At 38.7% G+C, this 72,089-nt stretch overlaps 2 protein-coding genes across 2 annotated transcripts; both read left to right on the top strand.

Moving 5' to 3' along the window:
- Positions 1-14,916: 14,916 nt before the first annotated feature.
- Positions 14,917-37,395, top strand: RIMOC1 (RAB7A interacting MON1-CCZ1 complex subunit 1). Its single transcript, XM_053591585.1, has 6 exons — positions 14,917-15,131; positions 19,023-19,129; positions 21,561-21,707; positions 23,900-24,031; positions 24,894-25,008; positions 32,206-37,395. Exons 1-6 carry the CDS (start codon positions 15,032-15,034, stop codon positions 32,487-32,489), a joined length of 885 nt encoding a protein of 294 aa, XP_053447560.1. The 5' UTR covers positions 14,917-15,031; the 3' UTR covers positions 32,490-37,395.
- A 6,891-nt stretch (positions 37,396-44,286) lies between these two features.
- Positions 44,287-70,370, top strand: FBXO4 (F-box protein 4). The gene is made up of 7 exons (XM_053591575.1): positions 44,287-44,582; positions 49,114-49,349; positions 52,066-52,286; positions 56,357-56,432; positions 56,540-56,715; positions 66,195-66,370; positions 67,578-70,370. The coding sequence occupies exons 1-7, from the start codon at positions 44,394-44,396 to the stop codon at positions 67,665-67,667; spliced, it is 1,164 nt and encodes a 387-aa protein (XP_053447550.1). The 5' UTR covers positions 44,287-44,393; the 3' UTR covers positions 67,668-70,370.
- The last annotated feature ends 1,719 nt before the right edge of the window (positions 70,371-72,089 follow it).

Here is a 72,089-nt window from a genome sequence, read left to right as displayed (position 1 = left end):
TACTCCAGGGAGAAATCTGATTTAAAACATAGAAAAGAGTTGTTTTCCAAAGTGCCAACTTTATTTGCAACAAAGTATGGAGATAATCAAGGTTAAAAGTTCTCTAGAAAAGAGTAAAGATTATGGCAAAGGGCAATTGGGAGAGCACTGCTAAACTCATTGGTAATAAGAGCTAATGGCAACTGGGAGGTGATTGGTAGGTTCATGGGAGATATACGCTAAACTGTAGGTTTGCTAGTTTGCTGGGGAGAAATAGGGAAAGAGGCAGCTGGGAGGAGTCAGAATAAATCTCAATAGTCAGAATAAATCTCAAACACAGGATGCCATCTTTACTACAGGAACTATCTTTTCAATGGAGTTCCAATTTGGAAAAGAGATTCTCAGAGAGAGCCCTGACCATAACCACTGTAATCTAAGAGTGACTACACAGCCAAGGCTAAGCCCCTGAGGAGCAGCAACATCAGAGGTTTAACACTGGGTAAAGGTGGGATGGGGAGATTGCTTATAAACTCTATTAAAGTAATGCTTCTAGTAACTAAGTAAATAAGAATTATAAGTATGGGCATGGAGTGGGAACAGTACTCAGAGTTGCTACAGTTTATTATCTAAAAGTTTTATGGGACAAAAAATTATGGAACATGCAAAGACACAGAAAAGTATGACCCTTATAGTGGGGAGGAAGTGGGGTGGGGGAGAAAAACAGGCAATAGAATCTTCCCATGAAAGCCACCAACTATTAGGTTTGGAAAACAGTCCACCATTTTTTTTTTTTGAGACAGAGACTCACTCTATTGCCCCAGGCTAGAATGCCATGGCATAAGCCTAGGTTACAACAACCTGAAATTCCAAGGCTCAAACAATTCTCTTGCCTTAGCTTCCTGAGAACTAAAGGAGCCTTCCACAATGCCCAACTAATTTTTCTATTTTCAGCAGCAGTGGGATCTTACTCTTGCTTGGGCTAGTCATGAACTCAAGTGACCCTCCCACCTCAGCCTCCGATAATCTTAGTATCACAGGTGTGAGACACCATGCCTGGCCCAGTCCACAAATATTATAATTAAACATAGAGTTGCCATATGGCACAGCAATCCAACTCATAGGTAAACACCCAAGAAAAGTGAAAAAAATATGTTTATTCAAAAACTTGTACAGAAATGTTTATAGTAACACTACTCATAATAAAATCAAAAGTGAAACAACCCAAATGCCCGTCAACTAATGAACAGGTAAACATAATATGGTTTAGACAAGTAATGGAATCTTATCAAGCCATAAAAATAAATGTTGTATTGATACATGCTACAAAACAGGTGAACATTGAAAGTGCAGTGAGAAAAGCCAGCCACAAATGACCATATATTATATGATTTCATTTATATGAAATGCAGCACAAATACAGACCATTTCTATTATTTCAGAAGGTTGTATATAGTAACAGAAAGACTGGTTATCTTGTAAGCATTCGTGGTTTCCAATATTAAATCTTTTTTTTTTTTTTTTTTTTTTTTTTGTAGAGACAGAGTCTCACTGTACCGCCCTCTGGTAGAGTGCCGTGGCGTCACACGGCTCACAGCAACCTCTAACTCTTGGGCTTACGCGATTCTCTTGCCTCAGCCTCCCGAGCAGCTGGGACTACAGGCGCCCGCCACAACGCCCGGCTATTTTTTTGTTGCAGTTTGGCCGGGGCTGGGTTTGAACCCGCCATCCTCGGCATATGGGGCCGGCGCCCTACTCACTGAGCCACAGGCGCCGCCCCTCCAATATTAAATCTTATAAGAGTGGCAGCAAGCCGTTAGAATTTAGAATCTTAGGCAATGATCTAGGATGTAGGTCTCTCCATACTGATCAGAGAGAAGATCTGTATAGTTCAAAAGTCAACTGAGGACATGAGTGTATTACTTTTCTATTGTTGCAATGACAAATTACCATATCTTTAATCACTTAAAATACAAATTGACATTTTATGGCTCTGTTGGTTATGAGCTCAGCATAGGGGTCACTGGGCTAAAATTAAAATATTGGGCTGCTTCTCTGAGAAAACACCAAAGGACAGATGTGGCCCATACTGCAAGAAGGCCCCCAGACCCCCAGGTGGCCTGAAATAGGAGGCCTCGTCTTCCAGGGAGGCATCTGCAGCAGTGGTCAGGCCAGGCCTAAGAGCTTGCACAAGAGTCAAAGATAAGGAGTGGCTTCTCATCACCAACCTGTGCTGCCTCATCAAAGATGTGAAGATCACGTCTCCAGAGGAGAACTCTCTCTACTCCCCCAACTATCAAACAGTCTGAGATCATCAACTTTTTCCTGCAGATTATTTCTTAAGGACAAGATGTTGAAGATTAAGCCCATGCAAAATCAGACCCATCCTGGCCTGCAGACCAGGACCAAGGCATTTGTCACCATCTAGGACTCTAAAGACATGACTGGGTGTTAAGCCCTCCAGGGAATTAGCCATTGCCACGAGTGAGGCCATCACCCTGGTCAAGCTCTGTATAGTCCCCAAGCAGCAAGGCTACTGGGGAACAAGACTGGCAAGCCCCACACAGCCCTCACAAGGCAGCAGACAGCTGCAGCTCTGTGCTGGTTCTCCTCATTCCATCTTCCCAAGAAGCTGCAGATAATAGCTGGTATCATCCACTGCTACACTTTAGACAGGGACTGCACTGCCACCCTGGGAAACTTCACCAAGGCTACCTTTGATGTCATCTGAAAGACCTACAGCTATCTCAACCTGACCTTGGGAAACAGACTGAATCTCCCTATCAAGGGATAGGCCACTTCACGAAGACCTATACCTAGAGCATTCATACAGAGGACCCCTCTAGCTGTGGCCACCACAATAATGCTTTTACACAAGAAAAATAAAGAGACTTAAGCCTTTTTTAAAAAATGCTGGTGCTTCCACATTCCTTCTGGAGTAAAGTAGGCTAGGTAATGGTCTCCAAGATATCCAGGTCTTAATGGATGAATGTTACTTTAAATGGCAGAAGTGAGTTTGCAGGTATTATTGAGGATCTTAAAATGGGGACATTCTTCAGAATAATCAGTAACAAGAGGCAGTCAGTATAGACTATATTTCTGCAAAGTTTAGATGTCAGCATTTACACACCGAATGGGATTTACAAACAAGGGATGGGAGAGATTTGAAAACATTTTTTTTTTTTTTTTTTAATTTGGCCAGGGCTGGGTTTGAACCCGCCACCTCCGGCATATGGGACCGGCGCCCTACCCGCTGAGCCACAGGCGCCGCCCGAGATTTGAAAATTTTTAAGGTGCAGTCACTTATTTAATATAAATAATAATAAATAAAATAATCAGTAATTTACAAATGTGTCTACTATGTGGCAATGACTTGGATGTCCAATGAATGCAGCCATCCACCAAGTGTTTACCCTGCCCTGAAGCACCTTATTGTCTGAGAAGACGCCAGAGAAAGCTTACTAAGGTCTGTACAGCAGCACGAAGGATCCGGCTCAGGCTATCACAGCACCAGGCTGCTTGGTAGTGAGATAGTTGTGCTCCACGCTTACCACCCGAATGGCAGGGCAGAGTAACACTGATTAAAAATTAGTTGGGTTTTATAGGTTGAGAGGACAGGGAGCTGAGAGCAATGGTTTACAAAGTCAGTTATGTCATCTAAGCTACAAAAAGAGGGGAAAGAGGCCAAATGGAAGCTAAAAAGGTTGGGAGAAAATGTTGATAGTGGGTTTTCTAGGTCAAAGTTCTCTTAGAGAATGAGATTTTTTTTTTTTTTTTGTAGAGACAGAGTCTCACTGTACCGCCCGAGGGTAGAGTGCTGTGGCGTCACACGGCTCACAGCAACCTCTAACTCTTGGGCTTACGCGATTCTCTTGCCTCAGCCTCCCAAGCAGCTGAGACTACAGGCGCCCGCCACAACGCCCGGCTATTTTTTTGTTGCAGTTTGGCCAAGGGCTGGGCTTGAACCCATCACCCTCGGTATATGGGGCCGGCACCCTACTCACTGAGCCACAGGCGCCACCCTAGAGAATGAGATTTTGAGAGACCGGTAAAGGATTGTGCATATATGTGATGCAGTCAGAGATTAGATTTTGAAGTTTAAGATTTCTGAGGTCCACAGTATGATTTGCTGGTCCACCAGGATGTTAGACTATCCTAGGATTATAGCAGAATTGAGGGTGGAGATAAATGATGTAAAGCAAGATTCAATACTTTTACTGAATTTTAGAGAGGGATGGGAAGTTAGTAGAGTTGAAGAGAGATAGGATCAGGGAGCTTGACTTCAGAGCGTATGAACTACAGATTAGTAGTCAGGTGTTCACTGGCAAAAATAGGGAAAATTTTTGAGAAAATGGAGGTATCAATTAACATTGGAGCATCAGTTCCAGTCAATACAGCAAAAAAATTGATAGAAAGACTCTCAGAGAGCAAGTTCAGGATTGTAAGGAGTTGAGGGCATGAAAGAAGATTAGAGATTGTATAGCTTTTCTTCACTGAGGAACACAGAGCCAAGAAATATGGCCAGAGGTGAAAGATCTCAAAGAACTTAACTTGGGCATAAATTGTTATATCTGTGTCTTCTCTTTGGTCTCATTTGGATTTATGACCCACCTGGATAATCCAGGATGATGAGCTTATCTCAAGATAATTAAATTAATTACATCTGCAAAAACTCTTTGCCACAAGTTCTGGGGTTTAGGACATGGACATTTTTTTTTGGAGAACACTGTTCAACCACTGTAATCAGTCTTATGGTGGTCTCTCCACATGGACATGATAGACAGAGGGAGAAAGGTTCTACTTTCACTTAACCGCAAAATGTAGAAAACATAAGGAAAACCTAATAATTAAAGTAATCCACAAATTCATCAAGAAATCAAGTTTACTATTGATAATTTATATCCTTTAAAAATTTGAATACATAAATCCATGTGAAAGCTAAAGAACTACTCTACATACTACTATAATTGTCTTATATGTAACAATAAATTATGACTACCTCAATCTATCAAAAAATATGGAAAAAATTATTCTTTATTTGTAGAGACAAATTATTTTTTATTTGTAAAAAATGCCCAGCCAAGACACAATTTGCAAATGCGTATATTATGTTCTGTTGCATGAATTACTAAAACTTATTAGACCAATCTCCTATGATATTATTTTTGTTATACCTAAGTGTTCACAATTATTTTAATTTTTTTTTTTTGAGACAGAGTCTCATTTTGTCACCCTCAGTAGAGTGCCGGGGCAACCTCAAACTCTTGCGCTCAAGTGATCCTCTTGCCTCAGTCTCCCAAGTAGCTGGGAATATAGGTACCTGCAATGATGCCCAGCTAATTTTTCTATTTTTAGTAGAGTTAAGGTCACATTTTTGCTCAGGCTGATCTCAAACTTCTGAGCTCTAGCAATCCACCTGCCTTAGCCTCCCTGATTGCTAGGCTTACAGGTGTGAGCCACTATGCCTGGCAATAATTTCTTCTTCTTCTTCTTCTTATTATTATTTATTTTTTTTTTTTGTAGAGACAGAGTCTCACTTTATGGCCCTCGGTAGAGTGCCGTGGCCTCACACAGCTCACAGCAACCTCCAACTCCTGGGCTTAAGCGATTCTCTTGCCTCAGCCTCCCGAGTAGCTGGGACTATAGGTGCCCGCCACAATGCCCGGCTATTTTTTTTGGTTTTGCAGTTTGGCCGGGGCCGGGTTTGAACCCGCCACCCTCGGTATATGGGGCCGGCGCCCTACTGACTGAGCCACAGGCGCCGCCCCTTATTATTATTTTTTAGTTTGAGCCATTTTGGTTCTAACATCCTGTCAGTTGTAACAAAAGAGCCCCAGTAAATTATGGCAGAGATAGCTAATATCCATTCTCCTTTTCTTCCAGAGGAATTGAAGTATAGTTATTGACTGTTTAGCATTGGAAGTCTCATGTCTCATGAAAGCCTTTAGTCCCAAGCAAACCAGGATAATTGGTCACTCTAGAAAGGCACACTGGACAGTTGAAATAAAGCCTACATTTTCCAGTCTCCCTGCAACTTGTTACAGTCATGTAATTAAGTTCTGGCTAGTGAGATGTAAATGAAAATTATCAGCACAGTTTCAATGAATGACCTTAAAACAAGGTCACATTATCTACTTTTATTACTTTCTTTTGGCCAGAATAAGAATGTAATGACTGGGGCGGTGCCTGTGGCTCAAGGGGTAGGGCGCCGGTCCCATATGCCGGAGGTGGTGGGTTCAAACCCAGCCCTGGCCAAAAACCAAAAAAAAAAAAAAAAAAAAATGTAATGACTGGGGCGGCGCCTGTGGCTCAGTCGGTAGGGCGCCGGCCCCATATACCGAGGGTGGCGGGTTCAAACCCAGCCCCGGCTGAACTGCAACCAAAAAAAATAGCCGGGCGTTGTGGCGGGCGCCTGTAGTCCCAGCTACTCGGGAGACTGAGGCAAGAGAATCACTTAAGCCCAGGAGTTGGAGGTTGCTGTGAGCTGTGTGACGCCACGGCACTCTACCCAGGGCCATAAAGTGAGACTCTGTCTCTACAAAAAAAAAAAAAAAAGATAAGAATGTAATGACTGGACTTCTACCAGCATCTCAGGTGAAGAGTGGGAATGGAAGAAACCACTTGTAGTGGAATAATACGTGGGTGTCTGACACCTTGACACCACAGAGTGCTGGTCAACCCCAAACTGACAACAGCTGCATTTCTTGAATCTGAAATAGAAATGGTTATCTTGGTTAAGTCTCTGTGTATGTTTTCCCTAAACTCATAGCTAAATTAATTCTAAATCACTGACACAATTCCTAATGGAAAGAAGTCCTTTAAAGTGTTTGCCTCTCCAATATTGCATCTGTTATAAATTCATTTACTCCACCCACCCCTATGATATGGTCACAATTACAGCATGAGAAAATACTCATTATTACAAATATGCCTCAACTTAGGTATTTCCAGTGGGAGAATAGAAGTAGTAGAACTTATTTATTATCCACATTAGTAGTGGACATTTCTGCTTGTCCACTTGCTATCTGCTTCCCCTTCTCTTAATGGACCCAGCTTTGTACAGGTTTCCATTTCCATCCTTTTTCTTTTTTTTTTTTTTTTTTTGTAGAGACAGAGTCTCACTTTATGGCCCTCGGTAGAGTGCCATGGCCTCACACAGCTCACAGCAACCTCCAGCTCCTGGGCTTAAGCAATTCTCTTGTCTCAGCCTCCCGAGTAGCTGGGACTACAGGTGCCCGCCACAACGCCCAGCTATTTTTTGGTTGCAGTTCAGCCGGGGCCGAGTTTGAACCCGCTGCCCTCGGTATGTGGGGCCGGCGCCTTACCGACTAAGCCACAGGCGCCGCCCCTCCATCCTTTTTCAACACTTTACAGATAAACAAATAAAACTTGTGATAGTTCTATGCATCAACTTTAGTAGGCTGTTGTATTTAGTTATCTAATCAAATATTAATCTAAGTGTTGCTGTAAATTATTTTGTGGACATGGTTAATAATAATAATCAGTTGACTTTGAGTAGGTCGCCCCCCCATATTATATATATTTTGTTACATATCATATGTATAAGTGTGTGTGTGTGTGTGCATGCGTGCACACACAGGTCTTGTGTTGGTTCTGTTTCTCTGGAAAACCTTGATGGATACAGACCTGATCGGTATAACAGAAATTTTAACCCTATGTTAGTGGTTCTAAACCAGGCTTGTGACTCTTGTTGAACCAGTGAAATGTGAGGAAATTTTTATCTGAAATTCTGGAGTTCTTCCTTATAATTCTGTAAGAGCTTCTAGTAGTGATTACCTCTGTCTTCCTCTAACAGTAGTTTCCTTACATGAGGCTTGAAATGGCTGCAGCCCTTTTGCTGGGGATTAAGCCAACACACAAAGACCAAAGAGCCAGGGAACTTGCAGAAAACTGGACGACTGAAGCCAGTCCTACCTCTGGGATTTGTTTTCCAAACCACATATTTCCTCATTGTTTAAGTTGTAGTTAGATTTTTTGAGACCTGCAGCCAAAATTATTCCATGTTAACGTGATACTTTCTCTTGTTTGTTTTGTTGTTGTTGTTTTGTTTTTTATCTTTTGAGACAGAGTCTGACCCTGGTCACCCTGGGTCGAGTGCCATGGCATCACAGCTCACTTGGGCTCAAGCAATCCTCTTACCTCAGCCTTCCAAGTAGCTGGGACTATAGGCCCCTACCATAACGCCCATCTAGTTTTTCTATTTTTAGTACAGATGCTGTCTCGCTTTTGCGTTGGCTGGTCTCAAGCTCCTGAGCTCAGGCAATCCACCCGCATCTGCCTCCCAGAGTGCTAGGATTACAGGCATGAGCCAATGTGCCCGGCCATGATGCTTTCTCTTAACATAAGTTCTTTAGGACATTAAGAAGCCAGTATAGGCTCAGCGCCTGTGGCTCAAGCAGCTAAGGCGTCAGCCACATAAACCTGAGCAGGTGGGTTCGAATCCAGCCCGGGCCCGCCAAACAACAACGATGGTTGCAACCAAAAAAATAGCCAGGCATTGTGGCGGACGCCTGTAGTCCCAGCTACTTGGGAGGCAGAGGCAGGAGAATCGCTTGAGCCCAGGAGGTGGAGGTTGCTGTGAGCTGTGATGATGCTACGGCATCATACCCAGGGCAACAGCCTGAGGCTCTGTCTCAAAAAAAAAAAAAAAAAAAAAAAGAAGCCAGTGTAGCTGATCTTCCAGTTGAAATTCATGTTTTGTGTAGGCATGGTTTAAATATTTTTATTAGTAACTATAATCCTTAATAAAACCTTCACTGGAAATTAAACAATCGTAATAAAATTCAAGTGTAGCTTTAAATATTAATAGAATCTTTTGTAAGTTAAATAGCAATTACTTGTAATGTTTTCAATGTGTCCTATTAATTTGATTAGAATAATTAATTAGTGAATTTCTAGTGAAGAATTCTATCTTTAAATGTCACGTTCCCGCCAGAACACACAACTTGGAAATTACCTTATATTGCAGCAATAATGCAATACTGTTAGAATTAATTTATTTGGCAGTTATGTTTTGCAGGTAATATAGATATCACTAAAAATGCTACAGAAAATAATAAAATAAGGCTTCCCATAGAATCCAGAAGAGAATTAATTTTCTGGAGGGTGGGAAGGAAATAGTTTCTTGGAAGAGAAAATAAGACCTTGGAAACCGAAATGCCACAGGCATATTTCTGTTTTTTTTACATAATGAATTTACTTTAGAGCTTAAATTTTATAGTTTTTATTATCCCTGTAATTATCATATCTTTAATTTTTCTAGTCCTTTCACTCATAGCAGCTCTTAACTACTATTTTATACTCTTTCTCACTCCTTCTGTAAATACAAAATTAAAAAATGAATTGCCATCAATGTGACTTGGTTTCTTGTACCCTCAATGAATCCCCAACAATAAATTAAAAAAAAAAAAAAATGAATTGCCAATTGCTTTTCTAGATGAATGTAGAAAGTTAAAGTTTTATTGAGCTTGGATTTACATAAAGATCTTTGGAAATAAGTAAGATTGAATTCTTGTTCTCCCCCCCACCGCACTCTGCTCCAGATGTATCTAAGACAGTGTCACTATTATCAACCAAGTCTCTCTAGTCAGAAGTCATCCCTTTTCTCCTTCACCTCTTACTTGCAATTCTGTCACCAGTGCTATTGCTTCTACCTCTGTAGTGCATCAAAATTATCTACTTCTCTTCATTTCCACTGTCTCCACTCTAGTATAACTATTTATTTCTCAACCAGAAAAATAGTCCCCCAGCTGACCTGCTCACTTCTCTTTCACCCTCCTGCCATTCCATTCTTCTCAAAGCAGCCTGATAAAATTATTAAAATACCATCTGATTGTGTCACTTTCTTGCTTAAAATATCACTTATGTAAAATATTTGAGCCCCGAAGTGTTTCAGAGTTCAGACTTCCTTAGATTTTGGAATATTTGCATGTGCATTTGGGTTATCTTGGAGATAGGACACAAGTCTAAATGCAAAACACATTTATGTTTCATATACACCTTATACACATAGCTTGAAGATAATTTTACATAATGTTTTTAATAATTTTTCTCATAAAACAAAGTTTTGACTGCATTTTGACTGTGATGTATCACATAAAGACAGGTGTGGAATTTTCTACTTGTGGCACCTTGCTGATGCTCAAAAAGTTTTGGATTTTGGACATGTTGGTTTCATATTTTCAAGTTAGATGCTATGTACTTCAATGGCTTCCTATTTCACTTAAAGTCCACAATCTTTACGTTGGCATCAGAGGCTTTGCTTGATTTTCCCCAAATAAAATATACCCTGTTGTGTTGTGTTCTTTTGGTGCAATAACAGGAATAAACTGGTTTCAGGATGAAGATACAGCTGACTGCCAAGGAAAAGTTGAGAAACCAAGACTTAGGGAGGTGATAAAACTAAGTCTACTCCCATGAATCTCAGCAGCAGCTGGTAGATTTGACTCTCTGAAGTGCTGCCACTAATGTGATTGGTCTTACCTCCATGCTTTTGAAACTTTCCCATTATCATAAGGAAAGAATTTGATTGGCTTGGTCTTTATCAGATTTTTGCCCCAAATTTATTATCTATTCGTGAATCTATTACCATGAAGGAGGTCTGTCTTCTTCATTATTGTATAACATGTGCCTGGAATAGAGTAGGTATTCATTAAGTGTTGAATAATGACCACCTAATTGAATAATGAATTGGCCACGGCCAGAAGAAAGGGTCAATTAATAGAGACATGGTCAATGGGGGCTCACAGCAGGGTTTTGGAATCCATTTCCATGGTTGTGAAGGAGGCAGTCACTCAAGAGAGAACCCCAATCTCTTCAGTCTCACCTTGCTCCACTCTTCCCCCTCACTACAGGGCCTTTGGCCTTCTTTCATTCCTCTGAACTGCCAACCTCCTTCCAAACTCATGATCTTTGCATATGTTACCTGCCTCTTTTATGTTCTTCCACACTGTGCCATAAATATAGATTTATTGCCTCTCGGCTCTTCCACACTGTGCCATAAATATAGATTTATTGCCATAAATATAGATTTATTGCCTCTCGGCTCAAATTTATTCTTTTTACCTGATTTGTGCTAACATGTCTGGATCGTTTAAATACAGTGGAACCTCCATAGTTGACACCTGTCTACATTGACCACCTCTGTGAGTTGACCTAATTTTCATAAGTCACATGTATGTCAGTACAGTAGGCCTAGTTCTTTATGTTGAACATCTCTGTATGTTGTGGTCTCTGTGATTGTTACAGTCCCTTGAGTCAACTTGTTCCTCTGTATTTTTATTTTGTCAACTGATAATGTTAAACTTTAACAGTAGAGGGCACTAGAGAGACATTCCTGGAGCCATAAGGTTGGTGTTCCTGTCCTTTCTTGGCATGGTCATGGGCAGTTTGCTGACATGGGGACCCTGCTACCCACGCAGCTTCTCTGATACTACTTCTGTAATGCATGGTAGCTAGCAGCTTCTTCTGACCTTGGGTAGTTTTACAGCAAAGTACTTCCAGTGAGACATTTTTCCCATGAACAGTTTTCCCTGGTACCTTAGAAAATAGATTTCTGGCAAGTTCCAGAGGATAAAGTTTCAACAGGTTCCATTACTGTGGACCACATTGACTTCCCAGCCATTCAATGACCCCTCGCTGTGAGCTCTCCAATAAGGTCTGGATCTCTGTCCTGGGAGTAATGACTGGTTCCTTTACTTGCTATTCCTCTACACTTTATATCTTTCTTACTAGGTATTCTGTTTTTTTAGAGACAGAGTCTGACTTTATGGCCCTCAGTAGAGTGCCGTGGTGTCACAGCTCACAGCAACCTCTAGCTCTTGGGCTTAGGTGATCCTCTTGCCTCAGCCTCCCGCGTAGCTGGGATTACAGGTGCCCGCCACAACACCTGGCTTTTTTTGTTGTTGTTGTTGTTGTTGTTGTTGCAGTTTTGGCCCGGGCGGGGTTAGATCCCGCCACTCTCGGTATATGGGGCCAGCAGCCTACTCACTGAGCCACAGGCGCTGCCCCTTACTAGGCATTCTATTGCCACTCCAATCCCCTGTTATAGTTAATACTGCTTTATATTAAACATCCCTGTTCAAATTACCTTGTGGTTCTCTCTCCTGATTGGACCCAGACTAAAATATTCTCCACCTGGATGATTTTTCAGTTTTTTATTATCATTTTTCAGATTTTTATTATCATTTCTTCAGAGATGCCTTCTATAATTCCTCAAATCAAATTTTATTCCTTTACTTTTCCTTTATAGAACTCTTTATAATTTTAAAATTATAAACTTATTTGTATTATTATTATATCCCTATTTTCTTCCTACTAGATAATAAGGTCAAAGAGGGCAGAGATTGTGTTTGTTTATTGCTATAATCTGAGTGCCTGTTATAATTCCTGACTGTTAAAATACTAAGGCAACAGATAATCAATGAGAACTTACTGTATACAAGTCACTGGTGACAACTAAAAAAAACTCTATTCACAAGGAGTCATCAAATTTATATGAGAAAATAAGACCCATACAAAAAGTATAAAGCCTTTCATAGGTCCAAATGGTAAGTGGTAAGTACTGATAATTCAAAAACAATTAAGAATTTTATTTTGAAAAAGACTTTACATTTCTTTCTTTCTTTTTTTTGGGGGGGGACAGAGTCTCACTTTATTGCCCTTAGTAGAGTGCTGTGGCATCACAGCTCATAGCAACCTCCAGCTCTTGGGCTTAGGTGATTCTCTTGCCTCAGCATCCTGAGTAGCTGGGACTATAGGCACCTGCCACAATGTCCAGCTATTTTTTTGCTGCAGTTTGGCCGGGGCAGGTTGGAACCTGCCACCCTCGGTAGATGGGGCCGGCATCCTACTCACTGAGCCACAGGTGCTGCCCAAAGACTTTACATTTCTTTTACACATCTCTAGAAATTAATTTCTTCTCATCTAATTCAATTTTATTCATTATATATCAGCAGAAAGGGAAATTGTACAAATGGGATCAATTATACATTTAGAAGTTTTTTGTTATATTGATGGTGAATTATTAATTTATCTGAGAATTCTTTTTTCAATCCAGGATTGTATTTTTTCATTTGTTCTATTCATGCAGGTTTCCTAGAATAAAAATAATTAACTATAAATTGGGAAAAATTACTCATATTTCTTCTTTTCTAGTTTGGAAGTTCTCTTTAAGTATTTCTTTTTTAGAGACAGAGTCTCACCTTATTGCCCTTAGTAGAGTGCTGTAGCGTCATAGTTCACAGCAACCTCCAACTCCTGGGCTTAGACGAATCTCTTGCCTCAGCCTTCCAAGTAGCTGGGACAGGCACCTGCCACAACACCTGGTATTTTTTATTGCAGTTTGGCCGAGGCAGAGTTTGAACCCGCCACCCTCAATATATGGGGCCGGCGCCCTACCCACTGAGCCATGGGCTTGGCTCCTTTTAAGCATTTCATTTAGTGTGCATTGGTAAGGGCTGGCTATTATCTGTTTATCTACATGATGAGACAGCCTTCCGTAAGTATTTACTTTAGCATGATCCTGGACAAATCATAGATTTAAGATTTCACTTGATCGTAAAATTCAAACTTCCTGGCCTTCAGCTTCTTGATCATAAGGAGAACAACATACTGACAAGATAACATAGAGGTTTTGTTCAATTAATAATCATTTTCTGAGTGCTTATGTTCTAGGCAGTATATGAGGCACTGATAAAAAAATTAATGTATGATTCTTGTCTTCTAAATTTAGAGTAAATTGATAGAGAAAGAAACTGGGTCAATCACTTATAAATCCTAGCATATTAATTTCTACTTTTAGTATTTCCTATTAAATTAAAAAAAATCTTCTATAAGATATGACAGGATGGAGATTATTCAACATATACTGTGTCAAACTGAAAAGAATAAACAGAGTTAAAGATTTCTTTGACCAGAGACAAGAAAGCCGTCAGAGAATGCAAAATGGAAGTTAGATTTTTTTGACTGTGTTTTTGTTTTTTTCTTTATGGCCCTCGGTAGAGTGCCGTAGTGTCACACAGCTCACAGCAACCTCCAACTCCTGGGCTTAAGCGATTCTCTTGCCTCAGCCTCCAGAGTAGCTGGGACTACAGGGGCCCGCCACAACGCCCAGCTATTTTTTGGTTGCAGTTCAGCCGGGGCGGGGTTTGAACCCGCTACCCTAGGTATATGGGGCCGGCGCCTTACCGACTGAGCCACAGGCGCCGCCCTTTAGACTGTGTTATTTGAAACTCCTCGTTGAGATGAACCCCATGCACAATTTGCTCTTACAAGGAGTTCTGTAGATGTAAAGCAATAATTTTGTGGCTGCAAAGTTGAGTACGATTGGGCGAGAAACTGTTAAAGTACTTTAAATGTGCGATAGTTAAGGGAGATCGGAGATAAAACAAACCTTACTGCTAAAATTCAGATTTAGAAAAGCCATATTCAACCACATAGACTTGGCAACTCCACTAGTGTTTGCAGCTCCCCACCCAGGCGTAGCGTTCGGAAACTCGGATGCACTATCCGGAGGCCGGCAAAGTTTCTATTTCTGACCAGATGATTATAATCATTTTATTTTAGCAACCTCTTTAGTACAAGGCCAAAGCCAAAAGGACACTTTCCAGACCCTACCATCAGCTTTCCGAACCAGAGCTAGACCGGGACGCCGAAGGCGGACGTCAAACCACATCCTGCCAGCGGAACACCACCAAGCCCATCCCCGCTCTCCACCCAGAAAGAGCTGACTTTCTATGGGAGCACCGGGGGCATGGCTGTTTCCCGATTGGTTCACAGGAGGGGGCGAGAGAGAGGCGTGTCTCTACGTCACACCCGCCTCTACAGTCTCCTAGCTGCTCAGGATTGTAGAAGTGTTGGGGGTAAGAAAATAACCCGGAACGACCTTTACGTGCCTCAGTCAGCCCTTTTCCGGAGCTGACGTCTCCTCCCACCAACCATGCGAACTCCGCCCTATGCCCCGCCCTCGCTGGGCGATCAGGTGATCTCAGGCCAGGGCTGTTAAGTGGCGGGGGCGCGCCCGCCTGTTGTAGTCATGGCTGCCGCAGGCCCTAGTGTGGTAAGGCGAGTGGAGGAGCTCGGGGACCTGGCTCAGGCCCACATACAGCAACTTAGCGAAGCTGCCGGTGAAGACGGTGAGAGAGCGGAGGAGAGGGAAGTGGGTGGGGCGAACAGTGGTTCAGGGTTGGCGCTCAAGGGCTGTAAAAGCTGGAGGCTGCAGTCCGTGGTCCGTAGAGATCCCAGACCGTAGCGATCCGAGGTCTTCTGGCCTCCGCTGCACTGTTTGCCCACTCCCCAGAACTCACATCGCAAGGCATTGGCTTAATAAGCCCATTTCAGACCCGGGAAAATCTGTCCTGTTAGGGTATCTCAGGCAGATCTTTGCTTTCAGGTTTAACTGTCTCAACGATTAGGAAAAGCGTAGCGTCTGAATAAAAGTATACAGGAAAGTTTACATTAGTGTTTAATGTAAGTGATAGAACTCAAAATAATAATGGTGGTTTTGCATCCTGTAAAGATAGATAGGCATGTGTAACAACCCCACTTTTTCATTGCTGCATTGTAAAATTACTTTTTATGTTTTGGATTTAAAACATAACTGTAAACAGTATTCTACAGAAGAGATTTACATTGGTGTAATTTAAATTACACTAAATTATATTTTCACATAGATCATCTCAATTCTCACAGACGCTCTGTATTAGAACACTTGCTTTGGAAACTTATGGCTGGTTTCTTTAGGAAAAAGTGGCTCAGGGAATTACTTCGATCTTCTCATTTTAAGTCCAATATTCTCTTCATTATTTCTCAGCTGCCGGTACGTTCTATGCTAACACCTTTCTGAGTTTTGAGTCATTATTACAGATAAGTTTTAAAATTCTTGTGGACTGACTCATTGTCATCAGATTCATAGAAAAACAATAGTGAACATTTATTTTCCAAGCGATTGAATAGTTGGTGAATTTATTAGAGTCTGTGATAAAATGCCCTCATTTCAGTGAAGATTCTGCCAAATTATCTTTTCTCAGGAGTGTGTTTCTGCAGTGACCCACAGACCACACTGAAACTGATTTTTTTTTTTTCTTTTTGGTTTGTGGTAAGTGAACCCTAGGATTCACATGAATAATTCTTGGATAATAGTAACTATTACTTGGAAGTGTGTTTACCTTAGCTCTAATTCCAGCTCCATTTGAAACAGTCCAAAGATAATCAAAGGATGTTTTTTATTCAGTTATTATGGAATCCAACAGCCATTTCCATTTTCTTTGGAACAGTTCTTTAATCCTGTTTAGAAAGAGGACTGGAAATAAAAGTCAGTGGTGCTGAGTACTGTATTCTCATTGGGAGGCTTTATACTTCTGAAACTTTGCTACAATGGTTCATATTATGAGCTATAATCAATATTGAAATCAGTTCAATCTTATTAAAGTATCAACTAGCATGATTTTCTTTTATGAAGTTTAAAATAAGATTTGCATGTATTTGAATTGAACTTGGCATTTTCCCACACAACAAAAATAATACACAAATTCAAAATTTGACCTTTAATGTAACAACCATGTATAATATTTATATGAGGTTAAAGAAGTTTAATATTTCCCATTGTCTTTTTGAAATTAGATCAAATACAGTAAGAAATTATTCCTTCTAAGAATGCTATCTTATTTATTTCTGGCCAATTCATTTATTTCTCATTGTACAGGCATAAATATGTTTACCATCGGGAAGTATGCTATGAGAGGAACTTTTTCCAGAGATAATATTCTGCTTTGCCAATCATTTGACAAATTTAGTTTTAGAAAAAACACTGTATTTTTATAGGCTTTTCCAAAATGTCAACCCCTCCTTACACACATAGTAATTAGAGTTCATGTGACATACATCTTCAGCAATGGTTTAGTGAGTCGATGCAAGCATTTCCATTTAAAATAATCTGCAAGCTAAGAAGAAAATATCAACAGACTCTTTTGAGACAAAGTGCTGTGGCATCACAACTCACAGCAATCTCAAACTTTTGGGCTCAAGTGATTCTCTTGCCTCAGCCTCCCAAGTAGTTGGGACTTAAGGTGCCCGCCACAATGCCTGGCTATTCTTAAAGACGGGGTCCCTCTCTTGCTCAGGCTTGTGTCCAACTCGTGAGCTCAAGCAGTCCACCTGTCTTGGCCTCCCAGAGTGCTAGGATTACAGGCGTGAGCCACCACACCCACCCCTGAACACACTCTAAAGCAGCACCTAAAGAATGCCATGTTCCATATTAGTTCATAGTAGAATTTTTTTTGTTTGTTTGTTTGTTTTCTGAGTTGTGTGGGTGTTACTTCTGGGTTAAGGATAGGAAGATAGTGCTAAAGAAGTAGATTTCAATTCAGGTGAATAGTAGATCTTACAGTGATCAGAATCTGTTCTATGTATAGGTAGTTTTTACCTGGGAAAACTTAGTCATCATATCATTACCAGTGGACATAACCTGTTGGTGCTTTTGCTCTAAAACTGACCAGATTATCTGTCTGTATAACTGCGGAGGGTGGATCAGATGGGCCTGGAACAAGTGCAACATTGTGTTGGCCAGTAACAGGAAAGGGTATGTATTTCAGAAAGGAATCAGAGGGGCAAACTCAGGCACTTCAGTGTCTTGATATCTCAGTTTGACTGTATGAAGTGAGGCAGAAGGTTGTACAGTACCGTGGAACAGATTCATTTTATTTTTTTTGAGACAGAGTCTCACTATGTTGCCCTCGCGTCACGGAGTGACCTAGCATCACAGCTCACGGCAACCTCAAACTCTTGGGCTCAAGCAATTCTCTTGCCGCAGTCTCCCAAGTAGCTGGGACTATGGGCGCCCACCACAATGGCCAACTATTTTTTTGTTGTAGTTGTGGTTTAACTGGCCCGGGCTGGGTTTGAACACACCAGCCTGGGTATATGTGGCTGGTGCCATAACCACTGCTACGGGCGCCAAGCTATGTGGAGCAGACTCATAAGAAAAGGTGAAGTCATACAATAAATGAAGGGACTATGACATTAGAAAAGAAAAAAATTAGGAGACAGTAAAGGAGGAAGGAGAGTGAGTTGTGATTAGAGGGCATATCAAGAATATTGTTTGTTTTCTTCTAGGTTTTGAAGAAACAGGGCAATTTGTTTCATTTCTAAGTTTTTAAAGGAATAAAATATACAGGTGTGTTATTCAGTTTTAATTGTTAAGCTGTAAATACAATTATGTTAAATTTATAATGGTTCAGAGTGTTGACATTTTATGAGGCATTTGATTCGCGTCAATTGTGTTCTTTTTGTTTTGTTTTGTTTTCTACAAAACAATGTTTTACTTTCTTTAAATACTTTTAAGACAGGGTCCAGGGTGGCCTCCTGGGCTCAGGCAACCCCCAGGAATGCCTGTCTGTGCAGAAGACTTATTGTGGGGTGGAGGAGGCAGGGAATAGAGTGGAGAAAACCCAGGCCAGACCTGAGGGAAGCTCAGGAGGTCGGAATGGCAGGCTGTTTGGGGGAAGGAATGATGAATGCATCCTTCTAAGCGGAAACAAGTTGCCCTTAAGATGCCTTCCTTATTCAGTGTGGATCAATTCTGTTCTTTCAGAAAACATTTACAATTACATTTATGAAATTATAAGTTTTTAGTGGAAACCCTTTCTCTAGGTTTATGAATATTATTTATACTATTTCAGTGAAAGTTTTATACTTGATCTTAGCCAAAAGTCTGAGAAGTGATACCAACTGAAGGTATTTTAAGTATGTCAACATCTTAAGTAAGTATTGTGAGAATACAGACTGCATTCAAGAAAAGGCAACAGTGACTTCAGGAAGTTTTCAGTCTTTTCTTTTCTAGAATAAATTTTTGTAGTTAAGATTAAGCATTCTGATATATTTTATGTTTTAGATAAGGTATTATTACTACCATGATATTTCTCCATGTATCATAATTTTCCTCTCATCATTTTAAGTATTTAACTGTTTCTGTTTAAGTAGTACTCTAAAACTATGTGAAGTAACCATCATATTTTTATTCCTTACAGATCACTTTTTAATTCGGGCCTCTGCAGCACTAGAAAAATTGAAACTCCTGTGTGGAGAAGAGAAAGAATGTTCAAATCCATCAAATCTTCTAGAACTTTACACACAGGTACTGAAATAGGTGTAGGCTCAATCTTCTAAGAGCAAATTTAAAGTGTTAATTTGTTCCAAATACTATATATCTAAAGCATATAGACTTAGATCTTTGAGGCCATATGCAAAGAAGTAAGATTTATTAGATGTGTTAGTAAGAAAAGTCAGGGAAAAAAATTTTGCAGGTAGTAGAATTACTTCCATTTTTTTTATTACTAAATCATAGCTGTGTACATTAATGCGATCATGGGACACCATACACTTGTTTTATAGACCATTTGACACATTTTCATCACACTGGTTAACATAGCCTTCCTGGCATTTTCTTAGTTATTGTGTTAAGACATTTATATTCTACATTTACTAAATTAAAGATAGTAAAGCAGAATTCTAGCACATGCAATATTCAAGTTCTTGAAGGTTTCAGAGGAACTAGGGAATTCTGCAAGGGCCCTGATTATTTTTTTTTCTTGATGTTCACTTTTCCTTAGAATTCTCATCATAACTCTTCCTTCTAGGATCATGCCTATTCATAAGATTTTTTTCTGTTCTTCCTTTTTCCTTTTATTTTTCCTTTCAAATTGGGGCTCTGTGTGGATAACACTGTTTTCTTGAACATTGCTGAGGCAACCTGACATTAAGATATATAATTTCAGCTTGCCTCAACAATGCGACATTATAAAATTATATTTCTGATTTCAGGCCAGGCTCGGTAGCTCATGCCTGTAATCCTAGCACTCTAGGAGGCTGAGACAGGTGGGTTGCTTGAGCTCAAGAGTGCAAGACCAGCCTAAGTAAGAGTGAGAGCCCATCTCAACTAAAAGTGGAAAAAAACTAGTCAGGAATGATGGCACATGCCCGTAGTTCCAGCTACTTGGGAGTCTGAGGCAAGAGGACCACTTGAGCCTAGGAGTTTGAGGTTGCTGTGAGCTATGATGATGCCATTGCACTCTACCCAGCACCACAGAGTGAGGTTCCATCTCAAAAAAAGAAAAAGAATAATAACTAACATTTGTATAGCACTTTGTATTTGATAGGGTACTTGATGGTTAAGTGATGACAGAACTGAAGTGGTTATAGGAGTAAACTTAGTTAAACTTCCGAATTGCCCATTTGTACCATTCACATGCCTGGCACTGTGCTTTCTGTTAGGAAGTACATAAAGGTGCTTTGCCTTCAAATATCATGAGCTGAACAACTACTTACAAACCCCAAAGAATGGTTACAATCCGGCAGGTACTTTGCTTCGTCTTTTCTTTAGGGAGCCTCCTGCTTATCTGCATGTGATGGATGTCATCTCATTTTTTTTCACATCAGTGTTTTAAATATTTTAATTTATTTCCTAGAATAAGGTAAAAGATCTAGAGATACAGATTTAAATTTCCCAGACCCTTGAACCCTCTTTATGATTCTGAATGAACAGATCACTTTCTGCAGGATGACAGTCTCTCCTTCCTGGCTTAGTCTTCCACGCAGTAACACTTAGCACTTCAGGAGCACTAATTGTGGGGTAGGTAATGTTCCTACCTACTTTATATATATTAACTAATTCTGGAATTTAGGAAGGCATTGAGTCCAATTTCTGATTTTACTAATGAGGAAGCTGAGGCTCTAAGAAGAAAAAATTTACTTGACCGTGGTTGCTTAGATGATTAGTGGCAGAACTGAAACTAGCACTCGGTTTCCTTAGCAAGGGTACATGTGAAACTTAGTAAATGTAGAATATAATTGTCTTAACACAATAACTAAGAAAATGCCAGGAAAGCTATATTAACCAGTGTGATGAAAATGTGTCAAACTGTTTATAAAACCAATGTATGGTGCCCCATGATCGCATTAATGTACACAGCTGTGATTTAATATTAATAAAAAAAAAAGTAAAAGAATTGGGGAGTTTTAAGGTACCTGAACAGCATGTCTCTAGTATTTAGGAATGCTGGAGACTTAGTGTCTGAATTGCATAAGGTTGATTATATGCTTCCTTCGTTGGTGGCAGGATATGTATCCCCCAAATACTGGCTCTGCATTTGAAAAAACATAAATCCAAAGATTTATTCTGTATATAGTTCAATATATAGAACTATAGGTAGTTGCCTTAATTTGATACAGCAGACATGCAGAAAAATTTCAAGAATTATGTATAAATAGCAAATAATATAATAATTATATTTTTTATAATTGTATATAATTAAAACAAATCTGTTTTATTTTTGGAGGGAAATAAGATTATTATTAATTCAATACTTTAGTAAAATATCTATGAAGTTTTCTATAAGATCGTCTCAAATTATGTTTAGATCTAGGTATTTTGTCTACTTATCAAATTTAAATACTGTGTTAAAAGACTTAAATGTCTAATAAAGCACCTATATGTGCAAAGTTAAACTGTAAGAGTTATTTTTTCAAATTAAATCATTTTTAGGTACTTTTTTTTCTTTTTTCTTTAGGCTATTTTGGACATGACATATTTTGAGGAGAACAAGCTAGTAGATGAAGATTTTCCTGAACATACTTCTTCACACAAAGTAAAAGAGCTGATCAGTTTTCTTTCAGAACCAGAAATTTTAGTTAAGGAAAATAGTATGCATCCAAAAGTAAGTTTTGCACTCCTGGGAATTATGGTAGAATGTTATTAGTTATTAGTTTTGCATTCCTGGAAATTATGGTGGAATGTTATTAGTTCATGCTATCCTGCTCTTAGAGTCTGTATTTTTCTTCTTGATTGTATCTTTGTTTCTGTTTTAAATTAAGATTGAAGGAGAGAGAGATGAGAGCTCAACACTTCACACCAGTGTGTCACAACTAAAATATCATATTGTAATAAATGTTTCAGAATATTTGCATAATTCATATAAGGTGATTATAATCACAGTGCCTAATCATTTTGTAAACATAGATACTCCCATTTCTGCTCCCTTTACTTTTGCAGATGCTGTGTTTTCTTGAAGGTTACTATTAATCTAATTGCCATATCTGTTGTCCTTGTTATAATAGTTGTCCTTCTGAATATCTGTTGATTTTCTTAGTATTGCTCATCCCCTTCCTCTGAGACTTGAATGCTCCTTCCCCATTCTTCATCTTTTTTTTTTTTTAGGAGATAGGGTCTTACTTTGTCACCTAGGCTACAGTGCAGTGGTAGCCTGCTCATAGCTCACTATAACCTCCTGAACTAAAGTGGTGCTCCTACCTCAGCCTCCAAACTAGCTGGAGCTACAGATGCATACCACTGTGCCCAGCTAACCTAACTTTCCTCCCACCTTGTCCTCCCAAAGTGCTGGAATTACAGGCATGAGCCACCAAACTAGGCCATCTGCTGAGAAGTTTACTTTTGCTCTTTCCCTAGCAACTACTATCTCTTCCATTCTAAAAACTAAAGTTGAAAGAGTAACACAGGATAACTCATTGTCTCTATTCTGTCTTTGACAACCTGTTCATATACTTTGTATTGTCATCTCTATTTAGGTAATTCCAAGATTTATATCTCTTGTCTTGAACACTCTTTCTTTTTTTTTTTTTTTTTTTGTGGTTTTTGGCCGGGGCTGGGTTTGAACCCACCACCTCCGGCATATGGGACTGGCGCCCTACTCCTTGAGCCACAGGCTCCACCCAAAGATTTTTTTCTTTTCTTTTTTTTTTTTTTGCAGTTTTTGGCTGGGGCTGGGTTTGAACCCGCCACCTCCAGCATATGGGGCCAGTGCCCTACTCCTTTGAGCCACAGGCACTGCTCTTGAACACTCTTTCAAACAATTTCTCATCTTATCTGCTACTATCTAGTTAGATATATTTTTTATTCTATGTATTTATCAGGGAAGGCTAACTGTGGAAACTAATCTTCCCCAGATTTAAGTAACATGCTGCTGTAAAAGTTTTGTTTTTTTATAATTGTTTTTGTGTATTGCTTTTCACAAGTTTATTCTAGCAGTAATAGAAATAGGTATTTTCTTGGTTCAAGTAACATTTCTGAAAAGTTATCTTTTTAATCAGATTATAACTACTTACATTTCAAATACATTAGGGTAGTAGTCTACTAAAATACTTTTAAATTATTTAGTAAACCTATTTGTAAATTTTTTTTTTTTTTTTTTGAGACAGAGCCTCAAGCTGTTGCCCTGGGTAGAGTGCTGTGGCATCACAGCTCACAGCAACCTCAAACTCCTGGGCTCAAGCGAGTCTCCTGTCTCTGCCTCCCAAGTAGCTGGGACTACAGGTGCCTGCCACAATACCTGGCTATTTTTTGGTTGCAGCCGTCATTGTTTGGCGGGCCCGGGCTGGATTCAAACCCGCCAGCGCCTTAGCCACTTGAGCCACAGGCGCCGAGCTCTATTTGTAAATTTGAAGTAGTTATTTTAATTTTCATGTAGCAGTAAACTTCTATGTTTTTATGATTCCGAGTAAGGCATTCCTGTGTAAGCAAAGGGCACATTTGTGACAGGAGAGTGTTTTTTTTTTTTTTTTTTGTAGAGACCGAGTCTCACTGTACCGCCCTCAGGTAGAGTGCCGTGGCGTCACACGGCTCACAGCAACCTCTAACTCTTGGGGTTACGTGATTCTCCTGCCTCAGCCTCCCGAGCAGCTGGGACTACAGGCGCCCGCCACAACGCCCGGCTATTTTTCTTTGCAGTTTGGCCGGGGCTGGGTTTGAACCCACCACCCTCAGCATATGGGGCCGGCGCCCTACTCACTGAGCCACAGGGGAGTGTTTTTAATTGATAAATTTTTGAAATTTAGCTTTGACTTTTATAAATGTCAAGTTCTCTTTTTATCTATGTCTTTTTTTGTGTTGCAGCACTGTGATTTGCTTGGGGAAGAGCTACTGGAATGTCTTTCTTGGAGGCGAGGAGCTCTACTATATATGTATTGTCATTCTCTGACCAAAAGAAAAGAGTGGCTCTTGAGAAAATCTACTTTGCTTAAAAAGGTAAAAAGACATTCCTTATACATTTTTGATTGTCGATAATTATAGGTTTCAAAAAGCTGCCTTTGTTATAATGGGAAGAATAGTAGAACCAATGGGTCTGGCTGGATTTGTGTTCTAAATCTTTTACTGCCTGTGTAATCTTAAATAAATTGGGATTGTTTTGAAAAGTAAATACGATAACACATGGAAGGACTGCATAAACTGGGAAGTTCTACATGCTTTTTTAAAGATCTATATTTTTATTATTTTAAATATAAAATAAACTATTTTAATTTTTAAGCCTTTTTTTTTTTTTTCTGGCCTAAAGAAAACACTTGGTTGTGAGCGTCTCTGTCAGCAAAGTACTTCTGGAAAACCTACATAACCCTGCTCCTAGAAAACTGTTCTGACCAAATCATTAAAAAAGATATGGGTTTTACTATTGTACCACTACGGATTTGAACTTGCAGCAATTGTACACAGAGGTGGCACTGGAATTGGAAGGTTGTCACACTTTCAGATGTAAAAGTTTGATCATAATATTTTTATGTTATAAGTAGATAAATGTTTTTAATAAATTGTTGAACACATCTTTATTATTTTTATCCTATTTGCCCTCTAACATCTGTGACAAGTATATTAATGAAATGTGTTCTTGGTTGACTTTTTAATTTTACTAATAGGAGCATTTGAAAGGGTATACTTATATTATGAATGTCTGAGAGTGGCAGGACCTTATACCATTGAAATGTAATGGCCATAAGCTATATCTATATATTAGCCCATTTTTTTTCTTGAGTAAAGACTGGGAAAGATTAATATTTGAAGTTTATACAGCTGTGAATAAAATGCTTTTAATTCTTTGGCTTTGACTTTCATTTAGTACCTTGTTGATGGAATCAGTTACTTGCTACAGATGTTAAATTATCGATGTCCTGTCCAGTTAAATGAAGGAGTTTCTTTCCAAGACCTAGACACAGCTAAATTACTGAGTGCAGGTAATGTGATCTCTTTTTAAAGTTTTGTAAGTGATTTAAATCTTTTTAAGGTTTTCTAGCCAAAAGCTAGTGAAATGGAGATTGTAAGAAACAATCTTTTTGTTAGATTTTACTGTGATTTAAATAAATTTCAAGCTTGATTATAGACAAAAAAGTAATTTGAAAAGTTCAAAGATCAGGTTGGCACCTGTAGCTCAATGGGTAGGCTGCTGGCCATATGCACTGGGACTGGTGGGTTCGAACCTGGCCCAGGCCTGCCTAAGCAACAATGACAACTGCAACAAAAAAAATGGCTGGGCATTGTGGCAGGTACCTGTAGTCCCAGCTACTTGGGAGGCTGAGGCAAGAAAATCGCTTAAGCCCAAGAGTCTGAGGTTGCTGTGAGCTGTGACGCCATGGCACTCTACCCAGGGCGACAGCTTGAGACTCTGTCTCAAAAAAAAAAAGAAAAAGTTCAAACATTAGAATCTTTTTATGTAGGCCATGTAGTTGGCTCACACCTGTAATCCTAGCACTCTGGGAGACTGAGGTGAGTGGATTGCTTGAGCTCACAAGTTGGAGACCAGCATGAGCAATAAGTGGGACCCTGTCTCTGCTAAAAATACAAAAAAAACTTAGGCAAGAGGGAAAAAAAAATTAGTGATGTAAGTGATGCTTTTCTGATTAGAATACTGCTTCATTTTCTGGATCCCAAGATGCTCTTGGAACTCCTTCTATCTCACCTGTGTTTCAGGCTATAGGAATGGATAAAGGAATTTCTTACAGCCAAATCAAGTTCTTTACAGAAGCCTCCTCAGAAGTTTCTTACAATCTCCATTTCACTGGCTTCTGGCTAGAATTTAATCAGATGACCTAACTATAAAGAAACCTGGGAAGTATGGTACTTAACCTGATATATTCCTATCCAAAATAAAATGAAGGTTCTTTACTAAGAAGGCAAGGGGAGAATTTATACTGATGGCAACCATCAGTTTCTGCCACAAACATCTATGGAACTGAATTTGGGTCATTATCTGGGTTTTAGGCTGGAATGTGGGAGAGAGAAGAACCTTTACCTTTTACTTTCGGTTTGGAATTTTTTTTTTTTTTTTTGTGGTTTTTGGCCAGGGCTGGGTTTGAACCCACCACCTCCAGCATATGGGACCGGCGCCCTACTCCTTGAGCCACAGGCGCCGCCCTACCTTTTACTTTAATATCTCTGTGTAAGCTGAGGAACTGAGGTCCAAGTAAACGAGGTGACCTGCTTAAGGTCACAAAACTGCAAGTGACATTAGATCATATGTGCAAACTATTCTTTATCTTAAATTTTTATGGGAAAAAATGAAATATGAGAAATAATAAAACTTCTTAGGGAAAATTCTAGAATTTTAAATGTATTTTAATTCTTGCTTTTTTATTAGCCTCACCAGGATTTTCCTTTCTCTTTAAAAACATTTCATAGGTAGAACAGGGTGATTTAAGTGTCATTAACATGGTGTCTAAAAATTGTTACTTTCTGTTCGTTAAGACAACCTTTTTATCCTAAAGTGACTTAACTTATTGTACTACAAAGAGCTCCCTAGTGGACAGAGCATTTTGACAAACATAGGGTGTTTTGATGTATTTCTGGAAAAGATATATTAGTTCTATTCTTCCAGATAAGTAATGAACCAATTAGAAACACTGAAAATGGCCTTTTTAAAATCTCCTCAACCCACCCAAATGGACTAATTAAATTGAAGTCTTACCCTGGGGTACTGTTTAAAAGAAAAAGGTCAGGTAGGCACTAATGCTTATTTAGAACAAAAGAGAGTAGCACAAATCACCTGTTTTTCTCATTCTCCTATTGCTGGTTATAAGTTAATGATACTGGTCATAGCTTGGAATTTTTTCTTCAGGAGGCATGTGACATTGGTGCTTTTTCTTTACTAGCCCCTACCTTCAATCACTTCTACAGTAGAAATCAAAAGAGTCAGGTAGTGGTCTGGGTGCAGTGGCTCACGTCTGTAGTCCTAGCACTCTGAGAGACTGAGTTTGAGCCCAGCCTGAGCAACAGTGAGACCCCGTCTCTACTAAAAATAGAAAAATTAACCAGGTGTTGTGGCGGCGGGCACCTATAGTCCTAGCTACTCAGGAGGCTGAGGCACGAGGATCACTTGAGCCCAGGAGTTTGAGGTTGCTGTGAGCTAAGATGACATGGCACTCTAGCCTGGACCACAGAGTGAGACTCTGTCTCAAAAGGAAAAAAAAGAGTCTTAAATCATTTTTCACGAGTAAGAAAACAATATAGGCAGCACAGCAGTTTTGCCATAGCCCTCAGTCCTCTTATGGTGTTAGCTTCTTATTCTCAGTTAAAGAAGGTTATTGTGCCCAAATCCATCCCTCTGAACATGATTAGATTATAGGCTAACTCATAGGCTAGATTATTACTAATACCCCATCAGAGAGGCTCTAATTATTATTATTATTACTTTTTTTTGAGACAAAGTCTCACTGTGTTGACCTTGGTAGAGTGCCTTCACGTCACAGCTCACAGCAACCTCAAACTCTTGAGCTTAAGCAATTCTCTTGCCTTAGCCTTCCAAGAAGCTGGGACTACAGGTGCCCACCACAACATCCAGCTATTTTTTTGTTGCAGTTGTCATTGTTGTTTAGCTGGCCCAGGCCAAGTTCGAAACCGCCTGCCTCGGTGTTTGGCGGCACCCTAACCATTGAGATACAGGCACTGAGCCTCTAATTATTTCTTGTTAGCCAATCTAGAATCTGTAATTCTGAATAATTCCTAATATTTGGGGAGTAAAATTCTATATGAGACATCAAAATATTTTTGTGGCTAGATCTTGGTGATATTATCTAATTCTAGATAAAACAATGTATAATTTTTGTTTCTTTTCCCCCCAAGGTAAGATAATCATGTTGTTACTTGTATGTCATTAAATTTTCAGCATTTATAAATTACCAAATAATGTATACAATAATCTCACATACCTTATCCGTTAGCCTTACTCTTTCATGAATTGGGGTCAAAGAACTTTAATCTTTGGATATAAACTTAATCAGACAAAAGCTTGTAAAAATAGCCTTGTCAGAACTCAAATGGGGGTACATCAAAATACTGTTCAGTTTTTACACTTTTAGTTTATGCCCTTTTTAAGACCACTGAGGACCCTGTATCCCCTACAGTTGTGAACTGATATCACTTAAGGGTGTACAAGGGCAGTGTAGTATAAGGAGGTTAGTTAATGGGTACAGACGTACAATTAGAAAGAAGAAGTATGGCTCGGTGCCTGTAGCTCAAGCTAAGGCGCCAGGCACAAATACCAGAGCTGGTGGATTTGAATCCAGCCTGGGCCTTCCAAACAACAATGACAACTACAACCAAAAAAATACCTGGGGATGTTGTGGCAGGCGCCTCCCTACTTGGGAGGCTGAGGCAAGAGAATCGCTTAAGCCCAGGAGTTGGAGGTTGCTGTGAGCTGTGATGCCACAGCACTGTTGGAGGTTGCTGTGAGCTGTGATGCCACAGCACTCTCTACCCAGGGTGACAGCTTGAGGCTCTGTCTCAAAAAAAAAAGAAAGAAGAAAGAAATAAGTTCTAATGTTGATAGAGTATGATGACTATAATGAACAACAATGTATTTTTCAAAATAGCTAGGAAAGAACTTGAAATGTACTCAACACATAGAAAGGATACTCATACTCAGGTGATGGATACCCTAAATACCCCAACTTGGTCATTGCGTAGTCTATGCATGTAGCAAAATTTCACATGTATATAATGTACATAATATGTACAAATATACCAAAAATAATTTTTATGACATATTTCTATGTAACCTGTGTAGTTTCTGATTCAATAGATGAAGCCCAGGAATCTACTAAGCATCCTTAATTGTTATGAAGTAGGCAGATTTGGACATCACTGCTTCCAGAAGGTGCCAGCCTGGCTATTAGGTCTGTCTGTATATTTCTTGGTTAGTTCCCAGTGTCATGAAAGAGAACTCATCCAAGTTAAGCCAATGATAAAGTGATCACAAATACAAAGCAATCACATACACAGCATTTATTACAATGCAAAAGTACGTCTCAGAGGGAAAGATGGGCCATTCTCTGCAAGTAGAGAGACTTCTCAAGTTTGCACACAATCTTTTATATGCTCACTGGTTTGTCCTGCCTTTCCCCTGGCAGGATTGGTTACTGTTTCTCACCTTTGGTGTGATTGACAGGTCAGGGTTATACAACAGATTATGTAACAGGTTAGGGTATATGAGTTTTCTTCCTACCCATGCATCCTCCTAGAATCCTTCATGAAAACTTAACATTCATGGTATGCTAAGTAGATGGTAATGAGCCCTATGTCAGGAGCTCCTTACTATGTATGTGTTCCCACCAGGGAACAGTTCTTAGTTGCAATTTGGTTCCTAGCTATAGTTTAGTTCCTGAATATCGCCCTTAGCTACATCCTTGCCACTTGTTTATCCTCCATTAGACCTAACATGGCCACTTTTTTTTTTCTGTGAAAGTCATCTGTTTGTCCCCTCACTTCGTGGAGATTTCTTTCTTTTCCCCACCCCTCCATATAACACACATATCCTTTTCACTATCACTCGTGGATTTACCAAGAGCATGTACAATATAGTGTTTTACTGAAAAACTATGCTTAGTAGTACCAGAAAAAGAAAATATCAAGGAAAATTAATAGAAACAAAGAGCCTGTATCTATGGAGTAGTGGATTCCTTAGGGAATAGAAAGGAAGAAAGTGCCTAATTTTTACCTTGTTCATCTCTTCCTTTGATATTTTAATACAGTAATTGAAGCATTGAAAGTATTCTATGGACTAGCTTTATCAGAATCACCCTAGGCTTTAGGAATGGTTTTAAGAAAATTCAAATTCGGCTCGGCGCCCAGGCGGCTAAGGTGTCAGCCACATACACCTGAGCTGGTGGGTTTGAATCCAGCCCTGGCTTGTCAAACAACAATGATGGCTGCAACCAAAAATATAGCCGGTCGTTGTGGCGGGCACCTGTAGTCCCAGCTACTTGGGAGGCAGAGGCAGGAGAATCACTTGAACCCAGGAGTTGGAGGTTGCTGTGAGCTGTGATGCCACAGTACTCTACCCAGGGCGACAGCTGGAGGCTCTGTCTCAAAAAAAAGAAAATCCAAATTCATAGACCCAACCCTATACCTAAATGTGAAATTGGAGCGAAGGATCAGCAATCAGCATTTTATCAAGAGAAAACCACTGTTTCTCATATAGCCAGTCATCTCTTTCTACTAATGCTTTCCTTGTAGGATATCTCTTTATCGTGGTTGTTGATCACTCCTTGCTAATATAAAGAATGAGATTGACCTAAAGAATTGGCAAAAATTATTTCTCAGCTCTCCCTTAGGAAAACATTTCTCATCAAGTGGCTTCACTGTATGGGACATAACTTCAGCTCCCCCTCTGAAGGTTCTAGCCCAGGTGTCCTCAAACTTTTTAAACAGGGGGCCAATTCACTGTCCCTCAGACCGTTGGAGGGCCGGACTATAGTTAAAAAAAAAAAACCAACTATGAACAAATTCCTATGCACACTGCACATATCTTATTATGAAGTAAAAAAACAAAATGGGAACAAATACAAGTACACCACCTCATGTGGCCCGCGGGCCGAAGTTTGAGAACCCCAAGCCTGTTTGAAAATTCAACTTTCCCTCCATTTTTGCTTCTGTCTCCTTACTTTTCCACACTGATCTTTTTAGAAATAACTAGACAATGTAGGATCATGAAAATAAAAAGGATATACATTTAATCAGGTGTTATACCTAATAGAAAATAATTCTGATTAATATCAGTGCTGTCCTAGTCTTTTCTGTGAGGTTTATGATTTTTTTAAGTACAAAGGAGTAAAGTAAAAAATGATTATGTGTAATATGACTTGTACTCACGAGGTAAAATTTGTGCCATATATACGAAGCATAATATAGTTCAGCCAATCATGTTTTCCTGAATGCAAGTCTCCTATTCTACTCTTCAATGATTATTTTTTTACTGATTAATATGTTAATGAGTCAGCTATTTTGCTAAACCTGTTGCTTATCTTGCTGCTGTTTACAAGCAGAAATTTGAGGTGAAGTGAAGGTGAAAACTGTAGGGATTAAAAACTACTAAAGTTTGAAAGTTGAATTTTTCATTTTTAATACCATCATAGTCATGTCTGTTGAAACATATTAGGCAAGCAGCTGAGATTAGTATGCCCTTTTTTTTTGTAACCTTTTCTGATCACAGAAGTCCATTATAATAAATCATTTATTTTTACTTTTGTAGCCTCAAGAAGTTAAATGCTCCTATATTTTAATAATAACAAATGGTTTCTAAAGCTTTCATACATTTTTATTGTATACATTCCTTATGAAAAGTCTATGAATTCAGTAGAGCATGTGAATCCTCATTTTTCAGATTGGGACTCAGAGCATTGGTGACTTGCCCAAAGTCACACAAAGACAGTAATTTATCTCCAGATGTTTTTGATTTAAATAGGTTTGTCTTTCTGCCAAATTAATATACTTCATGCATCATAAATGCTTAATTATATAATTGTCTACTGGAAAAACTACCTGGAAGAAGAATGCATTTTGATAAAAATTCTTCAGTATATTTTTTTTTCCTGGTAATCCAAAATATCTTAGCATATATAATTAAATACAGAATTATATGGCCTCTTGGGCATGATTATACATAATAATTTCCGTAGACTCTTAGAGAAATATAGGAGCTATAGATACTTGACTGTAGTTATAACTACAGTCAAGTCATTGACTGTAGTTATATCAATTATTCTACAGCATACCCCAAAGTTAAAGTTATGTCTATGGATGGGATTCAAGGAGTTTTTACTGTTGTCTGAAATTATCTGAGGGTGCGTCCTGGATTAAATCAAATTCTCAAAAAAATTCTAAAGAGGATCTAAAAAAGGTTAAGAATACTTAGCTAAATAGTTCTTTAAAAAATTTCTCTAATAGTATTCTTTTTCTTTTTGCAATGGACCTCTTTAGTAGTATAGAGATAAAAGTGCTAACAAGGATTTTATTAGTGATATTTGGCTTTTCTAAGTGGTTACTATTAAATGAGTAGGAAAAATGCTTAATGACAAAAGGAATTTATTGGAGTTTAGTTAACAACTAGTGTTTCTTGTAAACTTTTAATTCTAATCTGTCAACCTAAATGACTTTCCCAGGAATATTTAGTGACATTCATTTGCTGGCTATGATGTACAGTGGTGAAATGTGTTACTGGGGATGGAAGCATTGTGCTGATCAACAACCAGAAAATTATGAAGTGGATACTGGTGTTTCTGGAGCAAGCTGCCCTACACACAAAGAACTCTTGGATTTCCGAGAAGTAGGAGAAAAAATTTTGAAGAAGTATGTGTCTGTCTGTGAAGGACCCCTGAAAGAACAAGAGTGGAATACAACAAATGCAAAACAAATTTTAAACTTCTTTCAACAACACTGTAACTAGTAAAAGTTCATCTAGTTCAAACAAAAAAAACAGAAAGACACAGGGAATGGAAAAACGTTCCAAAAAAGAAGGCATTACACCGAATTTGAGAACCTTACCCTGCTTCAAGGTATCAGCATGGGTACCCTTCTTTAAATGCCATCACGATATTTCATTCTATCTTCGTAAATCTGTAAAGGACTGATTCTAAATGGCTTGTATGTTATTCTAACTACATTCAAACTATAGCTGTCCTGTCACTAATAATGAAGAGTAACCCAATTTAGCTTTGCAAAGTTTTTTTCTATTACTTTAGATTATTATTATTATTTTTATTATTGTTGGGGATTCATTGAGGGTACAATAAGCCAGGTTACATTGATTGCAATTGTTAGGCAAAGTCCCTCTTGCAATCATGTCTTGCCCCCATAAAGTGTGACACACACCAACCAAGGACTTTAGATTATTTTTTATTGAGGTAAATATATATAACATAAAATTTATAATTTTAACCATCTTTAGATTATTTTTAATTTTCTTATCTTGAAGTTTGCCATGAAGATTTTTCAAAGATTAAAATCAAGTCACCTCACTGCTTTGGATATATACTATAGATATAAATGTAAGTGAAATGGAAGGTTATGACTAATATTCAGATTCCATTTCCAATAAGGTAAATAATGAAAATTCCACAAAGGAATCATTGTGTTCAATTATTTTGCCATGTATTACTAATTGTTTTTAAAAATTTTCTCTTTTAGGCATTTTGTAAAAGTTTAAAAATGGTTTTTCTATTGTATTTTTTAAAAATGTATGATTCTGGGCAGCACCTGTGGCTCAGTCGGTAAGACGCCGGCCCCATATACCGAGGGTGGCGGGTTCAAACCCGGCCCCGGCTGAACTGCAAACCAAAAAATAGCTGGGCGTTGTGGTGGTTGCCTGTAGTCCCAGCTACTCGGGAGGCTGAGGCAAGAGAATCGCTTCAGCCCAGGAGTTGGAGGTTGCTGTGAGCTGTGTGATGCCATGGCACTCTACCGAGGGCGATAAAGTGAGACTCTGTCTCTACAAAAAAAAAAAGTATGATTCCTCAACTTTCCTTATTTGAAAAAATGTATGATTCCTTATCTTCTTTATTTGAAAATAAAAATCAAGTTAGGTTAGTCCACCATTAATTAGTTCAGTTCATATGGTTTTAGGGTACATCTTCTCATACTGTATTGAAATTTTAACATTTTTTGCTTGTATTAATAGGGGTGTTAAAGGCCTGAGAACTAACTTGATACCTTGTTAATGGTCTTCCTGTCTACCTCAACTCCTGTTGTTATCTTGGGATGATTTTTCTGATATCTTGCTGATATCCTGGACTTCTGCCCCAGGGACTTTGTCACATTCCAGCAATTTACTCCCACGGCCACACCTTGAATGTCACCATGTTGAGTTTCTCTTTTTGAAATCTTAAATTTCGGTAACTGATGACAACTCTTAACCTTTTCAGCTTTTTCACTTCCATATATATATGCCCATATATATGCCTTCCATATATATATATGCCACTTCCATATATATATGCCTATGTATATATATGGAGGTATATATATATATATGGAGGTATATATACATAAATAATATATAGGCATATATATATGGAAGTATATATATATATTATATATATGTATATGTATGTATAAACATTTATATATTTTCTTTCTACAATCTTTGGTTTCTTCACAGCCTCCTGTTCATGAACTGTTCCCCTTACTCCTGAACTATCAACTCCTTTCAGATTTTCTTGCTTCCTTACCCACCCTCGGTTTTGTGGAGCATTATATCAATTGCTCTTACTAGTTGTCCATCAGCCTCACCATTCTGCAAGCCCTCAATTGAATTAATCTTATTTACTACCTTTTCTGGGTTGCTGAGTTCTGCCGGAAGGGCATGCCATCCTTCAAAGTGGAGTCACAATAAGTGGCTTGTTTCAACTTTAAAAAAGCCCTCAGTGTAAGCCTTTTGTGAGTTACTGGGACAGCTTTTTTCTTTTCTCCCACTGTAGATAAGCCAAACTTCCATCACTTTCCTCAGGCCCTCTGCCCCTCCCCTAGCACATGGCCCTTTCTTCTATCCTACATAAAATTGAGACTATTAGAGGGTCAACTTATATTTACCAACTTTACTCTTTTCCCCCTGCTTGAGAAGAAAAGAGGTTGCCTGTTTCCTATGGAAGGCAATCCTGCTACCCATTTCATCTCTGCTACCTCCCTTATTTCCCCAGGGCATCTCAGTTTTAGGTATTGATCTTAGTTAGAGTTCTGTCCTCCTCCTACTCCTTCAACATTTTTTCTTATTTCTAAATCCTCTTATGCAATGTCATTTCTAGCCATAGTGGCTTCTTTTACCACCTGTAATATCAGACTAACTCACAAACCTGTTAAGTTGAATCCCACTTCTCTCCTGCCCCAAAACCTTATTTCAGACTGTCTGTGAAGTATTTTCATGTAGACATCAGTAGTAATTTTAAATTCAGTATATCTAAATGAGTCCTCAACATTCATATAAAATCCTTTCTCTTTCATGTTTTCTCTTTGGATTTTCCACAGAAAGTAGGGCAACACAGAATACCTACCTTTCCAGTGTCATCTCTGCAGTCATCCTGGGTAATCGTGTCCTATATAGTCCAGTGTCCCTGAAACATTTAAAACCCAGACTCCTTTTATATAATCATAAAAATTCTGATAGCATCTTTGGGGAAGGGGAGAATCTCTCACCATTTCTGCTCTAGCTCCTTAGCTTACTCTTATCCAGCTAAGATTTTTATTTAAATTGACATTTAATAAGTTTTATTATGAAAGTATCTTAAAGTTTTTAAGTGTAAAGGTTAAAATCATTTTTTTTTTTTTTGTGGTTTTTGGCCAGGGCTGGATTTGAACCCGCCACCTCCGGCATATGGGACCGGCGCCCTACTCCTTGAGCCACAGGCACCACCCTAAAATCATTTTTAATATGGTTTTTAGAACCACAGAATACCCCCTCTAGAGCATCATGATCAATTAGTTGGGAGAACCTCCAGTTCCTTTCCCAAATGTATTTTGTGTTTTTTCAACCTCATTACCCTTGTAGACATTATTATTGCTGTGTCCTTCTATGTAGCCAAGTGAATACCCATCTATCTTTTAGGACTCAGCTTCATAGTGATATTATATTATAGGCTTTTTAAAAAAGACCTTTCCAGTCAAAATTGGATACTGTTGTGTTCTTTAACTCCATGTTATTACACTGATTGCATTGTTTTGCAATTACTTTCCTTGCTAGTTAGTAAACTCTGTATTTAAAAAATGTTTCTGTATATATAGTGCTTAATGCATAGTAGGCCCTTAGTAATGTTTTATGAATTAATGAGGCACGATTCTAAGTGCCAAACTCTGCACAAAAAATGGTTGCTGCTATTGGATTCCAGATTTTCATGCCCTCTATACAAGTGGTTGACAAGGCAAATAGGGAGAAGTATTAATTTAGATTGCAAAATCTAATACTCAAGAAAATTAATTTAGATTCTAAACCCAAGAAAGCAAGAGAACTTTCAGAAGTTGGGAACTTCCATTTTGCCTTCATAGCCCTTGTGGACCAGTTGGGCCTCACTAAATGCTACAATTACGAAGGTATTACTGGGTGCTTTTTGCACAACTTATGATCCCTCACACAGTTGGAGAATAATTTGTAGACTGTAACAGTTACGGTGCTTTTTACTCTGGTATAAAATAATGAACACTTTTTGTATGTATGTGTTAAAGCCTGCTAAGTAAATTCTCTTTCAGTTAGAATGAAGTAACCTCAAGTACCAAATATTCCCTGTAAGGAAAGTACTACAGATCATTCATTCAACAACTATTGTGCGCCTACTTCATGTGCACAGTAGATTTTGTAGAAACTCCCTTCTGTTTCAGAGCTTATATTCTAGTGGAGGAAGTTAGACAAAACATTTTAAGGAACAAACATATAATGTGTTAAGTGATGGGTACTGTGTAGAAGAATAAAACAGAGAACAGGGCTAGCGCGATGTGGTGAAGGGTAGGATGCTGTCTTATTTAGGGTGGTTGGAAGGCACCTATCACTGCTTTAGTGTTTGTGTCTTCAAATTCCCGTCCCTTGATTAAATGCCTTGCATTTCTGTACATAAAGTTTCTCTTTCTTATGGAAGTTCTGATATTGAATTAAGGAATGAATCTCTATTTAAGACCTTCTCTTTTTGGCTGTATTTAAAGGGTTTCTCTCCTGTGTTGGCTTTGCTAATGAGTGATACCTAAATGCCTTGTTGATTTTTTTACATTATGGGTTTCTCCAGTTTGGATTCTTTGATCGTTACTAAAACTCAAAACCATGTCTGAGGACTTTTCACAACCCTTAAATTTGTATAGTGCTTTCCTGCTATGAATTTTCTGATGTTACCTAGCCCTTGAAACTGAGTTAAAGGCCTGTCTGCTTTACTGTATTTATAGAGTGTCTGACTAATGTGAATTATTTGATGCTGATTAAGATATTAATCATGAGTAAAGACTTTTCCTATTCCTTTGTATACAGGAGAGTGAGATGAGAGTCATAGCTAAAACCCTACAATAAAATTACATTCCCGGGCGGCGCCTGTGGCTCAGTGAGTAGGGTGCTGGCCCCATATGCCGAGGGTGGCGGGTTCAAACCCAGCCCCGGCCAAACTGCAACAACAACAAAAAAAAATAGCTGGGCATTGTGGCAGGTGCTTGTAGTCCCAGCTGCTTGGGAGGCTGAGGCAAGAGAATTGCGTAAGTCCAAGAGTTAGAGGTTGCTGTGAGCCGTGTGACGCCACGGCACTCTACCCGAGGGCGGTACAGTGAGACTCTGTCTCTACAAAAAAAAAAAAATAAAATAAAATCCAGCATCCTGAAAAAAAAAAAAAAAAAAAAAATTACATTCCCAGCTTTACAGTCTCATTGTGAATTCTCCGGTTAAAGCATGTGTTGTGGTCTAACGGCATTCCTAGATTCATTTTAATGGCATTTTTAAAAACCCACAGCTGGTTAATATGCTGGTTTTAGATTGATATCTCTTTTTATCTTTCCACCTTCTAGGGCCTTCTTTTCTGACTCCAGTAAAGGGACCCAATCTACCACAGTATCCGGGATTCTGTAGTTCTCTAGTATCACTTTTGTGTATTCTTTGTTAACAATATGAGATGTTATCATGATATTGAAGTATTACATTAAGATACATTTAATATGTCCACAATTAAAGTGTGCAGCATGTATTCATGCTGGTGTTTTATGCTTTTTTTTTTTGTTTGTTTGTTTTGCTTTTCTTCTAGTGAAAGTTTCCAAGTAAATTTTTTGGAGCATATAATTTTAAAAAAAAATAAAACCGGGCGGCGCCTGTGACTCAGTGAGTAGGGCGCAGGCCCCATATACCGAGGGTGGCGGGTTCAAACCCAGCCCCGGCCAAACTGCAACAAAAAAATAGCCTGGCCTTGTGGCGGGCGCCTGTAGTCCCAGCTGCTCGGGAGGCTGAGGCAAGAGAATCGCTTCAGCCCAGGAGTTGGAGGTTGCTGTGAGCCGTGTGACGCCACTGCACTCTACCCGAGGGCGGTACAGTGAGACTCTGTCTCTACAAAAAAATAGAAAAAAAAAAAATAAAACCATATTCCCCTATTTGTTTCTTGTTTCCTTTTTTACATTTGGTTGTTACATTAGAATGAAAAATTTTATCATCTCATTTCTGCTATTCTGACTTCTGACTGTTATTTCTTTTGATCCTAATTACTTTCAAAAGCTAGGTATATGTTGATTAAGATTGTGGGCTCTGGAGCCTCTGAGTTTAAATCACAGCCTTGCCATTTCCTAACTTTGTGATTCTACATAAGTTACTTAATCTTTCTGTGGTTTCACATCTGATGTTTTAGGAATATGATTAGTACTTACTTCACAAGCTATTGAAGATTAAATAAGTTAATGTTTGAAGTGCTTTCCTTCAGTGTTTAGTGTATGATAAGAGCACAGAAGAGTTCACTATTATTACTCATTTTAGATTCTTCAGTGTCTAGTTCTGACTTAGGCATGTCTCATTCAGCATGGTGATTCACGTTCCAGTGCCCATCAGCTAGAACAATTGAATGACAAACTCTTGCACTGCCTTTTCTTTAGTTCAAGTCATGTATTTCTTTCTAGAAGGGAAGCAGGATTTAGAAAAAATACCAGGACTTGGATAGGCATCTCAAATGTTTTTTGCAGTTATGTCCAGAAGAAAACCTATAATTTTCAAAAAGTTTTCAGACCCACCCTCCAAACTCATATATACTTACTGTATTAAGATGTATTAGTCATCTAAATATTACATATACCCTGTTTAAAACTTTTACATTTACTAATCAGCCTGATTCACTTGGTTTCTGGTACCTTTTGGTTTCTTAACTCAAAAGTCACAGGCATATAATAAAATATTAGTTATCTAAATATTGTACATACTTTATTTAAAAATATATTATTTTAAACTCCTGGTACATTCACATGATTAAGTATTATGTAGCTGTGAAAGTCAATGAGGTATATTTCTGTATAATGCTAAGGAGTGGACTTACTAAGTGAAAAACAAGGTGGATAAAGTATATAGTTTAAGAGAGATATAAACTGCATATGTATATAACTTATTGGTTTGTATTTTTAAAAAGCATACAAAGGATAACCAAACTTAAAAAAAAAAAAATTATTGCCTCTGGTGGAGCAGAAGGAGAGGAACCAGATGGAAAGGACCAGGATGGAAGCCAGATTTCTCTGAATATACCTTGGATTTTGTACATTTGACTTTAGAATCAGTTACATACACCATTATAAAATAAGATTAAATCAAAGTTAAAAAGGAAAAGCCCTAAAAATCCAAAGCAAAATGAAACAAATGAGCCGTACTGTGTATCATTTTGGTGGCTTAAACACACAGGAGCGTTTTAGTTATCTTTAAAGCATAGAAATTTGTATATCCCTAGCGGGTATTCCCAAGGGCAAACAGAATGACAAAGAAATCTTAAACTCAGTAATTAAATTATTAAACGTAACTATGCTAATATAATTAGAAATGAGAATTGACATTGTTAGAGAAAAGACAATTATGAAATTGAAGCAGTGAAAAATCTGTAACAAATTTGTTATGTTAACAAATATTGTTTGAAATAACAATATAAGCTTATGTTTTTTTCTTTATGTAAAGGACACTAAAAAAGGCCTAGAAATCGTGTCCAAATTCCGTTTCCCATCAAGGGGAACCAGGGCTCCCTGGAAATATAGCTGATTCTGAATCTTGGGTAGGAAAATCATATGACTGAGGAAGGAAATTTTTTCTTTATTTCAATAAAAGGAATTATAGAATTAGAATACTAACATTTTGTACCTTGTAAGCAAATAATATTCATTGATGACTGATAAATCTTTAAAATGAAGAGCTTATAGAGAATTTTAATGGATCAGGCCTTGAAACAATTGATCACTCTGAGCATTAGGAAATGAGAATGGCTTGTGACTTCAAATCTCAGTACACAATACCATTTATGAAATAGTTTACAAAACCTGAATTTGACCATGCAAGAGACAGAGTAATGTCTCTGTTAAAGACACTAATTAGATGCTATCAAGAAAGTCCAGAGTGTGGTCCAGAAAGACCAAACTGGTTTATTTAACAAATTGCAAGAAAAAATAAAAGAGAACTACAGAATAAAATTAAGTGCAACATGTGGATCTTGTTGGGTCATGATTCAAACAAACCAAATGTGAAAAAATTATTTTTCAAGCAGATGGAGAAGTTAAACATTGACCAGGTATTTAGTGATTACAAAGAATTAAAATTGTTCAGGTGTAAAAAAGGTACAGTGTTACATTTCTTAAAACATACTTTTTCTAGGGACAGATTCTGAGATATTTAGGGATGAGTTGATACGTCTTGGATTTGCTTCAGAAGAATCCAGTATTAGAGGTATGGTGTTAGGGGAAGATCCTGATGGAGCAAGACTAACAATGTATTAGTAGCTTGAATCTTAGATACGGGAGACATAGGAACTTATTTGTCACTCTCATTTTATCTATGTATATTCAGCCTTTTCCATAATAAAAATAAACACTTTTTCTCATTCAACATGTATCATTTCAGTACTTCACACTTAAACTGATTTTTTTTTGTTTATTTTTATTGTGTTTTTTTTTTTTCTCTGAATGTAATGCATATCCTAGAGGGGTAGGAAAATTGCCAAAAGATTAATCAACTCATGGTATTTTTTTCTTGTCTGGATAGCCTCACGGAACTTAGTCTGTAATTGGATTGCTTATTGGCTCCTAGAAACAGCATGCAAGAAAAATAATGAAACTTAAATTTGGATCTCAGAGTCTTAGCTATCAAGTTTTACTGTTGTTTGACATTTAGATCCTCAGATACATTTTGAATGTAAGTTCATACCAATAAGCATTAAGTGTTCATTATTGAGCAGTAAGCACTCTGTTATATGCTGATATATATAGTGTCAAATATATGTATTTATTTATATACACACAAATTATTTAAACGTTCTCTATAACCTTACCATGATCCTTAAAGACTTTAATAGTTTTATGAAGGGGTAGTGCCCGTAGCTTAGTGGGTAGGGCGCTGGCCACATATACTGAGGCTGGCAGGTTTGAAACAGGCCAGGGCCAGCTAAAACAACAATGGCAACTGCAACAAAAAAATAACCAGGCATTTTGGCAGGCGCCTATAGGCCCAGCTACTTGGGAGGCTGAGGTAAGAGAATCACTTAAGCCCAAGAGTTTGAGGTTGCTGTGAGCTTAATGCCCAGGCTCTCTACTAAAGGTGACAAAGTGAGATTCTGTCTCAAAAACAAAAAACAAAAAACAAACAAAAAAAAGGTTTATGAAGATGCTGATCTTGTCTTCTACTTATCATACCCTATAAATGCAGTAATGTACACAGTTATGATCTCATAAATGGGATTTTTAAAAATCAAAATATTAAAAAAAGAAATCAAAATATTAAGGGGGTACAAATGTTTTTGTCAATGGCTTGAGTCAGAGCTGTAAATGTGCTCATCACCTGAATAGCGTTCATTGTGCCCGTTAGGTGAGTTTTTACCTGTCCTTCCATTTGATTTCCAATGACTTTTATTTCCCTCTGTACACTTGTGTGCCCATCAGTGAGTTCCAATTTATTGGAGAGTATATACAGTGTTTGTTTTTCCATTCTTGAGATACCTCTCTTAGGATAATGGTCTCCAATTCCCTCCAAATAGCTGCAAAAGGCATTAATTCATCCTTTTTTATGGCTCAGCGGTACTCCACAGTATACATATACCACATTTTGTTAATCCATTCATGAACTTATGGGTACTTGGGTTGATTCTACATCTTTGCAATTGTGAATTGTATTATAATAGACATTCAAGTGCAGATATCTTTCATAAATGATTTTCTTTCCCTTTGAGTAGATACAGTAGTGGCTTAATAAAGTAGTGACTTAATAAAAGTCATTCTAATAAGAGTAAAATGAGGGGCAGTGCCTGTGGCTCAGTCGGTAAGGCGCCAGCCCTGTATAACGAGGGTGGCGGGTTCAAACCCGGCCCGGCCAAACTGCAACCAAAAAATAGCCGGGCGTTGTGGCAGGTGCTTGTAGTCCCAGCTACTCAGGAGGCTGAGGCAAGAGAATCGCTTAAGCCCAGGAGTTGGAGGTTGCTGTGAGCTGTGTGAGGCCACAGCACTCTACCGAGGGCCATAAAGTGAGACTCTGTCTCTACAAAAAAAAAAAGAGTAAAATGATATGCCATTGTGGTTTTAATTTGCATTTCCCTGATGATTAGTGATGTTTAGTATTTTTTCACGTTTATTGGCTATTTGTCTATCTTATTTTTTATTTAAGACAGAGTCACATTATGTTGCCCTTGGTAGAGTTCTGTGGCATCACAGCTCACAGCAACCTCCAACTCTTGGGCTTCAGAGATTCTCTTGCCTCAGCCTCCCAAGTAGCTGGGACTACAAACACCCGCCACAACTCCAGGCTATTTTCTTGTTGCAGTTGTCATCATTGTTTAGCTGGCCCAGGATGGGTTCCAACCTGCCAGCCTCTGTGCCTGTGGCTGGCGCAGTACCCACTGTGCCACGGGCGCCGACCCCGTCTATCTTCTTTTGAAAAACTTACATTCATGTCTTTTGCTTTTTACTGGGTTGTATTTTTTTCTTTTTGCTGATTTGTTTGAATTCTTTGGGGATTCTGGATATTAGCCCTTTATCAGATGTGTAGTTTGTGAATATTTTCTCCCACTTAGAAGGTTGTCTATTTGCTCTGTTCATTATTTCCTTAGCTGTGGGGAAGCTTTTTAATTTAATTAATCCCAATGTATTTATTTTTGTTGTTGCTGTTATTGCCATTGGAGGGGACTAATTTTTAAACAGATAATTTGGGTTAGATGTGAGAGAATGTTTTGACAACTGAGATAATAAAACAATCGGGACAGAAGATCACAGCAAAATTCAGAATTTCTATGTTTGAATATCTTCACAAAGAGAATGGATAGTTGCATATCCTGGATATTGGAAGGAATTACTGAGTTTATTGGAAGGAAAATGAGTTTAAGCCAGATGGAGGTCTATTTATTATTAAATATTTTGTCTGTTCTCAACAATGGAACTTTAAAACCACTAGATTATTTTAATTGGAGTGTATTTTTCTTATTGCATACTTAGAAATTTTAAACTATATGGTATTTAATACAACATTAAATCAAAATATTCCATTAAGCAGCAGAGAACTAGTTTTGGAACAGTGTTCTTTGGATTAGATTAAGTGCATTAACCTGTTGGAAAATAACACATAGTACTAAATGAGTATTTGTATCTTTTCTACCTATAGAGGTCATACCCAGTTCTGTGAAACATTGCCTTGCAATGCCATTTCTCTCAGTCGCCCTGGGGGTTGAGTGCTGCAGCCTCAGAGCTCACAGCAACCTCCAACTCCTGGGCTTAAGCGATTCTCTTGCTCAGCCTCCGGAGTAGCTGGGACTACAAGCGCCCGCCACAGCGCCGGGTTGTTTTTAGAGACGGGGCCTCGCCCTTGCTCAGGCTGGTGTCAAAGTCCTGAGCTCAAGCGATCTGCCCGCCTGGGCCTCCCAGAGTGCTGGGATGACAGGCGTGAGCCATCCCGCCCGGCCACTCTGGCGGAGTTTCTTAACACTCTTGTAAAGTGAGACCAAGTAGGATGGACATCTATTCTGAGAGATAAAAAGCTCACTAGTGGGATTACCACATCTGGGTTCTCTTCTTATAGCCATGTTTTGCTGCTCTTTTACGAGATACATAAATTCTGCAATTTTTAAATGTATTTATATTTTTGTATAGTGGGCCCAGACTCCTCATTTTGGCCTAAGGCCCTTTATGATGGGCCCCTGAACAACTTCTCTGATTTTGATTTTCACTAATCTCCAAGAAAACAAATGGTAAATTGATCGAAGAAACAAACACCAAACAAAACCAAAACAAAACAAAACGGCACACCTAGTGTGGCAGGGCTGAGAAGGCAGGCACTGGTTATTAAGTCCGAGATGGTGTAAGAGCGCTATCGATTGAACACACGAGTCACCCGGGCCGGGCAAAGGGGAAATGCGTCCCAGACGTAGGGAAGGTCTGGACAGAAGTCAGGAAGTCACAAAGGCGCGGATTTTACCTCGCTGGCACCTTACCGCGGCTGGGACAGAGGCGGGCAGTGACTGAGCAAGGGATTGTTGACCGGAACTTGAGCGCCGCTCGGAGCCACGCCCAGTCGGGCCACTTCCCGGCCTCCCGCCCGGCCTCGCGGCCGAGCCCACTCCGGCAGCGGCGCGGCGACGCGTCGGGGGACGGGCCAGCCAGCGCGGCCCCGCGGGCGTCACGTGCGGCGCCGGCGGCCATGGCGGGAAGTGAGCCGCGCAGCGGCGCCAGTTCCCCTCCGCCGCCCCCCAGCGACTGGAGCCGCCTGGAAGCGGCCATCGTCAGCGGCTGGAGGACCTTCTGGCAGTCAGTGGGCAAGGAGAGGGCGGCGCGGTCGGCCGCGCGGGAGGAGGCGGACGAGGCGGCCAGCACCCTGACGCGGCTGCCGGTGAGCGCCGGGCCGGGGGCCTCCTGAGGCAGCCAGGGCAGCGCAGCCGTTCCGGGGGCCTCCCAAATCCGTGACCCAGGAGAAAATCTCAGTCAATGGAGGTTTACTGAGCCGAAGTGGAGGACCGCGCCGGGGGAAAAACGCGAACTGCAGACAAAGTTGTGACTGTTTTTCTGAAGGGAGGTTGGAATCCTCAGCACATTAAAGGCCCCCAGAGAGAAAGGGAGAAAGTGGGGGGCTGATGAGGCAAAGCGGGCTCACTTTCTGGTTAGACCCAGGAAATCGCTATTTTACCCAAGATAAGGTAGTGAAGGAAGCATCGGTTATGTAGATGTCCCTGGGTAGGTGGAAGAATGTCTGATAAGTGTGTCTACAGTTTTTTTAAAGATAAACCTGTAATTCATTGTTACTATGGAATCAAAGGGGTTTTGTTTGAGATAATAAGAGTGTGCCTGCCCTTGCTCATGGAAGGTCAGTTAGGAATTTTCTTAATGAATGATTTGTGGAACCAGTTCTCAGGTGCCTGAGGTCTTTACCTTTTTTGCATCAGAATTTGGGGCTGGCTTTGAGTTTTTTATTTCTTTTTACACATGCAATGTTGTGACTTACAAATAAGAAAGGACCAGAAACGACTTGGCTCCACAGCCAGCTGGAACAACATGGGGAAGCACCTAAACAGGTTGCACTCATGACCAGTCACATCGCCCTGGGGTTTTCCCAGGCACATGGGACTAGGACACTGTGAATGTTCGTTAAGGAAATGAGACTATTCCCAATTATTCACTTTGTGGTGTAAAGGAGAATAAAAATCTCAGGACATCCTCTGCCCCCAACAGATTTCTTAGGCAGAAGGAATAGTTAAGCCTGGAGGCTGAGTTATGCAACATTCCCTTCCAAATGAGGGTCTATTGCTAACTTTAGGTATTAGCCAGATCCCCACAGAAAGGTAAAAGATGGCCCTGCACAGTGTGGCTCACATCTATGATTCTAGCACGTTGGGAGGCTAAGGTGGGAGGACTACACAACAGGCAGCATAGTGAGACTGTTTTTCTACAAACAAAGTAGAAAAATTGGCTGGGCATGGTGGTGCACATCTATAGTCTCAGCTACTCAAGAGGTTGAGGGGAGAGGGTCACTTGAGTCCAGTAGTTTGAGATTGCAGTGAGGGCTGATGGTGCCATTGCTTTCTAGCCCAGGTAACAGAATGAGACCCTGTCTCAGGAAAAAAAAAAAAAAAAAAGACCTCAGGCATCTAAGAAGGACTGTTCCCACAGATCAATTCTTTGCTGTCTTCCCATAAACAAGGACATTAATATAACTGTGAGCAAATATGAAATCTAAAGACCCCCAAGTTGACTGAATAAACCCTCTCTATTGGCCAGGTGTCAGGGTCCCAACCCGGGGGGAGGGTCCACTAAGATCTAAAGAAAGAGAAATGAGACATAGAGTAGAATTAAGAGTGGGAGCTGAGGGGTCTATTGCCCATTTGTGGGAGTCTGGCAATGGCACTGAGTGTGTGCTCCACTCTGCTTTTATTGAAGTCTGTTTGCCCAGAGAGTAAGATGAGGGAGGTAACAAAGATGCCAGCAGTTTCTGAGTGAGCATATCAGCTCCTATTGTTATTTAAGGGTTTGACTAGCCTTGACAAATCTGAAATCTGAGCCTTGTATTGGGAGAGCCTCCCACTTGAGATCACACACATTTCTAAGGAGGTGTTAAACTCGCTAGATCCTCGCGGAATAAAATGCCAGCAGCATTGATCTCCTTTGAGGAATCTGTGGGAGGGAGGCATTTTCCTCCCATCACCAATGGTAAGGGATATAAGCTCTTCTGCCCGTATCTCAGGGCTCAAGCTACTCCCTAGATCTCTGCCCCAGGCAAATGCAAATCTCCACAATGGGTATCTGGTTTGCCGTTTACGAGGCAAGAAATGACCCAGTTATTTCTGGATCATTCTGGGTCTTTGCCATAGTCTCTTCTATGGTCATTTTTCCTCAGAGTGTTCACAGACCCAGCAGCGGTATTTGTAAGCTGTATCCCCGACAGGCTAGAATTTCAGAAAAGGCTAGAAGCTTGCTAGCAATCAGTAATTTAAATGTAAACTAGCTGACTTTTCTTTGTTGCAACTCACTCAGCTTACTTTTTAATTTTCCTCTTTTTCTGGGGGTGCTTTCACTTGCCAAGAATGGGGTCTTCGGTCCCTATTCTCCCAGCACAAGGGAACCTCAGAAAAACCTTAAAGCTGAGATGCTGGCAATGAAGAGAAGGGTGGTCAGACATGCCTAGTTAGGCCTTCCACACTCTTGGAGTTATTATCTCTTAACAGTAAGATACAAAATCATTAATAGGCCCAAGGCTATGTAAGGCAAAGGTTGTACCACATCTGCAGGTCAATTTACTTACCAGGTCACTTGCATCTCTGTATGTCTAGTGGCTTGTCTCTGATTAACAGAATTCCTTAACTTAAAATACACCAGAGCTGGTCGGTTTGAATCCAGCCCTGGCCTGTCAAACAATGACAACTACAACCAAAAAATAGCTAGGCACCTGTAGTCCCAGCTACTCGTGAGGCTGAGGCAAGAGAATCGCTTAAGCCCAGGAGATAGGGGTTGCTGTGAGCTGTGATGCTACGGCACTCTACCCAGGGTGATATCTTGAGGCTTTTCTCAAAAAAAAAAAAAAAAATTCCAAGCCTTCAGACAAAGCTTCATCTCTTTAACCAATTGCAAATCAGAGTCTTTAAACCTATCTGTAGCTTGTAAGCTCCCATTTACAAGTCTGAGATGTCCTGCCTTCTGGGGCCAAACCAATATACACTTTCCATGTATTGACTTATGACTTAATGTGTAATTCCTGTTTCCCTAAAATGTATAAAATCAAACTATAACCCAACCACTGAAAGACCACTTGTTTAAGGCTTCTTCGGTGTGGCTTTTTGGGACATAGCTGCACAAACTCAGCTCAGAATAAACATTTTTAAATTATTTTACAGAGTTTGAATCTGCAGGATAAATGTAGCTGCTAAAACTAAAGTCTATTCAATTCCACACTGGTAATGTTGATTATAAATTATCTTCCCAGGTGTAGACCAGATAGTAAAAGAGCTCTCTCATTCTGTTACTTACCCCAAGATATCCGTATAATTGATTTCTCTCTTTTTTTCTTTTTCTCTTCAAACATTCATCTTATGTAAAAATGTAGGTTTTGTGGACACTAACTAAAGACCCACTAGAATGTAACCATTTGTCTTAAACCAGGGGTCCTCAAACTATGGCCTGCGGGCCACATGTGGTGGTATGATTATATTTGTTCCCATTTTGTTTTTTTACTTCAAAATAAGATATGTGCAGTGTGCATAGGAATTTGTTCATAGCTTTTTTTTAAACTATAGTCCAGCCCTCCAATGGTCTGAGGGACAGTGAACTGGCCCCCTGTTTAAAAAGTTTGAGGACCCCTGTAACCTTCCAGCTCTTTTTCCTACATGCCTTCTCTCCCTACTCCTCTTTAAGGAAATGTATAAATATTAAACCTGAAAAACTCTGTGGGGAAAAAAAAAAAGTCACGGATGCCGCTATGGTTTGTGTTTTTTCCTGCATGTGCCTTAAAGCTAGCTTAGTAAACCTTGAGTAATTGAGATCTTTCCCTGTCACTCATTTTGGGTTGTCACTGACTAGCTTGGGAAAGCATCCCAGTGTCCATCTGTGTTCTCAGCATCTTTCATTCTAGGATTACTGTCAAAACTTGGGTAACAAACACTCTCCAGGGACACTGTGGTTGTAAATGTGAAGTAACAAAACTGCTACTTAATTGGAAATAAATAACTAAGTTATAAGTGCCTCAGGTTACAATAAGCCATGAGAGTTATACACATCATTTGTTGTTACTTTTTAGGTAGGTGGGAAAATGGAGAGAACGGAGATTCTGTGTCTCATTTGGACAATTGACATATCCCACTGATGTCCCTCTCAAATTGAAAACTGCAGGCTTAAACTGCCTTCAAGATTCTCCTCCTTGCAGTGGTTCTTTGAAACAGCTTAATAGATTGTACAGAAGAACTCAAATGACAGATGTACACTTGTTAATTTGATCTAGTGACGAAATAAGAAATTTACCCACTTATTCTTGATTTGATCTAATGATAACATCATAAATTTGTCCACTCAATAAAGATTTTTTGAAGAATAAATTATTTCCCTAAGTACCTTATTTAAATAAATGGTGTCTTCAAATACATGAGGAGAAATTAAAGGAAGTGGTTATTTTGCTTGAAAAATACCCTGAGAGTGGTTGGTTTTTCAGGAGTGTTTCAGTGTATCAGAAGTACTGTTCAGTTATGATTCTTTCATGATGGCAGGTAAATTATAGATTTAATTATTATTAATGATAGATTTAATTATTAGAAAATACTATTCAGTTGACCTTTAGTTAATATAACCAAGTCTGTTTTGGTTATGTAATTTATCACCAAATACAGTTTTCCAAGATAAATTATTTATTCCCTTTTCCCACCTGGTGCTGTCTTCTGTTTCAGATTGATGTACAGCTGTATATTTTGTCATTTCTTTCACCTCACGATCTGTGCCAGTTGGGAAGGACAAATCGTTATTGGAATGAAACTGTACGAGACCCAATTCTGTGGAGATACTTTCTGTTGCGGGATCTTCCTTCTTGGTCTTCTGTTGACTGGAAGTCTCTTCCAGATATAGAAATCTTAAAAAAGCCTATATCTGAGGTCACTGATGGTACATTTTTTGACTACATGGCAGTGTAAGTATCAAGTTTTGTGAACTAGAATGAAGATATTAAATTTAAACTGTATTACTAATTGATATCCAAGGTAGTTCTGTACCTGCTACTGACTGGGTGCAGGGATTTTTGGATCTAACTGTTCTCTAGTCAAAATTCAGGGCTGAGATAAATGACTTTTTTCATAGAGCCCTTTCAACTTTAGCATTTCATTATTTTCCTGTGGTGCCTAGTCAGTATTTGAGTAATTATAGGTAGTACAGATGGCAAAAAGTGGAATACTTAGAAATTCTCATTATCTTTAGAATGCTTGTCATTTTGTTAAATAGTAAATGCTTTTCTACATCCAGAAGTGGAATGGCCAGAGATCTGAAAGCAGTTCTTTGTCAGGGAAGAAAACCATTCTCAAGACTACAAAATATAGTTTTTTAGCACCCAAGAGCATTGACATTTTTCAGTATCATGTAGATGAGAGAAGTAATATTATTGGGCAACTGCAGCATATTGGATTCTACAGGGTTCACTTTATGTATATTTTACTCTTTTAATCTTCATGAAAGATTTTGTCTTTGTCTTTTTGAGGGAAGGGTGGGAGATCTGCAGCCTTGAGGCCACACGTGGCCTTCTGGATCATTGAGTGCAGCTTTTGATTGAATCCAAATTTTACAGAATTAATTATTTTAATTAAGTTTGGATTCTGTTGAAGGGCTGCACTTAGGGATTTGGAAAGCCACACGTGATATTTATACTTAGGTAAGAGTAGTTTTGCTGTGGCTAGATTCATTAGCGACATACAGGATTTTTGTTTCAAATTTAACTGAAGTTATTCAGAATTTTATTGTATTCTAATGCAGATGCCATTATGTCAAGTCTTGTGAGATTATTTGATCAAAACATATGTAATTTGTTACATATAATCTCAACAAATGTGAATTGCTAGGCATTACCTCTACAGTACACCACAGCCAACCATTATATCAGGTGTATATGATTCTGTGGAACCAGAATTTCTCCAGGGAATAATAATAATCATAGTAGCTACCATTTATGAACATATAAATTATTTCTAAATTTTTGAACCCTGGATTGTTGTTATTCCTGAAATAATGGATATGAAGAAACTGAAATTCACACTATGGCTTATACACACATACCACTAGTTAAAGTGGTGAGGCTGAGGCGTGTCTGGCCTCAGTGCTGGTTTTTTTCCCTTCATGAATGACAAGCTTTCTAATAAAAATTATTTAGTTAGATTAGTGATTGTCTTAAACATCTTGACTTATTTAAAGGACTTAAGATTTCATTTTGGGTAATTTTGTTTTAATTTTTGATAAAATGTATAATTGGTAGTTTGGAGATTTGTAGCTATGAAAGAAACTGGATTGTTTCTTTCACATGATTGTTAGTTTACTAGGTTTGCTATGAGGAACATTTGAAACTTGCTTTACATTTAACGCTTACTGAATTCTTATATTTGAGGCTATTAATAGGAGGTCCTATGAAATTTGGCTATACATGGTATTTGTGGCCTTAGTAATTTTTTTTTTTTTTTGTGGAGACAGAGTCTCACTTTACTGCCCTTGGTAGAGTGCCGTGGCATCCCACGGCTCACAGCACCTCCAACTCCTGGGCTTAGGTGATTCTCTTGCCTTAGCCTCCGGAGTAGCTGGGACTATAGGCACCCGCCACAACGCCCGGCTATTTTTTTGTTGCAGTTTGGCCGGGGCTGGGTTTGAACCCACTACCCTCCGTATATGGGGCCGGCGCCCTACTCACTGAGCCACAGGCGCCGCCCAGCCTTAGTAATTTTTTTAAACCTTGCTAGGACATTGTGCTAACTATCTGTGTAACTTACCTTTAGTGCTGAATTTCTCAATCTTGGAGTCATTGACATTCTGGTTCGATAATTCTTTGTTCAGAGGGCTGCTCTGTGCATGTAGGATGTTTAGCAGAATTTTTGGCCTCTACCCACTTCTCTCCTTTGTGATAACAAAAATGTTCAGATATTCCAAATTTGCCTGGAGGTGAGGGGGTTAAACTTCTTCAGGTTGAGAATCATTACTGTATGTAGTAAATTTTCACCATCAAAACAAATGTTCCATTAAGAGAATCTAAGTCAGTGGTTCTCAACCTGTGGGTCGTGACCCTTTGGACTATATTAAAGGTTCATGGCATTAGGAAGGTTGAGAACCACTGATCTAAGTGAAAGATTAGAAAGCAAGTGGGTGGCACCTGTGGCTCAGTGAGTAGGGCTCCGGCCCCATATACCGAGGGTAGTGGGTTCAAACCCAGCCCCGGCCAAACTGCAACAAAAAAATAGCCGGGCGTTGTGGCGGGTGCCTATAGTCCCAGCTACTCCGGAGGCTAAGGCAAGAGAATTGCCTAAGCCCAGGAGTTGGAGGTTGCTGTGAGCTGTGATGCCATAGCACTCTACTGAGGGCGATAAAGTGAGACTCTGTCTCTACCAAAAAAAAAAAAAAGAAAGCAAGTAACCACTTCATGGGGAAGATTTCCTCAGCTTCTGGGTCACTCTCACTCCTAGTGAGCCTGGTGTTTTTACCTGTCAGAGCCCTCTTTATACATTGTAGTAGTGTTTATCCTCCACTACTCCTGGAAGATCAGGACTATATAATTGTTGTATCCCTTGTGTCTAGCAAGTACTCAATAAACGAGATATTGTTGAATATGTAACAAACTGTTTCTGTGTTAATTTTCTAATTGTGACAATTTTATACAGCTATAAAATGTGCTGTCCATATACAAGAAGAGCCTTGAAATCCAGCCGTCCAATGTATGGAGCCGTCACCTCTTTTTTACACTCACTGATCATTCATAATGAACCACGATTTGCTATGTTTGGACCAGGTTTGGAAGAACTGAATACATCTTTGGTGTTGAGCTTGATGTCTTCCGAGGAACTTTGCCCAACGGCTGGTTTACCTCAGAGGCAGATTGATGGTAATTTTCATATTAATCTATAGTACATAATAATTCAGATACTTTGAGCTCGACACTAGTGTTAAGCAGAAAGTAATTTATATTTTAATTAGTTCTTTGCTGTAATGAAATATGACACTTTTGGTGGATAGCCTCAAATATAATAGTTCAGTAATAGTTTGCTCCCACCAGACTGAAAAAGTAAACTTACCTATTATAAGAGGTGAGCTTCCTCTTAATTTCTTAAATTTGTTGAATCCAGAATTTATGATTACATGAAAGTAAACTATGTATTGCTAGGATGTTGTATTTTTACAATGGATATCGTATTTACCACATTTTAAAAGAAAGTTATCAGTAAAAACCCTTCAGTATCTAAGTGCAAACTACTTTGATACATGTTGAAATTTCCAAAAAAGAGTTCTCTTTCTCTCTTTCTATGAAAAGAAAATCCAACCACGTGTAATTATTTGGCAAGGCAGTATATATAATAAACATATATAAAGATATAACTTAGCTTATGCTTATTTATTAAAGCGCCTATTAGATGTTAGCACTGCAGATATTTAGAACAGTGTCAGAAATTTCTTTCTACCCTGTAGAAACTTTGGTGTAAGTGAGAACCTAGACAGGTATACAAATGATTAGAATATGATGCAGTTAGCTCCTGGGTAGAAAGGTAAAGATCAAAGAAGGCTCTTTATTGATGATGATGCCTCATACACATCATCAGCATGGGTGGTCATAGATTATCAAAAAAAAAAAAGAAAAGTATTGTAGGCAGTAAGAACTACATTTCTAAAAGTATAAAACTCTGGATCTGCAAGACACATTTGAAGCAGCTTTTTGTGTCTAAAATGGAGATTTATGAAATGAAACTTAATATAACATGCTTAAGCATTTAGATTTAAGTAGAAGATTAAGATGATTAGGGTTGCATTTTAGAAAGATTCCTCTGGCTCAGCAGTTCTCAACCTGTGGGTCGCGACCACTTTGTAACAACGAAAATATATTCTGCATATCAGATATTTACATTACGATTCATAACAGTAGCAAAATTACATGAAGTAGCAACGAAATAATTTTATGGTTGGGGGTCACCACAACATGAAGAACTGTATTAAAGGGTCACAGCATTAGGAAGGTTGAGAACCATTGCTCTGGCTCTTGAGTGAAGGGTTGATTAGAAAAGACCAATATACATGAATCCCGGTAAGAAACTTCTTATAATATTAATGATAAAAATATGAAGGTCTGTCACTAACCCTCTATTGTTAATGACAATGAAGAGAAGAGAAGGAATGTTAAGGATACGAAATTGACAGAATGAATGTATATTAGCAGTAATAAGGATGGCTTTAGGTTCCTGACTCAGAGTCATGTTGCATGGTAGAGGATTCAGTGGAATAAAGAGTCCCTGGAGGAGGAAGAGAAATTTTAGGGGGTGTGAATAGTGGTGAGATCTGTATAGGGAAAATGATGGCTATTATCTGAAATATGGTTACTTTGATAACTGTGGGAGATCTAAGTAGAGATGCCTGTTAAAAACCACTTGAATAGAAACTCCATGAAGGCACAAATGTTGATCATTTTTAGCTGTCTCTGTGGTGCCAGGCACATGGTAGATACTCTATATATTTAGTGAATGAATGAACAATTTTATGGATTACTTTATGCATTATGATCTCAAGGGCAAGATCTGTGTTAGAAATCAAGATTTGGGAGTCATATGGAATCCACATGGACTTGAAAGTTTTTGAGGATGGAGAGGAAGATTGTGAGTCAAGTGCTGAAATCTTCAATTAATGTTTGGGGGAAAAGATTAATGAGAGATTTATATATGACAAGTTCAAGGAAGGGAAGACCAAGCTACAGCTGAATGGTATGTTTCTCAAATAGAGTTTTTAAAAAGAGAGTTAGTGAGTAATAGCTTAGTCATGGCAATGGGAGTAAAGAGAACATCAACCCCACCTCTGCCCTGAGCTGTGAAATATAAACAACTTTGCTATGTAAGAGTCCTCTGCAAGAGAAGTAGCACCTAGAGTCAGGCCAGTTACAGGTGGTTCCATTAGGTGGAAGGAATACTTCAAAAAGTTGGGTTTATGCAGGGTATGTGCTATTATGAACTGGCCATTTGATTTTTCAGAAAGGAGCTGAAATGTTTAAAAATGCTAATTTACACCTCAAACTCTGCTAGATGAGAGAAGAACATGGGGTTACATCATTGACAAAGAAATACAGAACATATTTAGACTATGTTGGACTGAGGTTAGATGTTGAGAAGATAATCTCTGTGAGTTAACTGGTGAAAACCAAGGTCAGAAACATAGTAGATTTGTTGCTATGATCTCTTTGTGGAGAATGTTCCCGACCTGGTGGTTAAAGGACTAGAGTCACATGGCTTGGGATAGTTATAGTCCCAATACTCCCATAAAAATGTTGTATAAAATGGTGACATGAGATGGTATGGCATACCTTATTTAAACAAATAGATTGGTTATAATGTAGGAATTAAGAGTATCAAAGACTAGAGTTGTCTCCAATTAGATAGGGGTTGGATTATATTAAGGTTTGGTTTATTTATCTTGAAGAGCAGTGGGCTTTGTAGAAAAGAGACATAATTAGATATACATTATTAAGCAATCTTCAGATGCTGTTAGAATAAAGGATGGTAGGAGATAAGAGGTTATAGGAGACTAGTTAGACATGAATGCAGGCCGAGTGCCCATAATCCCAGCACTTGGGAAGGCAAAGGTGGGAGGATCATTTGAGCCAGTTGTTCAAGACCAGCCTGAGCAAATTAGCAAGACACTATCTCTATAAAAATTTTAAAAAATTAGCTGAATGTGGTAGTGTGCACCTGTAGTCCTAGCTCCTTAAGAGGCTGAAGCAGATGGATCACTTAAGCCCAGGAATTGGAGGTAACTGGGCCACTATACTCTACTTTGTCTCCAAAAAAGAAAAAAAAAAGAATTGATTGAAAAAGTGTATGTGAGGGATACTGATAATTTGGACCAAAGTGAGGGGGAATGCAGAGAAGTGAACAGATTTAAGAGGAAGTTAATATAGCAAGAGGAAGAAGTAGATCTATGGAAACCCAGAAGGATCTTTCCAGGATCAAGAGGAAAATCAGCCACTGAATGTTGACACAGCCAAAGGAGGGAAGAGGCTGAGAAATAAGAACAAATCGCAGTGCTGGATGATTCAGCTATAAAGTGGTAAGAAGTTAATATCTAGTACCTGTTCTTTACTGTGATGTCATTTAATCCTCACAAGAAGCCTAAGAACAATATATTGCTCTATTTTCTGATGTCGAGTTGCAACACACAAATAAATGCTCATAAGTGACAAATTCAGGATACTAATTCCTAATTCCAAATTTCAGTATTTATAGTGTTTCCTTAATTTTCTAAGAAATAATTAATGACTCCCTAGCAATTTAAAAACAGCTTTTCAGAGTCAGGGGAAAGTGCTTCACTGAGTGTATGTATGGTTTATAAGACAAATTAGGAACATTAAAATAAGAAAATGAGTCTTAGTTGGTTTTGTTTACTGGTAGAGTGCTGTGGCATCATAGCTCACAGCAACCTCAGACTCTTGAGCTCAAGTGATTCTCTTGCCTTAGCCTCTCAAGTAGCTCACTACAACGCCCAGTTATTTTTTTAGAGACATTGTCTCACTCTAGCTCAGGCTAGTCTGGAACTCCTGAACTCAGGCCATCCGCCTGCTTCGGCCTCCCAGAGTGCCAAGATTACAGGCATGAGCCACCGCTCCATGCCTGAGTCTTAGTCTTAAGGATAAGTAGTAATAGCTACTCTGCTGCAGCTGCTACTGATAAAAGTTGCAGGTGATAGCGATGATGATATAAAAAGGACCGTGATTGTTCTCTTTTCATGTTTTCATTACCATGTGAATGAAAATTACATATAGCATTTTTCTTCAACATAAGGATTTCATTTTATTCCAAGGTTGTATATATCCTACAATTTTTTTCTTTGCTCATTTTGCTTTTACTGGGTAATTTTTTTCAGCTGGATATTTTGTTGCTTTTATTAATGACTTGTTTTGATAACTGTAGTTTTCTTTTTTAGGTATTGGATCAGGAGTCAATTTTCAGTTGAGCAACCAGCATAAATTCAACATCCTAATATTATATTCAACCACTAGGTAAGGCTACCTACTTGGCCTCCTGAAACATCAGGACTGGAAACTTTTGGGGGATGGAGCTTATTAAATATGTTTTTGTGTTATATCTTTACTTTTTTTTTTCCTAGAAAGGAAAGAGATAGAGCAAGGGAAGAGCATACAAGTGCAGTTAACAAGATGTTCAGTCTACAGAATGAAGGGGATGATCAACAAGGAAGCCGGTACAGTGTGATCCCACAGATTCAGAAGGTGTGCGAAGTTGTAGATGGGTTCATCTACGTTGCAAATGCTGAAGCTCATAAAAGTAAGCATTCTTTTATCTTCTTTTAAAAAATACTACTGCATGTTTTTGTGAAGCAAGTAAGAAAATACCTTTTTAAGCTGCTACTGTTTTTTTTTTTTTTTTTTGAGACAGAGTCTCACTTTGTTTCCCTCAGTAGGGTGTCGTGGCGTCACAGCTCACAGCAACCTCAAACTCTTGGGCTTACACAATTCTCTTGCCTCAGCCTCCCTGGTAGCTGAGACTACAGGCACCTGCCACAACACCCAGCTATTTTTAGAGACAAGGATTCACTCTGACTCAGGCTGTTCTCTAACTGTGAGCTCAGGCATTACTTAGACTCCCTAAGAATAATGATGGTTAATTTTATCAATATGATGTTTTGACCTTTGCTATTAATAGTGAGTTCTCATTCTGAATGTGTATTAGGATCCCCAGAGGAGCTCATTAAACATGGTAACAAGCTGATTCCTACCTTGGTGGATTGTGATTTACAGATTTGGGTTGTGTGATTCATAGATGTTGGCATCTGTTTTTTACAAGCACCCAGAGAATTCTGATGTATACTTAAGTGTGGTAGTATAAATATGCAATGATTTGTTTGTTGTATGCATCTGAATTTTTTGTTACTGACATTTTGTCTACTTCTGGCTTTATTTAAACAATTTATACAAATAAGTATGAAAATTTTTACCTGTTTTTTACTCAGATAGTAGAGAAAGGTGTGGGGGTGGGGTGTTTTGTGCGTTTTTGTTTTTGTTTTTTTATTGAGAAGAATCTTGCTCCGCTGCCCAGGCTAGAGTGCAGTGGGGTGATCACAGCTCACTGGATCTTTGAACTCCTAAATTGAAGTGATCTTTCAGCCTCAATCTCCTAAGTAGCTGGGACTATAGGTACATGCCACCAGGCCCAACTCATTTTTTTATTTTTTGTAGAGGCAGGGTCTCAGTGTCTTGCCAAAGCTGGTCTTAACCTCCTGGCCCTCAAGTGATCCTCCCACTGCTGCATTTCAAGTCAACTGGGATTATAGGCATGAGCCACTATGCCCGGATTGGGCCATTAAGTAGATTAGTTGAGAACACTCTCCATATATTTAGAATAATTGCTAGTCACAGTGCTATTTAGGTATGAAATAAAAATGTCATAGGGCCAGCAGCCAGTATTCTCATAACTTCCCCATATCCTTTGTGAACTAGGTAGAATATAAATGTATAACATATATTTATTGCATATATTATATGTATTAACATGTAGAAATATATACATATTACAGTTCTTGAGCCATTACACAGGTGTGAATTTCCATTTAATTTATTGCCCCTATGATCTCTTAGGATAGGTGCAATTATACTTTGAAAGTCTGAGAAAATTATTCATAAGAAAAAATATAAATTACTTTCTGTTATTTTGGGCTATATATAGAAGGAAATATTAGATGCAAAATTTAAAAAATGAGTTATTCAACAAATATTTTTTGAATTTGCACTAAGGCCAAGATGCAAAATTAAAACTGATATAGTCTCTAATTTTACCTAGTTTTCCAATCTGTTCCCCATATAATTTTACCTAGTTTTCCGATCTGTCCTCTATAAAACAAGTAAGACTCTTAGAGTAGTAATCACCTACCTTTTTGGCACCAATTTCATGGAAGTCAATTTTTCCATAGACCCAGGGGGAAGGGGTGGTAGTTTGATATGAGTCTGTAAGCAATTGATTTATTATGGTCTCTGTGCAGTCAAGCCTCTCTGCTAATGATAATCTGTATTTGCAGCTGTTCCCCAGCTCTAGCACCACTGCCTCAGCTCCACCTCAGACCATCAGGTACGAATTAGATTCTTAAAAGATGTGTACAACCTAGATCCCTCATATGTACAATTTGTAATAGGGTTCGTGTTCCCATGAGAATCTAATTCCCGGACTGATCTGACAGGAGGCGAACTTCAAGCAGTGATGCAAGAGTTGGGGTGTGACTGTAAATGAGATGAAGCTTCACTTGCTTGCTTGCCAGACACTCACCTCCTGCTACGTGACCCAGTTCCTAATAGGCACAGACTGGTATAAGTACATGCCCCAGAGCTTGAGGATTGCAGACTTAGAGAATCTGAACCCATTACTAGATTTTCCCACTGGCCTGTACTATGTACTCATATAAAAGGTTGGTGGTAAGGCAGGAGGCCTCTGAGTGCCCTCCTTGGTGGTACAGGCATGCATGTGATGATCAGCGCTATTGGGAGACAGGTATATCCTCCTGCTTTCTATGTCCTTTCCCCAGTGAAGCCAAAGCTGTCTACCACAGCCAAAAGTTGACTACTGCTGGGGAGAGAGATAGAAGCAAAATCTCTCCACTGCTTGAGGAGGGGTAGGAATCCCACCTATATCCAGGGTCTTATGCCAACAATAATAAGTTGTTTGCTGACTCTGATGGAGAGGCAGGAAATTTGTACTGAAGGCCTTTCTACAAACACAGACAGAATTCAGCAGTCATGCTGTAACTCTGAGAAAGCCCTCACCACTAAGGCTCAGGTACACAGGACCAGCTAAAACTAAGGCTGAGGTGAGAAAACTGAGAAATCTCTGTTCCTTCCAGGTAATAAGTAATAGCAGACTACTGCGGTGGTGAGGGGAGGCTTTCCCTCCACACCCCTCAACCTAGTGACATAGGTACCAAGATTTACTGAATGCTGAGGGAGGGGCAGAAACTCTGAGAAAAGAGAGAGAGGGAAAGCTGGCTCGGTGCCTGTAGCTCAGTGGCTAGGGCACCAGTCACATACACCAGAGTTGGCGGGTTTGAATCCAGCCCAGGCCTACCAAACAACAGTGGCAACTACAACCAAAAAATAGACAGGTGTTGTGGTGGGTGTCTGTAGTCCCAGCTACTTGGGAGGCTGAGGCAAGAGAATTGCTTGATCCCAAGAGTTTGAGGTTACTGTGAGCTGTGATGCCACAGCACTCTACTGAGGGTGACAGCTTGAGACTCTTATCTCAAAAAAAAAAAAAGAAAGAAAGAAAAAGAAAGCACTCCAGCTCTTTCACTTAAAGCAAGGTAGTAGGCTGGGTGCAGTGGCTCACGCCTGTAATGCCTAACACTCTGGGTGGCTGAGGCAGGTGGATCACTTGAGCTCAGGAGTTCAACACCAGGCTGAGCAAGAGTGAGATCCCATCTCTAAAAAAATAGCCGGGTAGGGGGCACCTGTAGTCCCAGGTACTTGGGAGGCTAAGGCAAGAGGATCTCTTGAGCCCAAGAGTTTGAGGTTGCTGTGAGCTATGACGCCACGGCACTCAACCCTGGGGCAAATGAGTGAGACTGTGTCTCAAAACAAACAAACAAACAAACAAAAAAGAACAACAAGGTAGTAGCAGCCCACTGCTGAAAGAATTTAAGATCTGTTTGTTAAAGCTAACTCTTGCAATAAAAGTCTAATCCAGCTCACTTACTGACTAGTTTGACTTAATCCACTGCATTAGTAGAGTGCATTTCTGGGAATAAACCCTCTTTACCTCAGTCTCACCTGTTCTTCTACATAAAACATCTAGCATTAAATCTAAAAATTACAAGACAAGAAAATAAAAATGAAATGACATTTTGACAAGAGATAAGGCAGTGAGTTGAACTAGACCCAGAGCTGTTCTCAGAAAGGGACATTAGCATAACTATGATTAATATGTTAAAGATCTAGTGGAAAAGGTGGACAGTATGCGTAAACCGGTAAGATTTTTTAGCATAGAGAAGGAAGCTCTTTTGAAAAAGTAAAATGAGAATGCTAGACACGAAAATGCAACAATGAACACTTCCTTCTGTGGGCTTATTAATAAAGGAAAGAATCAGTGAACCTGAACATAAGTCACTCCGAATTATCCAAATTAAAACATAAAGATAAAAACAGGGTGAGGAACTGGATGTCCAAGAATTGGGGGAACAAATTAAGTGATTTAACTTAGTAGTCAGCAAATTTTTAATTTTTTTTTTATCAAAACTTTGTTTTATTTTCAATACAAGATAAATACCATGCTTGTTACTAGCGCAGTTTAAGGCTAAATACTAAAGAAAGAAAAGACAAAGTAAACATTAAACACAAAATTGCAATTTCAAATGTTTTAATAAAATGGAATGAGTTTTTTAATAGAAGCTAATATGGATGTCATGGACATCAAAAAGATGTCTCTTTGATCAAATATCACCTTACCTTTTGCACAGAAATCTTATTGTGAAGTCACCATAGAGTCAATAGCTAAAATCTTAAGACTTTCTTTGGCCTTCAGATATTAAACAAATTATTTACAAACTGTGATTCAGAAAGTCATGGGTACTGGTAATATGATACAATTTTTTTAAAGGGCTTTCCATTAAAAATTGTAAAACAACTTTGTAAGGCTGTACAGGGCTGTAAACTACTTTGCTAAGATACCATGGGATGCAGAGGAAGAAGAATAAACAGACCTTTTTTAAGGCTAAAGTCATCAATGTTATAGATGCATTCCTTAGAATACATTGTGATTTACTCCAAAGGATCCTTTCCCGTTAAGTACCACCTGAGTACTACAATTTTCAAAGTAAAAAAAAAAAACATGAATTTGCCGTTGTATTTTAAAATAATTTAACTTAAAAAAAATAATTTAACTTACAGAACGCTGAGAAATGTTAAGCAGTAACAGTGTGACAAAAAGAACACACCTTCAAAATGAAATGTCTTTACTAAATGTAGGGTCTGCCTAATTATGAAATAAATGTAAAACATTTACACCCATGGTGGAGTTTTAGGGTACTCCTACATGAAAAATTCTTGGTAGTATTTACTATCCACAGATATATCACTTCAAGATTTGTGTGACTTCGATTAAATCTAACCTAGTATTTAAAAGACTCCCATTACCGTGTTAATTAATAGAATAGGAGGTCTTTAACATTAAAACCTGTTCCCACATAACCAAATGTTCATATGTCCCACACAAAAATCATAGCACTTGCATGCTCAGTGAATGCCAACAACCTGAAATTAAAAAAAAAAAAAACACTGGTTAAGGGTGGTGCCCATAGTTCAGTGGGTAGGGCACCGGCCACAACACCCAGGCTGGCGGGTTTGAACCCGGCCCAAGCCAGCTAAACAAAGACAATTGCAACAAAAAAACAAGCCAGGCATGGTGGACGCCTGTAGTCCCAGCTACTTGGGAGGCTGAGGCGAGAGAATGCTTAAGCCCAAGAATTTGAGGTTGCTGTGAGCTGTGACACTACAGCACTCTATTCAGGATGACACAGTGAGACTCTGTCTCAAATAAAACAAACAAACAAAACAACACTAGTTAAGACAAACCTAAATCAATCTGAATAGGATACAACTGCCTGAATATTTAGAATATTCATAAAAATTCCTATTTTTTGCTTTTTTCTTATGCCAAGAAAGAAGAGTATAAAACTTTCTCCCAGGCTTGGCACCTTTACTCAGTGGTTAGGGCACCTGCCACATACACTGCGGCTGGCAGGTTCAAACCCGGCCCAGGCCTGCTAAACAACAAGGACAACTGCAACCAGAAAAAAAAAAAAAGAAAGAAAAAAATAGCTGGGCGTTGTGGCAGGCGCCTGTAGTCTCAGCTACTTGGGAGGCTGAGGCAAGAGAATCACTTAAGCCCAAGAGTTTGAGGTTGCTGTGAGTTGTGACACCACGGCACTCTACCAAGGGCAACATAGTGAGACTCTGTCTCTAAAACCCCCCCAAAAAAAAACAAAAAAAAAAAAAAAAAGAAAGAACAAAAAAAACTTTCTCCCAGAAGCTTAAACATTTTAACATATTTTCTATTTCAACTTACAATGAAACTTCAATCTTGGATCTTGATTTCTCTAAATCAAAAATCTCATATTGCGAAAACAAGGAATGCCATATGTGAGGCCACATCTTAATAAATTTGTAATTTTTGGTTGAATACTTACTGAAAAAACTAGTCTAAGGCTTCTAAGAGTCAAGTTGCTAAAAATTAAAATAAACATACCAGTGTTTAAACCGAAGGTAAATGCTAAAACAAACAAACAGAAAAACCCACACTGTAAGAACAGAAAAATAGAATGCTTTGCTATAAAAATCCCACTTAATATATTTTAGCACAAAAAATGTCTATTATATACAATGGATAAGCATGCATTTAAGTACATACAACTGGGGGAAGCATTTACAGATGGCTATGGGATGTGAATGAACTTAATGAATAAAATTTAAAAAGCAGTTATCTGTAAAAAAGAATCTCAATACTATATTCTCCATCGTTGAAGAATCAGAACACAAAACTTCCTCTTAAAATAATTTAAGTTGAAGCACAAAACACAAAATTTGAGCCATTTTATAAGATACAGAAAATGCAGTGATCACTCAGGTATGAAAACCAAAATGTCTCAAGCACTTGAACAAAAAAATTCTCGTAGCATCTCATCATATAAAACAGGATGTATTTAGGTTATTGGCACATTTCAATACATAAGGGAAGAGAAAGTCTTTAACTCTTTCAACAATTTTCCCCTTTCACTATAAAATATTATACAACATTCATTAAAACCTCCATGTTTAAGAACTAACCTGAAACTAGTAAAAAATAAAGCAACATTCTCCACAGGAGAATTAAATGAAAATAATATCTTAAGCTACAAATTATTTGTGAAGTCTAAATTGTAGTTAACTGCTTAAGAACATTCTAGGTAAAAGAGTAATTAAGTAACTGTAAATCACTCCAAATCTTGCTTACAAAAACTGAGAGAACAAAATAAACACCCTCAATGTTACACTGGCGTATGCTTTTCATAACATAGTTCCTTTCAAATCAAAGGGTTGCTTCATAAGTGATACCATTCAGGTGCTGTACCACATCCATAACTTTACTACTGGCTAAAAGGAATGTGACTTCATAGCAATGATAAATGCTATGGTTTAAAATTCAAGTTTGCTTTCATATCCACTACGTTATTAAAGAAAAAATGAAAAGGTCTCTGAGACACTGTATTTTTTTGGTGACTACACAAGGGTTTATCTCTTTGGATTGTTTTTACACATAAAAAAAAAAAAAAAAGAGTTTTCAAATACCAACCTATAAACAGAAGGGGGTATGAAGCATTATATAAGGTTTGCAATTTCACCGTAACTGCTATACATTCATGTGTTATCAGGTAGAGGACTTTGTAAAATTACTTGGTCAGACCAAAAAGTTCTGGCAACACTTAAAACAATGGACTAGCAGCAAACAAATCTAGTGCACTCATACTGTCTGTAACAAGTCATGCAACAAAATGAGCCAAGCAGGGAGAAGAGTGACATAGAAGGAGCAATTAAGGGTTCCACTGATAGAAAGTGGAAATTTTGTACTAGCAAATTCTTTTTTAAAAGCACACATAGTAAATACTTTAAGCTTATGAGCCATATAGTTTTTTTACAACTGCTCAGCCCTACTGTTACAGTAGGAAAGCAGCCAGAGACAAGATGTAATTGAATGGGCATGGGTATTGTCCAATAAGAATGTATTTACAAAAATAGACCCACAGAAAGTAGCATGCCAACCCTGGTCAATCTTACTTGTAATTGAAGTTTCAAAACATGAAGGCTGAGAGAAAAAGGAAAAAGAAATTTTTGAACAGATAATGTCCCAAATTATTTCAAAATCACTGAAAGACAACAAACCAGAGATTAAGACACTCAGAGAACTCCAAGCCTGATAATTATAAAGTAAAATACATCTAGGCACATCATAGTGCAACCAGTGAAAACCAAAGATGAAGAGAATACCTTGAAGGCAGCCAGGAAAAGGCAAACATAAAGCATCAAGGATAAAAATGACAGCAAACTTCCTGACAGAATTATTGCAGGCTGGAAGGCAATGAAGGGAAATTTCTACTGCAAAGCAGAAAGAGTCCTATACCCAGCAAAAAATATTTTTAAAAAATAAAGGAAAAATAAGGACATTTTCAGAAACACCAGAGTTGAGAATCTTAATTCATTTGTGCTGTATAACAGAATAGCATAGATCTTTGGAAAAATATCTATAGCAAAGCAATTTTGGTTTTACACTAGGGAGATATCTAAATGGTACTGTGACCCAGAGGTGGGGAAATGTTCCTGTTCTTACAAGACTATTTAATCTAATTCTATGATAATTCAATAAATGAATTTATAAAAGACCAGGAATTTATTTCTTACAGTTCTGGCGGCTGGGGAGTCCAGGATTAGGGCAGCAGTGTCTGGTGTCTGGTGAGGGCATCCTTACTGCATACTCGCTGGTGGAGGACAGAAGGGAAAGCAGGACAAAAATGTCCTCATGCGGCTAGAGAGTGAAAGAGAGAGAACCTTCTCCAAAAAGCCTGTTTTTTTCTTTTTTGAGAGAGGGTCTTGCTCTGTTGTCCAGACTAGAGTACAGACTAGGCATCATCATAGCTCACTGGAACCCCAATACATAAATTTTAGGGGATACCTTTAAACCATAGTTTTGAGAAAATTTGTCGTCAGCAGATTTTCACCATAAGAAATCTTAAGAGAAGCTCTTTAGCCTGAAGAATATGGTACCAGATGGAAATTTTTTATGTCAAAGGTCTGGGCATGGTAGTGCTGAGTTCTCTGCTTTGTGTCTCATGGGCTGGAGGCTCTGGGAAAGAACCTGCTGCTAGGCTTACTCAAGTTTCTGGCTGTATTCAGTTCCTTGTTGTTGGACTGAGGTCCCTGTTTACTTGCTGGCTATCAGCTGGGGCTGCTCTTAGCTTCTAGAGACCACATGCATTTCTTGTCATCTGACTCCTTTCATCTTTAAATCCAGCAATGGAGAATCTCTGTTACGTCAAATCTCTCAGCTACAAGAACCCCTTTTAAAAACTTAAAAGTTTTTAAAACTTTTCTGGTTCTTCCAATACTCCAGGGGAAACAGATTGTGCAAGCAAAGGCGTGGATCATTGAGATCATCTTAGAATTCTGCCTACCACAAAACATAAACTGCCTAAACATTCCAGTAAAAGACAGAGGTTGTCATTGTGGAGAAAAATGTTAGACCAAACTAGAGCTTAAGTTTTGAAAGTAAGCCCTTTGAAAAAAAGGGTAGTGACAGTTACAGAAGTTGTGGAAGGAAAATAATATCAAAGCATTTTTGTTTTTAAACTATAAAGAAATCTGAGTGGTAGTATGATTATTTTCCCCTCTGACTTCACTTGAATTTTTATCCTCACAGGGCTACTTAATCTAATAATATGATGGATCAATAAGTGAACTCAGCAAGACAGGCAGTTGGTTATATTTAGATCTTGGTAAATTTTTGTTTCTTTATTTTGTTAACTTTTGATTATTTAAAAAGTATTACAAGTACCTGTAGTCCCAGCTACTCGGGAGGATGAGGCGAGAGAATCGCTTAAGCCCAGGAGTTGGAGGTTGCTGTGAGCTGTGTGAGGCCACGGCACTCTACTGAGGGCCATAAAGTGAGACTCTGTCTCTACAAAAAAAAAAAAGTATTACAAGTAAAGCAAACTAAGGGTTTTGACTTATACTCCTTAGGACATGAATGGAAAGATGAATTTTCTCATATTATGGCAATGACAGATCCAGCTTTTGGATCCTCTGGAAGACCAATGTTGGTTTTATCTTGTATTTCTCAAGCGGATGTAAAAAGAATGCCCTGTTTTTATTTGGCCCATGAATTGCGTCTGAATCTTCTAAATCACCCATGGATGGTAATGTCTTTTTATTCTCTGGTTACATGAATCTTATTTTATTCTTTACTCTATTTTATATTTGACTTTTATTTTCTCCTACTCATCCTCTTTAATGAAATGGCATAATTCTGATGCAGTTTTAATAGCTTAATCAATTAATAACTTGATCTGAGTTATTTGATGGTAATACAAGTAAATATCAGGTGATCAATTGTTCTTTCTCTAAGAAGCAGTGAAATAATAATTGGGTATTTTTTTTCAGATGACACTATCATGGTTTTTCAGCATCAATGTATTATGCTTTAAGGATGATCAGAATGTATGTTCTGTCATATTTTATTGTTTTTTAGAATATATTTTAATCATGGAATCCTTTCCTCAAATGAAAGCTGACATGAAAACTCTTCAGTAAAATAGATAAAGAAAAATTAAAGTTGGAAATGCTTTTGCAGAAAAAGTTAGAGGATTTTTCTGTTTATTTTTCCATCTCTTCTCTGGAGCTCTAGTGATGCCTTATGAAAGCTACTGATAAAAGTTTACCTTTCTGAATGGTGGGAGATTTACCTTTATGGTTAGGAGTGGAAGTCTTTATACAAAGTTTTGCAATAGAGTGTTACATTTATCAGCTAACTAGCTGGTTTTAGTTTTCATAGTGGATCCTTTGGAGGAATTTTTCCACCTCTAATATATACAAGCAAGTTACAGAAATGTTAGTTCCTCCTATTTCCAAAGCGGAGTTCTAAGGTGATAAGCCTCATATTGGTAATAGTTACAAGACATGAGAGATTATATATATATAGAGACAGAGTCTCACTTTATCACTCTTATTAGAGTGCTGTGGCATCACAGCTCATAGCAACTTCCAACTTTTGGGCTTAAGCAATTCTCTTGCCTCAGCCTCCCAAGTAGCTGGGACTACAGGCACCCGCCACAATGCCCGGCTGTTTTGTTGTTGTTGTTGTTGTTGTTGCAGTTTGGCCAGGGCTGGTTTTGAACCTGCCACCCTCAGTATATGGGGCCAGCGCCCTACCCACTGAGCCACAGGCGCTGCCCGAGAGATCATATTTTTGTCTAAGTGCTCTAGAAGATAAAACTTGGACAACTTATTCCAAGTTTATTTGGGTTATTTTTTGTTCTGTTCTTTTTCATGTCTAGAAAAATGTCTCCTAATCATAAGATTTTGGACTCAATTTTTCACTGGCAATTTTCTCTTATCTGTTCCTAGGTCCAGGATATGGAAGCTGAAACCTTAAATGGTTTTTTGAATGGCATTGAATGGATTCTTGAAGAAGTAGAATCCAAACGTGCAAGATGATTCTCCATTTGGACCTTGGGATCCGAGACCATTTGAAAGTTGTTAGTAAGGTTATCACCTGGGTATTTGCTTAGTCAGCCCACTTTGTCCTGCCTTTTTTAAGGTAGACTTTATATTGGACAGCTGTAGCTGCTGTGTTTCTAATACTATTTTTACTTTTTATCTTAAATCAATTACAAGAAAAAAGTTTCAATCCTAGTATTTAGCCCCAAAATGAACCTCTAAATTTTTTTATAACTTTTATATTTTCTATCTTTTAAAAAAATACTAAATTCTGAAAAAAAAACAAGTTTGCACATCTCTCATTCCTTGTGGTTTCCATTCTCTTCAGTACAAAGATTCCCCAAGGGGGAAACATCAAATTTGCTAAGTTTTTCATACAGTCTTTTCAAGGGCTTACAGCTGGTTTATCAGAAAGGAAGTTCTGTATCTTCTTAGTAAATATACCACTTAACAACTGGAAAATTCACTGGAACTACATTTAATATTATGGCCATATAACTTCGATCTTATTCTGAAACAGTAAAAAGCAAGCTTATATCATGTTTAATACTATTTTGGTGAAAAACAGCTTCCTAGTGGTTCTTAGTATTTACAAATAACTTTGAAAGCTCATGAGGCACTTATATTAAATTCTACTCCATACTCATAGAGAAAACATTGCAGAGACTTACATGTGTCATGTTACCTCCCTTCACAAACTGCTGGCACCCTGCAGAGGAAGCAGGGTAGTGTGTGTGTGGATAGGAATTTTAAGATTACCATAAAAAGTATAAATCTCTGCATGTGGTTCATATAAATTCTATATTTTAATACATTTTTCCTTTGGATAGAAAGTTTGTAATATATATTATGTATGTAATTATATGTAGTCTCATTTAGGTGAGTACCACTACCGTGTTGACCTTTTCATCAAGGAGGCAGAATTTTGCCTAATGAACTGTGGAGTTAGAAGGCCTTTGAGGAAAACCTATGAACATACAGTTTCACATTTGTCATAATATTTCTTTTGGTATCAAGTCATAGGTCACTTACCAGATTAAAGAAAACTAGTACAGTATATTCTATCTTTACTTATAGCACACTCCAGTATTTGTAATCTAGGGTTCTAGATTTTTGCTGAAGTAAGATATTTTACCAGTTTTTTTTTTTTTTGGCCGGGGCTGGGTTTGAACCCGCCACCTCCGGTATATGGGACCGGCGCCCTACTCCTTGAGCCACAGGCGCCGCCCCGTTTTCCCAGTTTTTAATTTTCCACAGAATCCAAATTGTATCTGTCTTCCTCTTTATATAGGGTGGCCATAAAGTTCATGTGCAATTTAAAATTGCACACTATTTTAAATCACACATAATCTTTATGGCCACCCTGTATTATGAAATTTGAGTCTCTTTTGTATTAATTTATTTTAAGTAGTCTTTTCTCAGTCTCAATTATCTTTGTTTGGATAGGACTTCTTTTACCCCATGACTGTCTGTAGCATGAACTATTGTATCCTCGGTGTCTTTGATAAGTATATAGAATTTTTTAATTTTAGGTGTTTTTCTGCTTATCATGGGGGAAAAGGGGACATAAAAATTACTATTTATGAGAATGCTGTAAAATTTGCAAAATCTGTGTATTTGGGAGCTGGAACTAAACTAAATTCTGGCCTTTGAGATAGCTATGTCAGGCAATGTGCATAATACTTAGTATAGTACATGGTTAATTAAAAAATCACTTTTCTGGAATCTACTATGATACAATGAATTCTTTTCAGTGCCGTATTCGCATTATCTGGGGATGAAGCAAAGTAAAATGGTTATGTGGTTATGCATTCAAGCTCTGTAGTTGAGAATAACCTAATACACATGCTTATTCTGCCAATTCTTATGATATGAGTAATTTCCTTAAATTCTGAATCTCAGTTTTATCATGTACAGAATGAGGATACAGTCTGTCTTGAACTTAAATTTTAGCTTTATCAAGAATTGATGTAAAATCTGGATGAATAACTTCTCTGTAGGAAGGCACCAACTTCGCCACTAACATTATACATTGTTATGGGATATTTTTAGTGTCACTTTCTGAAATGATTAAGTGGTTACCTTGACATAACTATTTCATAGATATGTTTAACTGATCATATAAAAAGGATCAGCATTTATTCACCCAAACTCTATCACCACTATTAAATAATAATTTGAAAAATGTGCCTCTGTAGATGTTGTGTGAACTGCATGTGCTTACTAGTAACTGCTATGGGCTGAATTTTCCCCCCAAATTCATATGTTGAACTCCTAACCCTAGTACACCTCAGAATGTGATTGTATTTGGAGACAGGACCCTTAAAGAGGGAACTGAGGTTAAATGAGGTCATATGGGTAGGACTTTAATCCAATATGACTGGTGTCATTATTAGAAGAGGAAGAGACACAGGAATGCACATATACAGAGTGTTGGGGCCTAACATGGCCCCACACAAACCCTTCCCCCTCCTCCTCCCTGTACTCTCCTAACACAACACAAAGCACCTAGTTAGCCCCAACCCTGAAGTCCACGCCAAAGGACCCTAACTCACGAAAGCCCTCCAGGCAAGCTGTGGAATTTGCCCAACGCCCACAGCCCCATGTAAACAGGGTCTCTAACTGCCCCTGGGTCAGATGCCATCTTTGCACCATCCAGGCCAATCACAGTCCCCTTTCAATAAACCTGACCTGAATATCTCTGCTCTGGTCTTTTTTCTGGGCCCATCACTTCCACCTTTAACAGAGGAAAGACCATGTATGAACACAATGTACAAGCCAAGGAGAGTACTCTCAGAAGAAACCAAACCTGCCAATACTTTGATAGTGCATTTCCAGCCTCCAGAACCGAAAGAAAATAAATTTCTATTGTTTAAGGCACTCAGGCTGTGGTTTTTTTGTTATAGCAGCTGTAGTTAACACAGTAGCTGTGTATTCAGCCTTGTAAACAAGTTTTAATGACCCAACTATGTTTTCAATGATCCTTGTATTTTTCTTAATAATCCTCTGCCTTACCTAACTACTTGGCTTTTGAGTTTTTCCCCAGAAATGGTAGATTTTTGTAAGGCAAAGGAGCTGAGATGCTGAAGTCCCCTGGGCAGACTTCCTGATTCCAATGTTCAATGTCTCACACAATCTGCCGTGAATGCATACAGTCCCTTGTTAGTTACACTACATCTTGCCCCAAGGCATGTAGCCTCTCATTTAAAAGTACATTTTAGTTGGAGAGATGGATCTGAGGCAGCATCTCTTGTTCTAACAAGACATCTGTAATATTAAGAATTTCTTCTTTATCAATCTTTCATTGTCCCAATAATTAGATCTCTGTGCATTGAGTAACTAGACCTAGGCTAAACCCTCTTGCAGTTTCCGCAACAATTGGATACTGTTTTCTTATGGTATTAGGCTATGATTTTATAGAAACCACATGGAAGTGGCATTTAGTTATACAACTGCAACTAAAATAAGCATATGCTAGAGAAATATTGGTTTTACATGCACCCAGGAAAAGCGTAATTCTTCATGTGAATGTCAAAATAAGTTCCCCAAACCATGACATTTGTGTAATTCCTCTGTTGAGAAACTTTCAGTGGTTCACCATTAACTCCAGAATATAGCTTACGTTTTTTAGCTTGCTAATGCTAGATATAAGAGAAGCTTTCTGAGCACATTTGTTACTTTTAGTGAAACACGAAGATGTAGTGTTTGTGAACTGTGACTGTTACCATGGTGATGAACTATGACATCAAACTTAATTCATAAATTATTCTTAAAAAAAATCAAGCAAAAAATGAGACTGAATAAATATTAGAATTTTTTTAACATTTATAAAATATTCCATATTTAGAAGTAATAATGAGATGTGAAATTAGTGAAGTTCAACATTTAGGCATGTCTGCCATGTGACAGGCTTTGTACAGATTCAGGAGATATATAAATGACAGCAATTTAGAGCAACTGGAACAAGTTGCTTTTTCTTTTTCTTTTTTTTTAGACAGAGCCTTAAGCTGTCGCCCTGGGTAGAGTGCTGTGGCATCACAGCTCACAGCAACGTCCAACTTCTGGGCTCAAGCGAGTCTCCTGTCTCTGCCTCCCAAGTAGCTGGGACTACAGGCACCTGCCACAACATCCAGCCATTTTTTGATTGCAGCCATCATTGTTGTTTGGCAGGCCTGGGCTGGATTCGAACCTGCCAGCTCAGGTGTATGTGGCTGGCGCCTTAGCTGCTTGAGCCACAGGTGCTGAGCCACAAGTTGCTTTTTCTGCAGTTTTCTCTTTCAGCTAAGGGTAAGGTTGAACTCACCAATTATTCTCCACTCCACTGGTATGTAAGTTAAAAATGTTAGTGAGATAAAAGACTTGGGAGTACTGGGGAAATATCAACTTAGGACTAAGCTAGGAGAAGATTCAAACATTAGT

The sequence above is a fragment of the Nycticebus coucang genome, chromosome 1, assembly GCF_027406575.1.
Source record: "Nycticebus coucang isolate mNycCou1 chromosome 1, mNycCou1.pri, whole genome shotgun sequence".
NCBI classification, from domain to species: Eukaryota; Metazoa; Chordata; class Mammalia; order Primates; family Lorisidae; genus Nycticebus; species Nycticebus coucang.
This window is presented reverse-complemented; position numbering and strand designations above follow the sequence as displayed.

Excerpts from the sequence above, each read along its gene's own strand:
- RIMOC1 (XM_053591585.1), top strand. The coding sequence starts at position 15,032 with ATGGCTGCCGCAGGCCCTAGTGTGGTAAGGCGAGTGGAGGAGCTCGGG. Across the intron at positions 15,132-19,022 it reads CGAAGCTGCCGGTGAAGACG|ATCACTTTTTAATTCGGGCC; the intron begins GTGAGAGAGCGG and ends TATTCCTTACAG. Across the intron at positions 24,032-24,893 it reads AATCTACTTTGCTTAAAAAG|TACCTTGTTGATGGAATCAG; the intron begins GTAAAAAGACAT and ends ACTTTCATTTAG.
- FBXO4 (XM_053591575.1), top strand. The coding sequence starts at position 44,394 with ATGGCGGGAAGTGAGCCGCGCAGCGGCGCCAGTTCCCCTCCGCCGCCC. Across the intron at positions 44,583-49,113 it reads GCACCCTGACGCGGCTGCCG|ATTGATGTACAGCTGTATAT; the intron begins GTGAGCGCCGGG and ends CTTCTGTTTCAG. Across the intron at positions 66,371-67,577 it reads TTCTAAATCACCCATGGATG|GTCCAGGATATGGAAGCTGA; the intron begins GTAATGTCTTTT and ends ATCTGTTCCTAG.